This window comes from Pogona vitticeps, chromosome 1 (assembly GCF_051106095.1).
Source record: "Pogona vitticeps strain Pit_001003342236 chromosome 1, PviZW2.1, whole genome shotgun sequence".
In the NCBI taxonomy this organism is placed as follows: domain Eukaryota; kingdom Metazoa; phylum Chordata; class Lepidosauria; order Squamata; family Agamidae; genus Pogona; species Pogona vitticeps.
This window is the reverse complement of record NC_135783.1, coordinates 91,528,776-91,600,864: the sequence shown is the minus strand read 5'-3', so window position 1 is coordinate 91,600,864 and position 72,089 is coordinate 91,528,776. Positions and strand designations below refer to the sequence as shown.

The 72,089-nt window shown below is 42.4% G+C and overlaps 1 protein-coding gene across 2 annotated transcripts; it reads left to right on the top strand.

Moving 5' to 3' along the window:
- The first annotated feature begins 36,628 nt into the window (after positions 1-36,628).
- Positions 36,629-57,418, top strand: VGLL2 (vestigial like family member 2). 2 transcript variants are annotated; one of them, XM_072997475.2, is made up of 4 exons: positions 36,629-36,924; positions 42,855-43,188; positions 52,640-53,149; positions 57,047-57,418. In XM_072997475.2, exons 1-4 carry the CDS (start codon positions 36,853-36,855, stop codon positions 57,085-57,087), a joined length of 957 nt encoding a protein of 318 aa, XP_072853576.2. In that variant the 5' UTR covers positions 36,629-36,852; the 3' UTR covers positions 57,088-57,418. The 2 variants fall into 2 exon arrangements, with proteins under 2 accessions (XP_072853576.2, XP_072853572.2); XM_072997471.2 differs by having other exon boundaries at positions 56,902-57,418.
- Positions 57,419-72,089: the final 14,671 nt, after the last annotated feature.

Below are 72,089 nucleotides of genomic sequence, written 5' to 3'. Positions count from 1 at the left end.
ACTATTTGTTTTGAGGCTTAGGAATGCTGCAACTGGAAAATAATAATAATTACTATTGCAATTACTTACTAGATGGGCTGTGTTCTAGAATTTTCATCACTTTTTCATTTCAGCAGCTACACTGGGGGTTTATTACACTCAGCATTGAGCATGTATGTGGAAATACGGGACATATTTGCTTGGATAGGTCAAAGCAGCGCTGGAGGCAGTCTTTCTTTACTCCAACCTCCCCCATTATTTTCCCATTATTTTCTACTTTGTTTTGTTTTAATACCTGGCCCAGGCTAATGCAGGGTAGATTCAAATAAGCTGGGAGCTGGGCAAGAGCTGATGACAGTCTTCCAAGGGGTGGGCATGGGAGAGGGAAACGAGGAACAAATTTGGTAGCAGACAGTTACTGTCTGATGAATCAGCAGGGTTGAAATGCCTTTCCATTTATTTCCACATGAATTTTGTTTTTATTCAACCATGCCATAAACTAAATAAAAATTGTTGACCAGTAATAATCCAAGACTGTGTCCATCTCTTACTTCCCAATCACCATATTCTGGATGAGAGGCTCAGAATAGCTGTAAGATCTCTCCAGCTGACATGGTTATTCTGCTTCTTCAGAAGCAGTGAACCCTTAGGGTTGGAAAACCCTGCCTGCTTATTCTGACATAAGGATGCCTCAATCCACATTTGGCAAAATAGCCAAACCTGCCTTTCTTTTGTACCTGGTCATATGAGAGATAGCCCTGGCTTTATTGTCATGTACCACTGGTTCTTTCAGGGAAATACCCTTTTGTCTTTATTTGTGTTTTGACCCTAAAATATTCTATTAGGAAATCATTTTCATTGCCCGTGTTATTTCAAATGCTACGAGGGAAGGATACCTGAAAGATTATGATTTTCATGCATGAGATGTAAAATAAAACAAGCCATTACAATACCTGAAAATCAAGCAATACCTGAAAGTTGCATTTTAGGTATCTGTTTTCCCCCAGCATACCGTGTCTAAAAAACATTTTTTTTTACATCATGCCTGCCACTGAAGTAGCCACTTCCTTCTTATTCACAAACTTCCTTCACGTGTAGAACCAATTGTTTTGGCTTACAATTTAGGTTTGGGCATGATGTTTTCCTCAAACATTCCTTATGTTGAATGCAAAAGCAAGGGCAGGTGATACCTTTATTAGACCGCTTGAAAAATTGAAAAGGAAAAAAGTTACATTTTTTTACCTATACTGGTCTTCAAAAGGCTCTGCACCAAGATACTGTGGATAGTGCAGAGGAGGAAAAAATATGCAAGTTCCAAAAGTCATGGCAGATGTCAGTGTGAGATTTATATGTTAGACTGAATTCCAAAATGCAGGCTGAGAACAAAAGACGGGAGTGTTGGTTTCAAATTCCATCCCTGGTGGCCATTGGTTGGAAATGGTTGCATTGAATGTAACCATTTCACACAACTAGGGTCATAGTTCTTCTGCGAGTCAGTCTTGCTTTGGTCAGTATAAATCTTGCATCTGTCAAAGTTCATTAAAACAGCAGCTACCGTTACAGCATAAATTTGAAGACTGTTTGTAACAGAAAATCTGGCCTTCCCCAGTAATTATTTCATTAAATAGGACCAGAAGGACAAGACAAGAACAAGCGACACAGCTGTGAGCAATTTGCAGCATTTCATGGCTGGAGTAATACTGTCATTGTGGGTGAGGAGCCAATTAGGGTTGGAGGAAATCCCTCTGTATGCAGTCATATCCGATTAAAGTGGCCAATTAGCCACATTAGTTTTAGGTTCCTTTCCTCTTTTGCACATATAAGTATGGGCTCCCCTCATGAAGGACTTGTTTTCTAAAATGATCACCTATTCGTTTTGCACCCGTAGGAACCCAGAGATCTAAACATCTAGAGCTCCCCCAAACACCCAATTATTTGAAATCCAGAATTTCAATATAGAGGCACTGTCATTCCCAAGAAACAGCATGGGCATCTTTTTTCTACAAAGGAGATGGGAATCCAGTAAATTCAGGGAATCTGATGACTCACCATATCAAAAATGCATAGTGTTACAGAAGAAACAGTGATAATGAGTAGTACTTGGATACTTCATTGCTTTGTAGCTGATTAGGCTGTACACAATAGCATTGATTAAACCAATCTTAAAAATAATATTTGGCATCTCATGTAAGAATGTATAAACAAGTATTCAAAGTATAAAATAATAAAAAATAATAATAGTAAAATAATAAAATAAGCATTCTCAAAAAAGAATCAAGATGCAGGATTAACTTGAGGAACTTGTGAAGCAGGCAATCAATTCTGTCTTTCCATGGCTCATTTAACAAATTTAGCCATCCTATAGGATCCATAGGAGTCTGTGCGAATGCGACGCTTGGCCTTTTGGCTAAAAGCAAGTGTAATAATGAGCAGTTTGAATACTGGATTATAATGATTAAAAAACTAACCATGATGAATATTTTTAAAGAATATCTTTCCTTTAAGAAAATTGAATTATTATTAGATAACATATTTTATGTAGTTTATGGCATTATTGAATAAAAAAGAACATTTTGTATTTTTAATCCTAAATAGTTCTGAACTGGGTCTCTAGAACTGGATGCAAACCTTGCCCCTGTCATTGGGCCCTCATCTGAAATTGGCACCCCTGCCATATTGGCATGTTGTTTTAGACAAGATTAAGGATGCCATGCAAACATGAGGACATAGATATGACTTGAACCATTCAGTATGTTGCAAGCCCAGACTCAAAAGACAGGTGGAGTATTACTTACCATTGAAAACTGTAATCATCTCTTTTTTTCTCTCATCATCACTCTTCAGTTATCATGCCTTTCTAAAACTGTGCACCAGTAATAAATTAGAGAATACAAAGATTGCTTTGTAGGTCACAAAAGGCCATAGTGACATCAGCCCAAATGGAGTTGGTAGTTAGGCCACGTACAGACCCACAGGTAGGACCAGCCCTGCAAGTACCAAAAAGCAGGGGGTTGCCCTCAGGCAGTGCCACTTGCCCACTTGCTGACTCCTGAATCCCCACTGCCCGTGCCCCCCCCCTGCTGGAGGTAGAATAAAGAAGATGAGGATGGCAAGTGCAACAGCAACAACATCAGTTTGTTTGTCTACAGCAGGGGACTTAAATCCAAGGCATTGTTAGACCCCCCCCTCCCTTCAGGCTGGTGGGGTGGCCCTCAGGACCCACTCCTTACGCCAATGGCCTGCTGAATAGCAGAAGAAACTGTGAAGGCAGCCAGTAGCAACCCAGTACAATCTGCTGCTTTGCTGCTGCCACTTTCTTCCTCCCCATCAGTTTTCCTCCGCAGAGTTAATGGGGAGCATGGGCAACAAGGGGCAGTAAAGAGCAAGGGGGGGCAGCATGGCACGGCACGACTCCTCCAGCCTCAGGAGGTGGGAGAGCTTTCACTGGCACCACCAATAGAATCAGTGGGGTTTACTTAAGTATCCCCATGTCATTCAACCATTGATTCAATTGCTCAACTCTCGCTGAGATGAGCAACTGGATTTCGGTCATACTGTTTAACATTCTTGGAAAGGTGTTGCGGTCTGTGCCGTGTCTTTACAATGTGCACAATGCAATATGCTGAAGAGGTTCTGTTAAGGGTTGCTGTCTTGTGTTGTTCCAGAGGGGGGATAAATGTTTTGTTTTGTTTTCCGGCCATGCAAACATGAACGATCTGTCCAATATTGTTGCTGTGGGTTGGTCTTAGAAGGGGGCTTGATACAGCTGAGGTGCATGTAAACTGAATCAAGTTTAATTTTCTTAACATCTGTAAGGTTCACAGAAGATATACTTTTCAGTACATGTAAAATTGGATGTTTTTAATAGCTAGAAGTAAGAGTGGAGCTGCTTTTCTGTACAGGTCCAGAGATGGATTCTGTTTTATTACTCGAAGCCTCCTCTAAAGACACTCTGGGAAAAGAGAAGTGGTTGGACAGGGAACCGCAAAAGAGATGGTTTGCTCCAGTTTTTTTTTTTTTTTTACAGTAGCAAAGCAGGCTATATATCTGCTGCAATCTGAGCCCACACCCCTGCTCCAGTGGATGCCGTGCTGAATAAACACGCTTAGAACTGCATTGTAAGTGCCTGTTTTTGTCATGGCCACCAGGGATAGTGGATTCTGGGAGTTGTAGTCCAAAGCATAACTTTTTCCAAGCTCTGTGCTAGAGATTGTATCTGTGCATATTCCCTTGGGAAAAGTTTTCCCACTAAAAGAACTCAGCTCCTTTTTGCCCATCCGGGTGGCCAAAAAAACAATAAATTTGATCCTTGCAGAGTGGCAGCTTTGGAATCTCGTTACTAGAAGTAAAACACAGAATCAAATTGAGTAAATCCTTGAGGAATTCCATAAGGCAGCAGTTTGGCTTAATCCCTGCTTCACGACATTGACAGTCCTTTATAGTTACATTAATGTATTATACTCTAATGCCTGTAAACATTTTCATTTAATGTAATATTTAATAAAATGGCAAGCCCATTATTTGCTTTTAAATGGTTTTCGGATATTTAAATTTAAGTTTGGAAAATTACCTTTGGATGTTACATTAGTTTTCTTAATCAATGACCCATAGCTAATGGGTTCTGTGGGCCAATCAAGCAAAGACAATGTTTACTCCTCAGAACATTGCCTGTAAAAAACAAAGGGCAAGTGAGAGATACTGAACCTCAAAGTGAGGTTCTGTTCTTTAAAAACTAATGAATTTTTCCTTCTAAGCTTTGAATTCAAAAAGCTCCACATCTCTGTCAAGTGCTTCTTTCCTTCTCTTTAGTCTGTTGGTGGCAGTTGTCTGTTTGCTGTTAATCTGTTCAGTTGGTTGCTAAGTGTGTGTGCAGAAAGGAAGCAGAATACACAAGTCTGTAATTTCAAGCAAAGTAAAGAAATGGTTTTTGTATTCTCGGAGGCTTTCACGGCCAAGATCTGATGGTTGTTGTGGGTTTTTCGGGCTCTTCGGCCATGTTCTGAAGGTGGCTCTTCCTAACATTTTGCCAGTCTCTGTGGCTGGCATCTTCAGAGGACAGGAGTCAGAACTCTGTGCTCTGGGTTTTTTTATGTTTTTTAATTCTTTCTCCTACAAATATCTCAGAGTGAGTGACTGAGACTTTAAGTGACTGTTAATGAGAAAGGGGTGGACTAGCTGGGGAACTTGCAGCTATTCTCTGTGGGTCTCTGTACTTCTGCTGCATAGCAAAAGGGAATTTTCCCCAAAATTGAACATTCTGCAACAGATACAGAATTAAGAGTAGGCAGTGGCTATAAATGAGCAAGGATTCATTCAGACTGGTTTTATGCAAATTTTTAAAATTTCTTTCACATTCAGATTGAAGTATTGGAGATTTTCTAAAAACCTGAGTGTGAGAGAAATTAAAACCAACAAATATGTCAATCCAAGCCTAGATTTTTGAGTGCTTCCCTCTGAAAAATCTGTTTGAATCCCTGGATTAGTAGTGATTATAGAGCTGAATTAAAGTGGCAATGTCTTTCAACCATGTTGCTGGCTCAAATTAGAGTAGTTATCTATCTCTGTCTGTCTGTCTGTCTGTCTGTCTGTCTGTCTCTCTCTCTCTCTCTCTCTCTCTCTCTCTCTCTCTTCCCCCCTCTAATCTTCAACAAGTATATAGCAGACAGAAATTCAGAAATTTCATACCACCCACCAGGCAACAGTTATATCTATTTAATTTCACTGCTATTCATGAGGAAAAATTTAAATAGAGTTGTGGATTTGTTGCTGTTGTTGCAGAAACTATCAACTGGAAATTTCTCTATATTTAGGATACAGAAACCCACTGAAAATCATGAGATATTTTCCTATTACTTACAGTGGTCTGAATAGCACTGAATATCTATGCATGCACCAGAAGAATTGTGAAATTTGCTGCAGCTAAGTGACAAGGTGCCAGGCATGTGCCACATAGATGCCAGCTGCATGGCAGGCCATGGAAACAGCCCATGCGACCAACGTGGACTTGGCACCTCACCAGTTCAGCCTGGCTGGCAACCTCAGCCATTGCTCTCGTGCAAATGTCAATGCTCAGCAGGGAGTCTTTCTCCCTCTTCCACGCATTCATGGGATGCAACGTAATTGAAGCATTTAAAGGTCCTTCTAGTTTAGCTGTTTCAAAGCCTGGAAAAGTTACCTTTTTGGTCACCAGGGCCACTGGAGAGTTTGGAGAATTACAGTCCAAAAAGATAACTTTTCCAAGTTCTGCTATCACTGTAATAAAACATGTATACAAAATGGATGGTAGTTAGGCACACTAATAGCAGAAATCTTGACTTATGCTAATATGTTGCTACAATGAGGCAAAAAGATGTAACCACAACCTCATTTAAAATGCACTGATGCTGAAGAGAGAGCTTTTAGCTCTTGGTATCTTAGAGTGTGGCTGAGATGTTTGTATTATGCAGACTGTTTTCTGAGTGCTGTATTAAAGCCAAGAATTTAAAAGGGTAGCTTGGAAGTTTACGGAGTGGGTTCCTCACTACTGACAAGAAGGCTTATAAATTGCCATCTTTTATGTGAGGAGTAATTACATAAACTCTTAAAATCATGAAGATGCCTTATTGCCTGGACAAAACAAAAGGGCTTTTTCTACAGTAAATAATACAATTATTTGTATAGAAAAATGATGGAGAGGGAAGCATGCAACGGAGGACTGGAGAGTAAGAGAGGACTGAATGAAGAGCGGATTTAAATGTATATATCATGTCAAGAAAAAACAAGTCTTCCCCTTGCTGTTCTTCAGCTTCCATTGTGAACTCTCCCCACAGATCTGTGGTTTCTTTTCCTGGATTGGTTATATTCTCAACAACGACTCTCCACTCCTTGTTAGCCAACCTTATCCTATTTGTCTCCTAAGTGGTTTAAGCATCTGGCTGCAGAGCCAGCAGTTGGGAGTTTGATTCTCCATTGTGCCTTCTGGACAGAGGCTGGACTCAATGATCCATAGGGTCCCTTCCAGCTCTGCAATACTATGATGATGGTGATGATGATGATGATGATGATGATGATGAAGAAGCCCCTTTTTTCCATTGCAATATTGTCCTATCTGTCAGTGTTGACCTCCTAAGAAAGTAAGACCATTAGCATTTTTTGTCAGCTACAGATGCCATAGTATAATGAAGATTCCACAGTAGTCACAGAGTGGCTAATCTATCCTATAGATAGAATAGATCTGTGAAGATCCTCAGTCATCCAGGTGAGGTTATCTGGAAATTGAGTCAAGTTGAGTTGCCATGACTCAACTTCCAGACATCCCTATAGAATGTATTGCCCATTTGGAAAAGCTGGGCAACTTCTGGAAACAGATATAAGCCTGAGGAAAAAAAACACTACTGGATTCATTTATTTACACCTACCCCACAGGATCTTCCTGCCAGATGACGTGGTCTTGCCATTAGGCAGAGCAAAGCAAATGGTTTGGGATCTTTTTTTAAAGGGAAGCAAAACATTAAGATACTTTTTAAAACAATAGTGCTAGGATTTTGCACATTTTCTTTCATTATATTGAATAAGAGCATTTCCCAGTAAATACCTTTTGACAATGTTGGTAGTAGCTGCACCAATAACAGCAGCTGGGTGGTGATTTTAAACAATATGGCCCCTCAGATTACAATGCACAAATCTCCATTCATTTGCTGTGAAATACATTTATTGCCCTTCATGTCACTACATTTGAATTATATGAACTACTAAGTGGATCAGACTGTTTGGCTTCATTTTTCACTGCTATAATAGAGATTTCTGGAAAGTGCAGCTTGAAAAGAGTGGGTGGAACCGATACCTCTGTGTGGAGACCTTGTATGCTCCTATTTCAGAACTCTGTCTGCCTCCATTAGTTCCAGCTGCCAGAGGTTTTCAGTGAATTGCCCATTAAAATGTTACAGTGGGCCTTCTCCCCCACATTCCACATACACAGTTCCCACCTGTACAGTACATAGCACTATTACTATTTTATTAGAATGAAAATCAGTGTTCTTGGTTCACCTGCAAACTAATGTGATCTGAGGAAAATCTTATATAAAATTAGGAAACTCCTTAGATCTATGAAGTCATTAGTCAAGAGGTTGGAAATAACTATCACAAATAACTAGTACAGTAAAGGTGATCAAGTTGGCTTCCAAAATTTGTCTGTCTGTTCCCAGGACAAATACAGGCTAATTGAGAAAAGACAGATTTAAAAGATCATCTTTCATTGGTCCTGGCAGTGCTGTTGATAAAAATGACCCAATACACCACTACTTTTGGAGCAAAGGGTCAACATTTTAATAAAATCAACTGGCCTTTTTCTGTTTTTGAGCAACAGGAATCCTGTCAGTGGGGAGCAGCATTTATATATATTATAGCCAGTTTTCAAAGGTTCCTGAAACTCTTAGCAAAGCAGCAAAGTTTACAATGCTTGACAGGGAACAGATCATTCCTAAGACTGGTAATTGGATAGGGAACTTTTTACCTATAAGTCATTGGTTCAAATGAGCTGCTCCAGATCAGTTGTCCTCAGTCAGACGTTGTTGCCCTTGAAGGCTGTTCTCTGGATGAGATCAAATGTAATGCCTGCAATGCAGGCATATTGATAGCAGAAGTTTCCACCGCACAATGGCAGTTTGGGTAGCTGTTCCAAAATAGAAGCAGGCCTGAAGGATTCATTACTTACTTGAGCATTGTATCTGGATGGGGTACTTAAATGGGTGTGAGTCAAACTAAACAATTCCCCACTTTTTTAAAAACAGCAGAACTCCTCCACTGGTAAAAGACCCCTGTCCGTTATCGCATGGCATTTTCCTCACCTCTGTATCTTGCATTTATCATGCTTTGTTTTACAGTTATTCACTGGAACATAAACACGAACTTAATTTGCAAGACTGCTGAAACATGTGTCTTTGTGGACATTCCATTGTAGGAGAAAGAACAGGTTAATCACAGGGGGGAAAGGCATTCATTCACTTTAGCACCCCTTAGTTAGATCCTCAGAGGAACAGGACGAGGCATGCCAGTCCCATCCTTATGCTCCACAACCTGCCTGTGCAAAATGGAAAGGTCTTTCCTTGGTCAGGAATCCTGATAAATTGAAGGTCTGAGTTGCATGGAGATTTTCATTTGTGATCAAATAAACAGAAGTAGTAACCCCCGCACACACACACACACAATTCCAGATCTGCTGCAAGGATGTCCAAGGTTAAACCACCATGGGGACCCTCCCCTCTTCCCTGTGTTACTTACTATTTTCATGCATTCCTTAAATGGGCTTTTAGTCAAGGCTGTTCTCAAATCCATCCTACCATAACTTTATCCTATGAGCACCTTTTTCTAAATGTCTCCAGTCTGTGTGCTTTTTTTAAAGCACCAAAACAACAAAAACCTATTATTTTTGTGAGAACCTCCACATACTGTTTGCAACTGACTTAGAAAGCCAAGAGCAGAAGCATTAAGGAAAAAAACTAATGTAAAGTAATTGAAAATAGGTACCACCCATGTCCATAATCTAGACCCAAAATTGGTGTCTGTGAGAAGATTATGAAGCCCCAAGTCCCCATATGGGATTCTACTATCATAGTAAAACTGTTTCTCCTTAACTTCCATGGCTTGCTTGTATTGAAGCCTGATGCCTAACCTTCTGGGAAAAGTTCCCCATGTTCACCATGTGGCAAGGTAACCTGAAGAGAAACCAAGGAGAGATGCAAGTGTTCAAACATGAATGATGGCTCTCCTCCTCTTCCTCTACATCCCCATATGGGCCAAATTAACCTGTTAGTGCAACCTCTAGTTCTCTGCATCTATTAGCAGATTAGGTCTCAGGGCATTGGCTGAGGTCTCAGAAAACAGCTGGACTTCCATGGGTCTCCAAGCAGAAAGACACATCTGATAGCAAAAGGTTTTGGAGGAAGAAAAGGTTTTGTTTTTGTGACTTTAAGCCAGACTGTGGGTCCATTTTTACAGGTCCCCCAGTACCCCTGGGGATTCCACCCCTCAAAATATTAACAATGCTTCAGGGAAAAAATGCTCAGATCATCTAAAGGATAAGGATAATTTTGTCAATGTTTTCAGGTGGCCTCAGTATCCTGCCTCCTTATCCCTACATTAATTTTTAAAAATATTTTGGCCATTAGGGGGAGCAAGAGGGCTTTTTCAGTTAAAAAAAAAACTTTTTTGTCAAACCCATTTTATCCAGTTAACAATAACCCAATATAGAAAACATTACAATATATAACTACTGTTTTTTTAAAAAAATCAATAAAATATTAATTAAATTAAATCTGCAAGTTAGCCTTTTTGGAAACATAGTCCCCAAATCCTCCTTCTCTTGCAGTGCAGCCCTTGAGCTGTTAGCAAATATAAAGAATGGCCCTTGGCCCCACTTAAAGCACTCACCCCTGCTTTAATCCCTAATCTGCCATCTCAAACCACTCCTAGCTAGCAACAGGATTCATCGGCTCAGCATGAAGGCATTTCCATGTGTGTTGTGCTTCCACAGTATAAGCATACCAAAAAGGCAGAAGACTGAGAAGAAGCTGGCATATGCCCTTGCTTTTGGGGAAAAGGCAAAATATGGAGCAGTAGCCTTCAGCACTTGTATGCCCTCTTGTCTCACTGTCCTTACAATCACAGTTTTCTCAGGGCATAGAAACAAATGCATTGTGGGCTGGCAGAGAGCCTTCTATCAGCCCTAGCATCACAGTTTTCCCAGGACACGGGAAAAAAACTTCCTCTGAACATGTGGAGAGCCTTCTATAACTCCAAGCAGCAACACAAAGCTGGAAAAACTCCCCGTGTTCCATGGGCATGGTCAGGTGAAGCCATACGGGATGCACGCCCTGGCAGGAGTGGTGCAACATTTTGGAACCAAAGTGCTGCATAAGGCAACATTTTTATTGGATCACTGAAACATTGTGAATAAAGAGAGCTTTTGAATTCTTCACTATTCTTCATTAAACAAAGATATTCTAAAACTTGGAGACCAAACGGAAATTCCCAAAACTCAGGTCAGATATTAGGCTTGTGGCTCATGCATCTGGCCCAGTTTTTGAACTATTTACTTGTATCTCAAGTTTTATACCAAATTTGCCTCATAAAGAGAGTTGGAAAGGCTGGACTTATTTGCAACTTTTGAGTAACCCAATAAAGGTATTCCCTGACTCAGAATTTGACTTCTGTGAGTGGTTCACATATCTATTTTTGTATCTATGTTTGGAAATGGCTTTGGAGCTGGTGGACATAATTTGCCACCATTCCACCAATATGGTGGGGCGGAGGAAATCCCAGCTCTGAGTTGCCATATTAGCTGATGAATCAGGTTTTAAACAGATTCTTGGCGCACTTACCTGGATCCCCCTTTTGCCTGTGGCCAAAAATCAGCTTCCCAGAAGTAGTGCCTTACCACCTGCTGGTCCTTGCCTCATGTGACATCAAAAGGGCCTCCATCCTGGTCTTGGGCTTTGGTCCTCAGGCTTAGGAAATGAGATGTTCCCAACTTCACAACCTTACAGGATCTATATAATATTTCACAGTTATACTTTAGGGTGACAAAATCACATCAAAATCATATCAGGGTCTCATAGCAGCTTTATACTACTGTACTCTGATGTGCAACAATACCCAGGTATCTTTTATTTTAGATATATTTTAAAGTGAAACATAGAATGCATTCAAACCAAACTGTCACTTTTATTTTTACATAGTCTGCTTATAATAACAACGTAAGGACATTTGACAGTCCATATTGAATTCTATTTAACACTGTACATTCAGTTTTCTGTATGACAACGTTTATTTGTTATTCAAGACGTACGAACGGTTCCAGAAGTTAAGAACTGAAAAAGAATAGTTACGCTGTGTCAAGTATCTCAGCCATTATATCATATATTCTTCGTAACTGAAGCATTCAGTTTTACTGGATGAAGAGAAAGGACCAAGTACAGTATGGGGAAAGATCAGTGTTGGGACATTAAAAGGGGTATACACTAAAACTCTGGTGGTTAGTGTGTTGTTCAATCCAGAAATAATAATGGTGATGATGTGCCACCAAGTGAGTTTTGACTTGTCAGAAAAGAGATCCCGATATCTCACTCTCAAGTTAAAAAAGGAGGGAAAATGCAATGTACATATTTACTGTCTATGCAAAGGAAATAAATGAACAGGGAAAGGATTTGGGAGTGAGCAGGTGTCAAATTATAAGGATTTTTTAAACGTGTCAATACCAGCATCCATTGAGGAGCAACTGGATGCTAACTTTAATCTGTTAAAACTCATGTTGCCTAATAGTTTTGTGAGCAGTCATTTAGTATGTGGAGACCCTTTGCTTCCCTGTTACAATGGCAAGTTTAGGTATGAGAAGAAAGAAATCGTTAATGCTACCTCCATTCCCTTCAATGGGCCACTTGTGCTGCTGCAGGCTTCGAGGCATAGCAAGTTCAACCGAACATTCTCAAGATTCCCCACAACATAACAGCAATGCTTTAGTGAGTTTCTGCAGCTTGTTATGAGGGATGCCGTGCATGATTACTGGAGGGTATATTTTCATTTAGCCTAGTGGCTTGGCACTCTTGGTTGATAAGTGGAAGCCTAGAGAGAAAAGAAAAGGGTATTTTTGCTCATGCTTAGGGAATGGTCAAAGCAATTAATCAGTTCATAACCCTGATACCCACCATCTTCTTGGAGGAAATGATACCAAGATGCAGTGCTAAACTCTGGTCCATTCCAGTACAAATGCTTAGAATTCTTTTATGGCAAAACATTGCAAGTACGTATGTATATCATGAAGCTTTCCATTAATGTTTATATTGTGCATTTACCTATATAATATTTTGAGTGCTGATAAATATTTTGAAGAGGAAAATTGTTGTTAAAAATAAGCATCAGAGCTTCAGAGCAATCACAGCAATGATGCCTGGATGAAAAGCCTGGTTTATGACATGTGACTGGTTAAATTAGTCATTTCAATCCTTTAAGCAGTTCAGTTTGATTCCATTACATAATCTTAAAGCAATGTCCCTCAGCTTGTGTGTGACTTGTGTTGGGCTTCGATCTACTGACTATTTGCTCACCCTTTGCCTCTTTCCAAGAACGATTTCCTCATTTTTCCTTTGCCGTGGTTTCGCATCTGATTTTCCAAACCATGTAAGCAAATTCTTCCAGCTCTGTTGAGCTGATGATACAGATATGGGTCATAACTTAAAATATTTTCACTGAATTGCTGAAGATTCACAGCTTAAGGAGACACTACTGGGATGACTGCAGTTCATCGTTTGCATTGTTGTTTTAGAGTCTGACAGGATCTTAGAATTACACACTTTTAAGGAAATACCTATGAAGAAATGACAGTTAGAGCCTTTTTCTTGAAATATTTGAGAAACAGAGAGCTTGCAGTGATGGAATTTCAGAAAAGAGTTACGTTATAAGGAACATTTAAGGGGTCTTTTGTGAACCTTTCTTTGCCTCATGCTGCCAGGGAGATGTACATGCTCCTGTCTTAATATCCTCATTTTCTTGGAAAAGCCACCCTAGTCCTTTCAGGAAACGCTGCTACCAAGACTCTAGGCAGAGTTCCAGGTCTATTTGTCTCTGAAATGTGCGAACCTCCAGGTATTGTTGACTTGCAGTTTCCAGCATCCCTCGCCCTTGGCTAAGGCTGATGGGGTTTTGTAAGTAGCATTAACCATTTTTAATAATAGGGACACTGACCAAACTGGTCTGAGCAGAGAGAGAGAGAAAGAAAGAGAGAGAGAGAGAGAGAGAGAGAGAGAGAGGTTGAAGAGGAACCGTACAAGATATCTTTATGGGAGACCTCCTTCAGTGATTTGATCTTCAGCATGACATTTGTGAATATAACCCGGTGCAGGATGGCATCAGAGCTGATGAGAAAATACACTTATTTATAGCAGACATACTTGAATAGGTTAGAGTAATGGCTTGCATATTGAACTGTGATCTTGATTCAGGAGTCTTAACTGAATGCAGCTAAGATATAAAGTGTACAGGCTGTTTCTGTAACCAGAAACATTGGATCAAGGGGTTATAGATAGCTAATTCTGCAAGCTTGCCTGCTCGAAAGAGCAAAGCCAATTCTATCAGTCTGCATTGGATTTGAATGAAAAAAACAACTATTTCAAAGAAATTATGGTCATCATTTTGATATAACCTTGGGGCTGGAAGAGAGTCTGTGGATCATCACACCCAGCTTCGGTCTAGGAGTCACGCTTGGAATCGAACTCCCAACCTTTGGCTCCACAGCCAGATACCTAAACCATAGAACAATCCAGCAGTTAAAAGTCATCATCTTTACAAAAACAGTCTGTGGGCATCTGGTACTATCTGCATCGCTGACTTTTATCTGTCAGTGTGGAAGTCTCAGATCACTGCAGAAATGTGTACTGTCCTCATGGGAACAGGGGAAGGGAGGAATGAAAGGGTGCATAGGAGGGCAAAGCGACCTGGCATTGCCCCATTTAGAAATGACTGAGGTTGTTTACAACAATCTTGGAACACTGTTGTGTTATTTTGCCTCATTAGATAACAAAACTAATAAGAGTAATGTTAACACATTGAGATGAATGCATTATTTCCAAGCTGTGGGTACAACAGAGTTGTTTTTAGTGGGGACTAGGCAGAGGGTCTCTGTGGAGGCTCTGAAACCTTGTCCAAGGGAGGCTTACCTCACCCTTCCCCTTCCAGAAGATGCAGGGGCCTCACTTTTGAGGAGGACATTTGATACAGAACCCACAATTATAGTTTTTAAACTGCCCTTTTAGCAACATGTTAAATGTTTTAATTGATGCTATATATTAATCTATTTTGCTCTAGTTTTCATGCATAGTGTTTATATTATCAATCAGATGAAATCTAGCAGCGTAATGTAACACTGCATAAGACCAATGAAAAAAATGTCCAGTTCACCTTCGAAGGTCCTAAGGCTGCCAAGAGGAAGCTGTTGGGCAGTATGGATCTGGGAGAGTCTTTAACTACCGAAAATCACTGCCACAAATGTTGGTAGCAATTTTTGGAAATTAAAGACTCCTCTGTACCATCTCATGGTCCCCAATGGCTTCTCCTGATGAAAGAGATCCTAAGAAAGCCTCAGAAAATTTGGACAGGATCAGCCACTTTTAATTTCTGAAAAATTGTTGTAGCTGATAATGTCATCATCTTTATGATATGCAAGTTACACAGCTGGATTTCAGTCTCTGAAAGGGCTTATAGTGTAACTATTAAGCTACATTGTTGTTGTTGTTGTTGTTGTTGTTGTTGTTGTTGTGAGCATCCTTACAGTATATCTTTTAGGGAAAACGTGGGGCATACAGTAAATAATTTTCAATCAATAAATAAAATTAACATGAAATTTGTTCTCAGGACACTACCTAGCTAAGAAAAGTTGTTTTCAACCTGGACAGTTAAGTAAAAGAAACAGAAGGGAGGACAGTGTCAGAGAAAATCTACCTTGAGGTCTAGAAGAGTTAAAATCTGTTGAAAGAATTTGTGGTGTTGTTTTGGAGTTGCTGTCCATCATCTCTGAGAATTCTTGGAGAACTAGTTGTGTGTTCATCATCATAGGCATCCTTCAGTCTCGAGAGACTATGGTAACATGCTCTGAATCGAGGAGTGTTCTCTCCAGAGCATGAAGCCTGAGTAAAGTTATATGGAGGATAGGAATAAATAGCCTTATTCTCCATGAATTTATCTCTTAGTTCTCTCAGCATACAGTGTGAGGAAGTTGCTTTTAAATTACAGCCACCAGAATTCTCAGTCAGCATGGCCAGCTGCCATTCTGGGTGCTGTGGTCCAAAAAGTAACTATTCCAAGTTGGGGTTCAACTATTCTTTCTTTCTTTCTTTTTCTTTCCTTCTCTCTCTCTCTCTCTCTCTCTCTCTCTCTCTCTCTCTCTCTCTCTCCCTACCTACCTACCTACCTACCTACCTACCTACCTACCTACCTACCTACCTACCTACCTACCTACCTACCTACCTACATTGGTGTTAGAAGATGGAGATAGACATGTCATCCACAAAACGGCTGGGAAGTCACACCTAGAAAAGGTGTTTGTCAGACTGAACTCAATGCAGAGAAAATTTGAGATCATACTGTGGCAGAGTTTTGAATATCTGATAAAATACCTTTTGCTATGCAGTAGAAGTACAGAGATCACAAATAATGGCTCCAGTGTTCCTCTGTGTCCACCCCTTTCTCATTAACTGGCACTTAAAGTCTCAGTAACCCACCCTGAGACATTTGGAGAAGAAAGAATTAAAAAAACATTTCTTCACTTAAAGTTGCTTGAAATTACAGGATTTTATATGCAGCTTTCTTTACTGTGCATATACTGTGACAACCCACTAATGGATCAGCAGCAAACAAACAACTACCACCAGCAGACTAAAGAGACAGAAAAGAACACTGAGCAGAGAGGTGGGGCTCTCCTTGAATTCAAAGGCTGGGAGGACTGATTAGTTAGACAATCACCTCAGCCCAGAAAGGTCCCTCCCAGTCACACAAAACACAGACAACATGTGAGGCTGCAAATAAAACTCCCAACACATACTACTAACCATGAAGGATGTCTTGATTATTTGGGTGACTCTTGAATCTAAAACCACGTTGAGTCATTTCAAATGGATGAAAATGGATGTAATCCAAATCTGAACACTCTTGAAGATTTGTTAATGATTTGGATGGACATAAACACTGACAGTTGATCTTCAAGAATTGCTACGTTGGCCCCCAAGCTCTCCACAAAAAGGAAACACCAGGCCGGGGGTGGGGGGGGAGAGGAAAGAACGGAGTGTGGTTTTGTGACTGCCAGCTCTGGCTTCTACTCATAGCAAATAGTTTTGCCAGGTCTCTTCACTTCCAGTGCTTTGGCAAGGGAATGCGCGAGGAGTATATTACGACACTGACCCATCATTCAGCAATTGCTGCTCATGGCTCAGTGAAGTTTTGCACTTGGATCTTCTGAGCCCAACTCTCTCATCAATATGGCACTCTAGCTTTTATTAAAATTACCTCAATGCTGTAGGCTATTTTCACAGCAATTGTTCCTGAAACAAATAAACGAATAAACCATAGCGGATAAGTTTGTCCATTTCTGGAAATTCACTGTCTTTCATTGCTGATTTTGCACAAATTCCATTGACCTGTTCTTCTGAAACTTGATAGCCTATATCCCCCGAGAAGGGACAACTAAATGCAAATTTCATGCAGCTCATAACAAATTAAAAAGTTGTTAGCAGCTATTAAAAATATATAATCACAAACAGCAGCCAAAAGCAAAGGAAAAAAGGGGGGGGAATCAAACACATATTTGTCTAAAGCAGAGATAGGTGACATAAAACTCTGAACTACATGCAGACTCCCGTATGTCCAAATACAGTATAGTTACCAGGAGCCCTACACTAGCACTCCCATCCCAATTGTTAATAAGCTCAGAAATACCATAAGAATACAAGGGAAAGGTGTGATGCAGGTACTAAAAACACTAGTGCAATCTTAAGCTGCGCTGACAGAAGAACAGTGCTTCAGTCATGGCAAGATGCAATTCCACTCTATTCTGTACATCTGGAGCACAGTGTTGACACCTGCATGCCACATTTTAAGGACATTCACAAACTTAGCAGTATTTCAAGAAGTATTTCAGACCACTCACCACCACCAGGATGGTGAGTGGTCTGTGGATGAAGATCTAGGCAAAATAATGGAAAGAGCTGGGTGTGTTTAGTCTAGGACTCACCTCCCTCTATTACTATCTCCACACAAGAATTGGAGGTTGTTCATGACTTTGTGTACCTTGGCTCAACGATCTCTGACACCCTGTCTCTACATGTCGAGCTGGATAAACACATCGGGAAAGCAGCTACCATGTTCTCAAGACTCACAAAAAGAGTATGGCTCAATAAGAAGCTGACGACATATACCAAGATCCAGGTCTATAGAGCCTGTGTCCTGAGCACACTCCTGTACTGCAGTGAGTCCTGGACCCTTTGTGCACAGCTGGAGAGGAAGCTGAACACGTTCCATATGCGTTGCCTCCGACGCATTTTTGGTATCACTTGGCAGGACAAAGTTCCAAATAGAGTAGGCCTAGAATGAGCTGGAATTTTTAGCATATGTACATTACTGAAACAGCAATGTTGGCTTGGGCATGTCATGAGAATGGCTGATGGTCGGATTCCAAAAGATCTCCTGTATGGAGAATTAGTGCAGGGAAATCGCTCCAGAGGGAGACCACAGCTTCGATACAAGGACATCTGCAAGCGGGATCTGAAGGCCTTAGGAATGGATCTCAACAGATGGGAAATCCTGACATCTGAACGTTCAGTCTGGAGGCAGGCAGTGCATCATGGCCTCTCCCAATTTGAAGAGACCCTTGTCCAGCAGGCTGAGGCAAAGAGGAAGTCACAAAAGCAGCAAAATCAGGGAGCTGGACAGGGGACAGATTGGATTTGTCTTCAGTGTGGAAGGGATTGTCACTCTCGAATTGGCCTTCTCAGCCACACTAGACGCTATTCCAAGTCCTCGATACAGAGCACGATACCATAGTCTTTCGAGACTGAAGGATGCCATTGAATCGTTTAGTCTCGAGAAGGGGAGAAGAAGAGAAAAGATGGCTGCAGTCTTCAAATTACTGAAATACTGATGTGTGGAAAATGGAGCAGGCTTTGTTCAAAGTGAAACAATTTTGGCAGGGTCAGACCTCAAACTGGGATGAACCACCCTAACACTGTCCTTTTTTGTGGGTCTTCCTCTGCCAATATCAATGGATAGCAACATTTTACAAAGCACAGCATTCTCATTTTCAATCAGCAATACTTCTCCCTCTCATAGCTTAGAAAAATTACTTTTCCTTACTAGAAACTGGCAGGCGGATTCTTGGAAATTCAGCCCCAAATGGAAAGTTACTAAACAGTGCTTCTTCTATCTTGAAGTCCTCCTTCTAGCCCTGCAGATGAGTGTTTTTCACATCCCTGTCATACACCTTGTTTCCAAGTATGGTCACTATGAGGGATCTGTCACTTGGAGACTTGGTGAAAAATTGATGGCAGACAGGGAAGGGCAAAAAGATGGGACAGGTGGCTCTATCACCACTAATGCCAGCTCAGTGCTATGAAAGAAGTTATGTACCTTGACAAATGCCCTCTCCATTCCATATACTAAATCTCTCCTTACTCTGACTGCCTCAACAACAGCTATCTGTTTTTAAAATTTTTTTGGCTTTTTCTGTTCTTTTCCACAGAGAAAGAGAGAAAGAAAGAGAGAGAAAGAGAGAATATATACAAGCAAAATTCAAGAGCTTGCTTTTAAAGATGGAAATCAATGCCTGCCCTCAGCCCCATTTGTAGGAGTGGGACTTTCATAGTCATAGGCTAGAGAAGTCAGGTTCCCTAGACACCAAGGCTCTGTCTCTGACCTTACAAAATTTCCAACTCAGATATTTTACATGCATCTCTTTGAGCTCTTTGAACTCTGGCCTCAGTATTCCTCCTCTCTAATATGATCTGTGCAGTCTTATTCTACCCAGGTATCCCCCTCCCCCGCCTCCCCACTAACTTTCTGAAGGAGCTTCTTTCCCTTTGACTCCAGGGATTCAAACCCACAAATAAGTTAAATTGTCATCAGGTTGAAAAAAGGTGGTGTTTTGCCCTTATTTTTGATTTATGGAGTGTTGTGTCATGCCAGAAGAGAAGGCTACTGCACTCTAATCTGGGAGTAGATATACAAAATGCTGTCCTCACAAACTCTGAGCAAACATGTATGGTAAGGAGGGGAAACATGCAGTCTGGAATTCTACCTCCTACTCACTCAGATCTCCAAAGGACATTGGCTGGTTTAGGACAAAATGGAAGTACTGTTAATTGCTTATCTCAGCTTTTCCCAGTCTGAGGTCTGCCAGATAGAGTGGATTACAGTTTTGACCATCCCTGGTCAACATAATCCTTGGCCATACTGGCTGAGGTGATGGGAGTTGTAGTATTGTACCTCTGGGAGTTGGAAGATGGTTGGATTAGATCAGAGATATGTCCCTGGAGGCTGGATGTGACCCCCTTGACTGCTTTTACAGCCCTATTAGATAACCTCAGCCCCCAGCCCAAGGAATGGTTTCCCCCTGCAAATAAACAGTGAATTGCCAATCTTAGAGGCTTCTAGGAGCAATGATGCATCTTTTAAATAGTGCCAGCGTTGCAGTGCTTAACACTAAAGTGTACTTTGGGTCTCTTTTGGCTTTATTTCTATGACTCTGAATGGCCCAGGAAAGATAGTGAGGACTGAAAATTGGCCACCAGACATGTTGCCTACCCCCAGGTTAGATAGACGAACCAGTGGAGAAAAACTAAGCAGAATCAAGGAGTAGATTTTAAAATTATTAATGCTTTTCAATACTGTACCACTATTTGCAAAATCTGAGAACAGTAAGCATTGTCCTGAAGAGCATTCTATATTGTATAAGTAAGAAGAGAGAAACAGCTCTCCTGGATGACACCCAGCATCTAATGTAGACATACATAATTTTAGAAGCAAATGCAGTTCTAGTTTGGTAAGTGCACACTGTTACCCTTGTGTAGTGGGAGCTCAGTCATGAATCTTCCTGGGTGATCTTGGGCCAGTCAGCTTTTCCTCATAAGGCTGCTGTGAGGACAAAGTGAGGAGGAAGAGGAGGACAATCATGTATGCAACCTTGACTATGAAGAGGAAAGGGGGGATTTCTTGAATCAGATGAGAGACCTAAGGAGCCATCATGCCACTGAAAACTACAGAGTCTCCCTCAATTAGTTTTAGAGATGGGTTGCAATCTACCTTTCATTAAGTCTTGGGGGGGCATTAAGCCTGAACCTGGAGCAAACTGTCAGGGCAACATCTGATGAGCAACATCTGAACATTAGCACATTGCAAGAATCTTATAGGGAAAGCCTCCAAAAATGGGTATATCTCTGTCAATCGTCCACGAGCTGAAATTTTTATTTGTGCACCCCCAAGTGGCCTAATGCAGGTACAGTCATGAGGGGAATACAGCCATTGAAAAGGGGGTGACATTTCTTGCACTTCACTACCCACCATCCCAGACTGAGATTTTAATTCTACCAGAAAACGGCTGCACCAAATCAAGACTGTCCGTCCCTTGATTGTTTTCTGGTTATCCTCCAGATGAAAACAGCTGAACCCTCAAGGGTAGGCAGTAGCAGCACTTCAGTTAGACAAATGGTATGATACGACAGCATCTCTCCTCATTCCTTTTGAGATATTACATCTGCTTTCACTTGCCCAGTGAAAAGCCAAGTGCTAAGTACTGGTTGTAAAGCTGAGGCGATTTCACTTATCACTGGAATTAAGCTGTGTGAAATTATACATATTACCTTTATGCTTTAAGTTGGAGGGAATTTATTAAAGGACTACATTGTCACTGCTTGAAAACAGTATCATTCAAAACATTCCTTCCATCTCTTGTTTGTTTGTTTGTTTGTTTGTTGTTTGTTTTGGGCGGCTTTAACCATTCTCATCCAATTTGGTAGAAAGAGGAGTTTCCCTTTTTTGGGGGGGGGGGGCTGGAATCAAAAAAGGAGGCAATTTCACCCACTATCTTAGTATGCTTCATGTATGGTACACTTAGGATTTTCAAGGTTGGGCAAGAATTTCTTTTTCATTTCACTACTCCATTTTTCTGCTAGAAGAGTCCTTCTGGTTCATCAGTCATTGTTAAAGTTACCTTTGTTAAATTACGGTACTTATTCCATAGTTTGACTTTTGTTGCATTACTTATGTTTATTATGCTTTTATTGTTTTTCATTTTCATTTTTTAAATTCCATCCTCCTCCCTTACCACCTGTGCTGCCAATGGCAAAAGACCTGAGCTCAGCAGTCATTCCCACCAACCATCATTACTCCAGGATATTTGCAAATTAATTACTTCCCCTGCTCCTCACTAGAGGGACAGAGGAAGTGGGGGGGGGAATGGCTGTATAGTGGACTATTGCTGATGCACTGCATCAGTTACAATTTTTTAAAAAAAAAAAAAAAGACCTTTCTTTTCTTTTTTTAATAGCCAGTTGAAGTTCATAGTTCTACAATTTCTCAAATTTAAGAGAAGGAAAAGAAAAGATTTATATCACACATACACACACACACACACACACACACACACACACCTGATGGAGTGTATCAGCAATAGTCCATGTACAGTTTTTTAAAAATGTTATATTCCCTTATCCCTCCGTTGAGGAGCAGAGGAAGTGATAACTTGCTTATTAAGTCACTTCACAATATTGGCAGGAGTGATTTCTGTGTGAACTGTTGGGCTTTATTAAATCAATCAAGACTGACTATTCCAAAGCACCCAATTTTATATTGTTCCTTGCCGCTAATGTAGCCACATTCTCAGCCTTCTGATTTCTTGACTGCAGTTTCAACTTGGATTGATGATTGAACCAAGGTATACAAAATCTTTCATTATTTCTATTGCTTCATTGTCAACATTAAAGTTGTGTAGTTTTTCTGTAGTCATTATTTTTCTTTTCTTAATTATCAGTTACAGTCCTGTTTGGGCACTTTCTTCCTTTACTTTGACTAAATGTCAATTCAAGTAATTTCTGCTTCTACCAGTAAGATGGTATCATCTACATATCCTAATTTTTTTTGTTTCTGCCCCAATATTCACTTCTCTTTCATCTGAATCTAATCCATTTTCCATATATGTTCTGCATACAGATTGAACAAACAAGGAGATAAAATACACTCTTATCTGGCACCTTTGCCTAAAGTAAATCATTCTGTCTCTCCATATTCCACTCCTAATTGTAGCTTCTTGTCCACAATATAGGTTACACATCATGTGCTGAGGCACACCAGTTTCTTTCAGGACAATATAGTTTCTCATGATCCACATCCACATAGTGAAAGATTTTGATTCATGGGTCCAATAAAGTAAACATCCACCAACATTTTTCCCCAGAAACAGTAAAAGTATTTACTGCATGAACAGCTCAAGAAGAAACATTATTTTCTCTGAAAATGTTGACTCCTTTACATATAGTTTCCCCCTCCTTGATCATCTCAGTTCCTGCTTCTACGCAAGTGTGCAAAAATCATATGCCATGTTCAGCAACCTGCAATCAACAAATCAATTCAGGCCATCTCCAAATCAGCTCAAGGGTGGATGGTGCAGCAAACATTTGAATGCAAATTGTATCAAAAGGCATTCACACACCCTAATGATAATGATGGCGGTGGTGGTGGCTGTGACAGTGGCAGTGGTGACAATGATGACAATGACAATTATTGGAATAAGTATATAATTCCAACGCTGACTCAATACGCTACTGACGCCATATTTACAGCAATTTGTTTGGGTTATTTGGAGGTCAGTAAACTTTTTTCTATAACTAAGAGGGGAGCTCTGGTCAAAGAAAGAGAGAGAGAGAATGCAGCTTGTGCAAGCATTTACATGCACCCAAAATATAACTATCCATTAATCTTTGCTAATGAACTTTGATTATTGGTGCCATAATCTATCAGTACTATTTTTCCCTACCTTGAAATGCCCTTTGCCAACATGTGAGTGGACAGCAGACTGTTTCAAGATAAATATCCATATTCTGGCTTTTCATAAGCAGGACACTGCTCTGCACCAGTGGTTTCCAACCTTGGGTAATCCAGATGTTCTTGGACTACAACTCCCAGAGGACTTTACCACCAGCTGTGCTGGCTGGGGTTTCTGGAAGTTGCAGTCCAAGAACACTTGGGTTACCCAAGGTTGGGAACCACTGCTCTATGCTACCCAGAATTATAATAAAATGTTAATATTCAGGTTTTATGGGAAAGAATGAAAATTCAACCAATCAGTTCAATGAGGGGAGTCTCAAAGTAATGGAGGTATTGGTTGTTGTGGGTTTTTCGGGCTTCTTGGCTGTGTTCTGAAGGTGGTTTTTCCTAACGTTTCGCCAGTCTCTGTGGCCGGCATCTTCAGAGGACAGCAAACTGTGCTCTGGGTATAACGGAGGTATATTTCAAGACTAAACCTAGTTCAGCCTTACATCAAATTCCACAAGGCACCAAATCTCTACTCATTAGATTACTGTCAGGGATATTGATGGCTGGTAATCCCAAATGACCTGCTGTGTTTTCCAGCTGTGAAAGCACTCAGAAGCAAATGGCTTACATGTACTTTTGAAAGTGCTGAGACACCTTCAAAACACTCTGATAATCCTTATATTAAAATTATATAGACACAGGGCGCTTCATCTACCTGGATCCTCAGAGTTGGATCCACTGCAGGAAGAAACTAGGTTTTCCACCAAACAAGAAGCTTGTTCAAGTGCACATTTTTACTTTCTTTCATACAGATCAAAGTTTGCCATTTTAGAGACTCACCACTGGGTGAGCAGATGGCCTAATTGCATGAATATATGGATTATTTTATGCATATCCAAAGATTCGGGGGCTAGGTTGGACTATAATTCGTACAATGCCCGAACATGCAAAGTCATGTGCATATTATGATCATGTTCACTTGTCAGCCTTGAAGGTCATAGCAGAAAGTGTAACTATTGATTATGTAATACTCTCAGTACTACAAGAAAGAGGGGAGATATATCTATCTAGAGACAGACAGACAGACAGACAGACAGACAGACAGACAGATAGATAAACGAAACAATAAACTAATACAGTACAAAATGCTAACAGTAATAAGAATTTCAATAGTTTTCTTAAGAGAGCCATTGAAAACAAGGCATCAACAGGTTAGGGGAGGGATTCCACATCCCCCAGCAAAAGGCAGCCTCTTCTGCTTCCTCCATCACTACTAATCTTCAGTCACCACTGTGGTAAAACTAAGACAGCAAAAGGCAACCCAGGCAATTTGTCTTCTGAACCACAGGGGTAAGCAGAGAAATTGCATGGAAGGTTGACAGCCAATCTTCAAGTCTCTTGTTCTTTTTTTGTTGTTGTTTCCAAATTCGCTTTCCCTTTGTTGGAGATAAATGTGTGGTACTGCCTAATTTTAACTTCTAACATAGTTTACTAAACTTCCAAGACGTAGATCCAGGCCAGAAATAGGATGCAAAAAGATGGCCATGTGCTCAACAAGGAGCTGGGCTGCACGCCAAAACCCATTTGAGATGGATGGAATTTCTTGCTCCTGTGAAAATGCAGTGCTAAATCTTCCTCTGTGTCTCCTCCTCTTTATACACAAGTGGATCTCTCTAGTGCACTGAACTGTCATCTGAAACTAACAAGGAGGATGTGTCTCCCAGCAATCTGAGCTTCGGTCGAAAGTTCATGAGTTACCCAGCCCTATGACTAGTTGGACCGAGATTTCTGGAATGGTTAGAAAAATATTTTGGTGTAATTCACCTTGCTATGTTATTTCACTAATAACTTCTGAAAATGCAAGGAATGCATCCTTAACATTCCTTCACATCCTCAGTGTATGAAGATGAGATGAGACATTTTCATGGTATGAATGAATAATCTGTTTGGTCTAAAGATGCATGAATTGTCCCCCCCCCAACAGTCTCTTATGTTCTCTCAGTCAGTCTGTAAGAGTCTCTCTCAGACCCACCCACCAACCCACAGCCCAATATAGTTTATTTTGTATCTTCTTTACCAAGTACTAACTCCTGTGTGAAAACAGGAGTGGCTAGCATCTTTCACAGTCCTGGAAACTCACCTGTTTCGATATTTCAGTGGTTCTAAGAAAGGAATTACCCATTTTTGCTTTTGGATTTTGTACAGAGACCACATGGGGTTCTTTCTTTTCTCTTTAACTCCTATTTGGCCACTTTTTCATGAGACTTAACAGAATCTAACGTCATCGTCGTCGTTTAATCGTTTAGTCGTGTCCGACTCTTTGTGACCCCGTGGACCAGAGCCCACCAGGCCCTCCTATCTTCCACTGCCTCCCGGAGTACTGTCAATTTCATGTTGGTTGCTTCGCAGTCACTGTCCAGACATCTCATCCGCGGTCGTCCCCTTCTCCTCCTGCCTTCACACTTTCCTAACATTGGTGTCTTTTCCAGGGAGTCTTCTCTTCTCATGAGATGGCCAAAGTACTGGAGCCTCAGCTTCAGGATCTGTCCTTCCAGTGAGCAAGCAGGGTTGATTTCCTTTAGAATGGATAGGTTTAATCTCCTTGCAGTCCAGGGGACTCTCAAGAGCCTCCTCCAGCACCACAATTCAAAGGCATCAATTCTACGGCGGTCTGCTTTCTTTATGGTCCAGCTCTCACATCCATACATCACGACGGGAAAAGCCATAACTTTGACTATTCGGACTTTTGTTGGCAAGGTGATGTCTCTGCTTTTTAAGATGCTATCAAGGTTTATCATTGCTTTCCTCCCCAGAAGCAGGCGTCTTTTAATTTCGTGGCTGCTGTCTCCGTCTTTCACATAAAGTATTTCTCACTGACTTTTTGAAAACTCAGCTAATTTGAGACCAAAACTGGAAATAAAGCCTTTCACTTTTCATTTCCCTGTTCTATGCTTTAATGCATCAGTGTTTCATTTGCCATCATTCTCTTTCTTTTTAGACCTGAATCAATTCAAGAGTCCTGAAGCAGTCTCTTTGTTTCGTGGTTTTTGCTCTGCAAGCTCCGTACAAGGGTTTTTGCAGAGTGGGCGTCAGTAAATGCTTAGCTTGAACTGGATCCCAGATACTGCATGTAGAACAAATGGAAACAGAAAGCATAACATCAGTACATTAAATGTACCAAACAATAACTTGTCCATCTGTTTGCACCTGTGAATTTTGGAGGACATCAAACCAAGAATTTAAGAAAAATAGAGTCCTTTTGGTACATAATTAATTACATTCATCTGTACTTTCATCACACAGTATTGGATAACCCATTATTTCTTGCTGCTGGTCCTGTGCTTCTCTTCCATGCAAGAAACCGGCAGTAAAAAAAGAGGAACAGAAGTGCAGAAACAGAGGCTGTAAATAACCCATGAATAAAAAAAGGTAAGTCCTAAGAGATATTTGTGTGAGAGTGACACAGCAAGAACTTCTTTCAGCTCCTGGAATTTTCCAACTAGTTTCCTTTGTTCTGCCAATGGTGCTTTGCATGGGATCTCTTAAGCATGGAATTCCACTGAAGTCTAATTTTTCAAACCTGAAAATTTGTCTCAGTCACCTGAACTGCTCAGTCACATCTCTCCAACACTAATGTGCTTTCAGCTTTAATTACAGGCTATCTATAATGTCTGTTTCTGCCCCATGTTTCAGCAATGACTTCACTCTTGCTTCATGTAACAGTAATCTCTCCTTCCTGCTCAAAGCAATGCAAAAGCTTGCTACTGCAGTGCAGGAATGTGTGGACTGTGCGGCGTTTTCATGGAGCTGGAAGGCGAGAAGTATGGCTTGCCAAACGCACCCTGGAAAGGCTGTGGAAAGACTGAAGGGCATGTGTGTGCCTTAACACAGGCAGGAGGCAGTAAATAGCAAAAAAACATGGGGGAGGGGATGTTCTGACAACTGGATTCTTTCTCTCTAAAACAGACTGAAGAGTTTGGGCTCCACCAAACTAAAATCAGTCCACACCAGTACATCATCATCACCGCCATCACTACAACAGCAACAAGAGTATGGATATGAGAAAACTGACATTGCTCTGTCCTGCTCTCTTTTTTCATTCTGATAACAACTTGCAATAAACCCTGCAAACCACCAAATGTAACACAAAGAATGAAATAAGCAAAAGTAGGGACATAAAACCTCAGATAAGACCGAAACCAGATACCAATTAAAAACTATACATTTTTCAGCCAAACAGGCATGTCTTCAGCTTTTGGCAAAATGTTCAAAATTTCTTGTTTGGATACACAGTTTTGTTTTGTTTTATTTTTAAGATTCCTTCTGTGTTTTAATTATTATTTTGCTTTTTATCTTGTATTCCAATGTTAGCCTCCCCGACCACCATTTGAACCAATTAATCAGTCAATCAATCATGTTCTCCCAAATTCAAAGCATGCTACAAAAAAAGAGATTTGCAGTTTATTCTCACAGATTATGCAGAGATGACCACACCTCATGCAGCTTGTTATCACAGAACAGCCAAGAACAAAAGCTGGAACATAGGCACTGCTAATTCTCAGATTCTCTTTACAAATCACAGGATATGCAATATATTCAAAATCCATGTTGCCCTTGACAGTGCGAATTATGTTGTAAAAAATAAGAAGCAAAAAGGCATTTTTCTTGATCAAGGAACAAACAGATCATGCCAAATAATACAGGACAAACTTTCTTCTCTAGCTAAAAGAATCCTGCTTGAGGACTTGCTTTCTGGAAACTAGGGACCCCCCAAACAAAATGGGGGGGGGAGGAGTAAAAGGATGTAAATTATATGAACAGTGTCTGAGCTGAAGTAAGACACAACAGTATTTATGTGTGTCTACAGAAATGTTTTCCTGTGGCAAAGAGAAGCTGCATAGTGTTATATTAGCATAATTTGCTTGCATAGTATATGCCAATACCACTCTGTGTGTGTACATTAAATAACAATAAATAAATTTAGGGTTCTGGGGAGGTGGGCAAGCACCCCTTTTGATCCCCCTCTGGACATACATGGCAGCATATGAAGGGTCTACATAGGAGGAAAAGCAGCAGAGAATGACCCCAATTAATAGGCATTGGAACATAAAGAGTTAAATAACATCTAAGGGGTCTAATATAATGTCCTTACTCATGAAAGGCTAAGAACCTTTTTATCATGAATATCAGGAACTGAAATGAAAGTTTCCTTTTGCATACTAGGCATAACAGATTCTTTGGTAAAGTTTATGGAAAAAGTCAATGACTATGCTAGACGGATAATCTACCAATTATCTTATATAAACAGCATGCAGATTATAAACACCTCTTTTCATTCAAGAATACTTTTTGGTAAAGTTAATTGCTGGCAAAAGAAACCTGGTTTCCATCTGCTGCTCCATTCAAAACTTCCTTGCAGAGGCTAAAAGGGGGAGGGAGCCCCCATTGGCACATATAGCTGGGTTTCTCCCACCCCCACCCCCACCCCCATTTTAGGAAGCAACTACAGGTCAAATATTGAAGGATTTGCTCTGTTTATAAAATGGCTGACTTCAGTGTTGTTTTTTTTACTGACCACATGTTGTGGCAGTAGAAAGACTAACTGGGAGGAATGTATGTGAATGTGGTACAGCTGGAAAAGGAGAATCTGATACAAAAGCAGAGTCTTCTGCATTTGTTTGTTAACAATATTTGTATGCCATGCCATAATCTAAAGTTTTCTCCAGCAATTTTCAGAGACGTTGTCATGTTAGTGTGTTGCAGCAGGCATAAAAGAAAAAAACAGAAGCAAAAACAAATGTACTGTGGCATTTCTAAGACTGTGACACATTTCAGTGCAAGCTTTCATGGATTCAATCCAGTTTCTCCAGCACATGGAGAATAATGTTTAGATTATCTTTTTACATATCAGTTATACCTAGTTGGCATGGTGAGGACCAAATGACATGGGAAACAGAAAGTGACAATTGCTTTATTGCAGGCAGTGAAATTTCAGAGTGACATAGCATAGTCAACATGGCTAACAAATATGCAAAGTGTTGATCATCTAAACATCTTGGCAACTGGCCGTGTAATTAGCTTGTCTGTCAGCTGACAGATCATGGTTAAGCTATTGCTTTGAGGCAAATTACTTTTGTTTTCAGAAGGTAGTCAGTTATGCTGAAGCAGAGATTCATTCATTTTGTCATTCATTCATTTCCATTTCTATATCACTCCATTCTCTGGGCAGTTCATAATATATAATAAATCACATACTAAAACACTATATTTTAAACATATACTATGAAAGTTGTTGCAAAAGTCTTTGGGTGCAATTAACAATGAAAGAACAAGCAATCCTTGCATTCCACTTAGGAAAAGCAAGTCTCAGAATTGGATGAAGAAAGTGATTGACAAGAAGCAGATGCCATATTTCTACGAATATAAACAAATGCATAACTAAAAAACACTACATACTTTCAGGCAGTTTAATAGTGAAGTACAGCACAGATATACTGTCACATATATGGGTACAATAAATACTTATCTGTGCAGTTAGTACAAACCAGTTAACTCTTCCTTGCTTTATTCCTATTAAAATAATGTGGTCCCCAGGAGCAAAGGTCTGGGTTTAACTCTGCCTTTATTTTCTTGCAAATAAACAAACTGCACAAGCTAATTGTTTTTAAAAGCAATGATTTAAACCTCTTCTTCACAAGACTGCAAATAAGTTTTCAATTTCAGTTCAGGCATTAGTTACAGTTAATTACATTAGCAAACAGGGATAAACCCAGTTTGTACATACTATTTGCTTGAAATAAACAACCGGGACCATACTAGTTGACCACTTTGAGCAGCATGGATTGTCAGTGCTTTATTTTTACACACATGCAATCTAATCAATACAGTATATTCTTCTCTTCTTTTTTTTCTGGAAGGAATATGACTCAAGATATCTGCATGGAGTTCTCAAGTATTCTTGGAGATATGTGATGAAAGAGAAGCCATGTTGCGCCTGCCCAGTCATAGAAAAGGAACAGAACTGGGAAAACAGATAAACCCCTTAATCAATTTAAACATACACCCAACTGAAATGCTTAGGTGAACAAAAACATCTTAGTCTTCTGATGAAAAGACTGCAGCTCATGGATCAAGTGCACCTCGGTTGAGAGGGCACTTTTGCTGATGCATGATACAGTCCCTCTGACAAAAGAAGCTGAAGGAGAGCTTTTGGAGACGATCTCACAGGTTAATATGGGAAGCGGTGCTTCTTCAGAGGTTTAGGTACCAAGCCAAGCAAGTTGCAGCCAAATCTTGGTAATATTTGCATATCATTTGTGTCTTAATCTTTCTGTCCTTCTCCACTGAGCCAGGCTGGCTGGGACACTCTGGGGCCTGTAGTAGTTCGAAAAAAGGAAATTTTCAAAGCTTAGCCAGAACGTGTTGGGTGTCCTCATAAGCAAGGACAGAGAGAACTTTGAATGGTTGTTGTAGGTTTTTCGGGCTGTTTGGCCATGTTCTGGAGGTTGTTCTTCCTGGCATTTCACCAGTCTCTATAGCCGGCATCTTCAGAGGATAGGAGTTAGAACACAGAGAGAGTTCTGACTCCTGGCCTCTGAAGATGCCGGCTACAGAGACTGGTGAAACGTTAGGAAGAACAACCTCCAGAACATGGCCAAACAGCCTGAAAAAACTACAACAACCATCAGAAAGCCTTTGCAAATACATAGAACTTTGAATCTTTACAATTTAATGAGCATACTAATTTTTCTGCTTCATACCTTCAGGCTGTTTCTCTTACTGTTCCTTATTTATGGCATCCTTACCAGCTAATATATTGCTAATCGATTGTCCACTTCTCTTCTAGTTTAGCAATGTCTCAAGTACAGTAATTACTGGGGTTGGAAAGAATTTTGCAGTTTTGCCCTAGTGGATTTTCTCAAAATCACAGTAAAGCAGCAATCCTGTGAACACTGGTTTATTCAAGAGCAAGTAACATCACTTAATGAAGAAATTAAGACGGTAAGACTGGGCTGTGAATATATCTGCTGCAGTTTGTCTATTCACAGGTTGGTTTCAGTTGCTCAGAATGTCGTGGAACACATTAGTTTCTCCTGCAGATGGTTGAGGGTGAATCTTCCAGTGCTTTCCTTATCCTAATTCTAGGAAGTCAGAAGTTAAGTCGGTGCCCCTTCTAAGGCTGCTTTTGCATTTGTAATACCAGCAACTAATTTAGGATTCCCCTAGCATGGAAGGAAATCCTGGATGTTTTAGAAATGACATACTCAGTTTACACTGCATTCTGTCAACATAGTTCTTGTGGCTGCAGAACAGAGGAACATGGCTGGAGTAATATTGCATTCTGGCAATCCGTATCTGTGAGAAATGCAATCTCTGTGTCATTCAGTAAGGCTTCGCTGTTTTGTGCAAAGTTCCAAATGGCGTCTCTTTATTTATTCAAGGACTTTGCAAATCAAAACTATCACCTTGTGCCAAGAAACCACCTGGAAGGCAGGGCTGATAGGGAAGGATTGCTATAATTTGCTCTTAGAGATTCACCCCTATCATAAGGTGGATCAACACATTCTGCCTTAACTGAAGCATCCAGTCATCAAGGACATCCCCACATGAAAAACATCACAACAATCTATCCTTTAGATTTACAAAGCCGTAAATGGCAGCCACAAAGTCCTATTCATACCAAAGGTCAATAAGATTCTTATGTACTTTGTAGCATTTACATTCCTTTTCTAAAAATGCACATCCCAAAGAGGCATTACAATCTAGAATATTAAAATGGCAAATTATTTTTAAAGATTTCTTTCCGTACAAGTCTAGCACTTGTAAGGCTGAAAAGAATAGGAAGGACATCTTGAGAACTGATCCGGGCAGTGTAAGGTTAAGATGGAAATATAAAAATGTAATATGTAATAGAGGTAGAATTTCTTCCTCATTTTTGAAGGACCAGTTCAAGATTATATTTGATTTTGTATCTCCAACTTGGATGTGAATTTATTTTATTATTAATTTCAAAATAAAGAACCAAAGTGAAGTTTAGTAGCTCAAGCCTGAAATAGCATGCATACTGTATTTGAAATCACAAGTAGAAACCTTCTTGTGCTCTAATTAATACACCTGACTAATATCTAACAAACAGTTAAGCACATTTCAAATATTACCACAATCCTCGGCAACCACTTGGGAAAAGGGGTGATAATTATGGTCAGTTGTACATTTAGATATGTACAGTACTTGGCAAAATGCAATTTGTGGATGTGTGAAAATGTCTCAAGTGGTTTTTAAAGGAAAACATGCCAGAACTCAAATATTTCTTCATGGAATTTGGTAGAAGGAAGTTGATTGCAGAAATAAGTCCCAAAAGAAAACCATTTGATTTGCTCACCGAACATCAATGATTTTAGTGAATAATACCCGAAAGGGATTGAACATGCAAGGTGAATCTTTGTGTATCCAATCCCCTTGTCATCGATTTTCTGTCAGGCTTCTCATCTTTAGCAAATACATAACAGGCAATTAGAATATGTTGTTCTCCATCCTGGGAATAAATTTACCCACGGAGAGTTCAGACAGAGGGGTGAGAAACGTTCCTCCCTGACTTGGCACAAGAATAACACATCGCAGTATGTACTGAATTCGATTAGTACATACAACACATGCAAAGCTGCCATTTTAAATACCTCCCTATTCCAAATTTTAGGTTAACAAATATGGTTAAGTTGCTTAATAAATGTTAATTTACCCAACAAAGCATAGTGATATCTAGAAACTGAAAAAGATCCTCAAGTGCAAGGATTGTCTCCAAGGCCAAAAGCATCAATATTATGGTATTTCCAGTCATTATGTACAGATACAACAGCTGAACAGTGAAGAACGCTGACAAGAAAAAAAAATGATTAATTTAAAGTGTGATGTTGAAAGATGGCTTTATAGATTCTATGGACTGCCAGAAAAACAATAAGTGGGCTCTAGATCAAATCAAGCCTGAACTCTCACAAGAAAGTAAATAACTAGATAGAGGCTATGAAACTGTAGACATATCATGAGAAAATAAGTGTCAGAGAAAATAGAATAATGCTAGGAAAATAGAAGGCCCTAGGAAAAGAGGAACATAAGAACGAGCCCTACTGGATCAGGCCAAAGGCCCATCTTGTCCAACTTCCTGTATCTCACGGTGGCCCCTCCAGGTGCCTCTGGGAGCACATGAAACAACTAGATCCCTGTCTCCTGATACCCCTCCCTTGCATCTGGCATTTTGAGAAACCTTCCTTCTAAGACTGGAGATTATATATCCCCATCATGGCTTGTAAACTGCGATGGAACTTCTCCTCCAGAAATCTGTCCAATCCCCTTTTAAAGGCATCTAGGCCAGATGACATCACCACATCCTGTGGTAAGGAGTTCCACAGACTAACAAAATGCTGGATAAAGAAATATTTTCTTTTGTCTGTTCTTACTCTCCCAACGCTCAGTTTAAGTGGATGTCCCTTGGTTCTGGTATTGTGTAAGAGGGAAAAGAGCTTCACTCTATCCACTTCATCCATCCCCTACAGGACATGAGACTGATTGACTGATTCAGTAAAGGAACCACAGCCTTTAATTTGCAAAAGCCAAACAGACCTGTCAATGACAGGACCTTTTGGGGACCATTGATTCTTAGGGTCTCCATAAGTTGGAACAACTTGATGACACATACAACAAAGGGAAGGAAAATGCTGAATTTTCCCCAGTACTCCAATTTCACACATTTACCAACATTTTCTCCCAATACTCTGGCCATGTTCATTGATTCTTCTTCTCCATCATCACCTACTGAAAGCTGGGTGTTAACATGACTGTCTCAATTTCGGATGCGGCAGCTCTAAGCAATGGTATTCTGTTGCATCCAAAAACGATCTCCCAGGTTTTTTTTTCCAACCAATAATGCATTTATTCTCCTGCACCTTTTGGAGCAGAGGAACTAGAGACCAAATTGCTAACATGCACTGGATCATGGAGAAAGCCAGAGAGTTCCAGAAAAATATCTACTTCTGCTTCATTGACTACGCAAAAGCCTTTTGACTGTGTGGACCACAGCGAACTATGGCAAGTTCTTAAAGAAATGGGAGTGCCCGACCACCTTATCTATCTCCTGATGAGTCTATACAGTATATGGGACAGGAAGCAACAGTTAGAACTGGATATGGAACAACTGATTGGTTCAAAATTGGGAAAGGATTACAACAAGGCTGTAGATTGTCTGCCGGCTTATTTAACTTATATGAAGAACACATCATGGGAAAGACTGGACTGGATGAATCCCAAATGAATTAAGATCGCCAGAAGAAATAACAACCTCAGATATGCAGATGATACCACTCTGATGGCAGAAAATGAGGAGGAATTAAATAACCTCTTAATGAGGGTGAAAGAGGAGAGTGCAAAAAATGGTCTGAAACTCAACATCAAAAAAACTAAGATCATGGCCACACCTCCTGGCAAACAGAAGGGGAAGATATGGAGGCAGTGGCAGATTTTACTTTCTTGGGCTCCATGATCACTGCTGATAATGACAGCAGTGACAAAATTAAAAGATGCCTGCTTCTTGTGGAGGAAAGCAATGACAAACTGAGACAGCATCTTAAAAAGCAGAGACATCACCTTGCCAACAAAGGTCCGCATAGTCAAAGCTATAGTTTTCCAATACAGTGGGGTCTTGACTTGAGGACTTAATCCATATTGGAAAGCAGTTCTCAAGTCAAAAAGTCTGTAAGTCAAGTCTCCATTGACCTACAGTGCATTGAAAACCGATTCCCGTAACAGGCCGTTTTTGTTCCATTTTGGTTTTTTTCTGGTCTGTAAGTCAAATCTCAGTCTGCAAGTCAAACCTAAATTTTGCGGCCAGAGAAGTCTGTAACTCAAAAAGTCTGTAAGTCAAGCCGTCTGTAAGTCAAGGGTCCACTGTAGCAATGTATGGAAGTGAGAGCTGGACCATAAAGAAAGCTGACTGCGGAAGAATTGATGCTTTTGAATTGTGGTGCTGGAGGAGACTCTTGAGAGTCCCCTGGACTGCAAGGAGAACAAATCTATCCATTCTAAACAAAATCAACCCTGAGTGCTCACTGGAAGGACAGATCCTGAAGCTGAGGCTCCAATACTTTGGCCATCTCATGAGAAGACTCCCTGGAAAAGACGCTGATGTTGGGAAAGTGTGAAGGCAAAAGGAGAAGGGGACGACAGAGGGTGAGATGGCTGGATGGTGTCATCGAAGCTACCAACATGAATTTGACCAACCTCCGAGAGGCAGTGGAAGAGAGGAGGGCCTGGCGTGCTCTGATCCATGGGGTCAAGAAGAGTTGGACATGACTTAATGACAAAACAACAACAACCTTTTGGTTGAAGACCCACTGTCTTTAATTTTGACTCTTGGTGACCACTGCCTTTGAGTATTATTAACTGTACTTGCAACCAAGACATCATCTCTTAGCTGGGCCAACCCTACCAATAGACTATGGCAGTTGTTCCCAACCTTGGGTCCCCATATGTAACTAGATTGCAACTCCCAGAAATCCTGGCCGGTACAGCTAGTAGTGAAGCCTTCTGGAAGTTGTGGACCAAGAACATCTGGGCCTTGAAAGCTGGGAACCACTGGACTAGGATGACTGAACCGGTTTACTATGCTGATCCTCCAGATGTTTTAGCTCCACATCTCCCAGCAATCCTAGCCAGCATAGCCAATGGAGAAGGTTTATGAGACTTCCAGTCCAAAGCCCTCTGGAAGCCCACCGATGCCCATCTCTGCCTTAAGCAAGGAACCAATATACACCCGGGAAACGGGACTGTAGGGTAGCGTCCAGTTTGTGGCGGGCAAGGCTCTCTGTGCGCGCGTGCCCACCCATAGAGGGAAACGGAGCAGAGGCGTGGAAGGCGTCCAGCGGAGACGCGAGTTGGAAGGAAAGCCGCGGCGCGCGAAGCCACCGGGCGCGCGGAGGCACCGCGGAGCGCCAAGGCAGGGGAGGGGGCGCGGGCGCGCTTTCCTATTGGTCCTTCCGCCGCCCCGCCTCCGCCTGACGCCGGGCATGCCGTTTAAATGCCTCCCGACGGGCGCCCGCCGCGCCCCTTTGCTGGAATAGGACGTTGCTGGCGGCGGCGGCGGCGGCACAGGGCGGAGGAAGGGGGTGGCGGGCAGGGTGCAGGTCCCGGTCCCTCCGCGGCAGCCTCCACCCTCCTCGGCCCTTTCCCGGCCTCGGTGGCTCCAGTCCCTCGCGGCAAGCGGGCCCATGAAGCAGCCGCCCCTTCCCTTGGCATAGCCAGCGAGTTGACGCGCTAATACATGAGTCCCACCTGCCTTTAGCCATGAGCTGCTTGGATGTGATGTACCAAGTCTATGGTCCTCCCCAGCCTTACTTTGCAGCAGCTTACCACCAGGTAGGTTTCAGGGGCCGGGGGGGGGGCGGCGGGAAGCGGCAAGGAGGGCCCGGTGCCACCTGCGCGAAGTGCCAGGCGGTGCTTCCACGCGCCCCAGATTCCTCCGACTGACGGGCCTGGCGACAGCCCTGCCAAAGGCCTCCCTTTGGCAAAGAGCAGCCTCCCGAACCTGGCACAATCATGCCCTGGTGATGATGAGCAATTAAGGCAGGCGGACGGTCTCTTGTCTTCCTCCCCGGGGCTGGGGGGGGGACGCGTGTAGATGAGGTGGAGGCTTGGACTCAACTTTCCGCATCACGTTCCCCCCCACCCCTTGCTCTTCCCAAGGCTGAGTGAACTCCCCGGCTCAGTTAGCGTGACATACGGATGCGTCGAAGATCCCTTGATTTCTAGGAGAATGAATTAGCAGGAATTTCGGTTTAAGTGCGGTTGTCGGTGATACCGATAGGAAACCAGGGTTGGGTTGGGTTGGGTTGGGTTGGGTTAGGGGTTCCTCTCCCCCCCCCCCCGCTGCTGTTTTCATATAAAGTGCTTCACGGCTTCTTTTCTGTGAATAGAAAGCGCGATCTGGCAATTGCCAGAAATGGTGTGGGAGGATTTTGCAGTGAACTAATCCCGCACACCATTTTAACCGTGCAGCCCGCTCTAAATATCTCATTAAATCTAGGGGGATTAATCTCCCGGGTACAGTGTGTTTAGGGTGGCAGGAGCGGTCGTTTAAATCAGTCGGCATCAATGAGACAGAAGCGAGCTAACTGCGGAATGACAGTGCCAACAAAAGAGCGAGCGCAATCCTTACTCGAATTGTAACAGGTGCTGCCGGATGATTTCCTTCAGGCACGGTCTCCATAGGCCTCTTATTAAGCGAGTATTTGCCCATCTTTTATCCTTGTGTGAGACAAAAAGGTAAAAATATTGGCTGTCCTTAGGGGGATGTTTTAGAGATCCCAACTGTCTGTGAATCTCTTTGACTTAGAAATGCGGTGTATAAATACGATAATACTTATTCATAATGATCACTTAAAAAAGGCATCACATCGTGTTCTTAAGCTTGACTTCTGTTGAGTGTTGCATTTACCAGTAGCAATTTTCAGCAGCAAGAATCGAAGCTTTGTAGGATAGGTAACAATTCACGAGGTGGAGTTCCCGGTCGCATGTTTTACTTCGATGACATATGTGCGAATGAGGTGGGGAAAATGTATCGAACGCTACTGCCTTCGCCACGTCTAGAATTCGTTATATTAAGTAAAATCCACCGGTTCTCACATGTCCGAATCTAAATCAAGCTGGTTTAGCCAATCCGATCGGAATGGAAATAAATGTTCGCTCAATGCCTCCCTCTAACAAATATGGATATTTTGTTGCTTGAAATAAATGCTCGTTCTTGGCTGAATAATTGACAAAACAGCATTTTACTATCAATATTCCGTTTCTTTTTTTCAAATGAGGCAGGATTTGCAGCGAAATCCGATCCTGATCTAGTCAGAAATAAATCTCTCTGAGTATAAGGGGATTTACTTCCCGGTAAAAGGTTGTAGGATAAGGTCTGTAGGATTTCAAATCCACTTTCATATAAACTCCAACTTGTAAAGAGATTTCGGAACAGGTTATAAACAGTTCCTGTCGGACCCAATAGGAATTCAGCTTACGAAAAAAACAGCACCTGTTCGATAGTTTTTCTCCTGGCTGAAAACGGAAAAGGAGCAATAACAGCGGGATATGGGGGCCGCCGGTCTTTCGCCTTTTAAGACTGTCTTAAAACTATAATGGAATAAACTACAACAGTAGGGTGTCACTGAAATTTGTGGCGTTTTCTCATTAATAATTATGTCGGGGACCCAATTATCTGAAAGACATAGTCTTCCTTGTACGCGAAAGTAAAGTTCTCTTGAAATCTTTGGAAATGTTTTTCAACAATTTCCAAAGGAAGCAATGAAAGATCACGGGAGCGAATGTGTTGTCTAAGATCTTTCTTTATTATTTATTTGAAATGTTTTTTACCCCGCCTTTCCCCATATTCAAGGTTGCATCTGAAAAAGTGCCTTGCTGCGCTCAGAAGCCCGTGCCAAATTAAACTTGTTATAATATTTAAGGTGTCACAAACTTCTTTGCCTGCTTTGCTGCAGCTGAGGACAGACTTAAGCAGCACTACTGGTCCTTCCCCATAATCTTTCGAAAGATCTCCCTAGTCTCTCCGACCTCTTCTTTCCCGGTATTGCCTTCTTCTGATCTCTCTGGGAGGTGTGATAAAGCCAGAACAGGCTTTTTCCGTGCAATCCTATGGATGTCTAATTCACAAGGAAGTTCCGCGCAGGACTAGGCAATTTGTAGCTGTCCAGAGGTTGGTGGACTCCAACTTCCATCAGCCTTCACCAGTGGCTATTCTGGTTAGAGTCGACGGCAGTATATAGTTCAGCGACACTTACAGGGCCACGATTTCGGTGGCACCTGTTCTTCTGGTGGCACCTGAGGCTGGGGTCATTTCCCTTCACCTGTTTCCATATGATGTGACCTACTTTTTCCTTCCTCCCCCGAGGATGGTGGTTGAAGGGCTGTATTGAAAAGCGGCGTTTCAGCCGGGCCGGCATCGTGCGCGGACGTGCGGGGCGGTTTTTTCGGTGTAACCAAAGTGAACGAGAGCGAGCGGGCGAAAAAGCGCCTCTTGGCTCGAGCAGCTTCCAAACAAAAATTCGACACAGGGCGCGAACAAAGAAGATCGTAGCAGAAGAACAACCCCGGTAGCCTTCCTGAGTGGCGATTTCGATAAGCAGGATGTTTCTCCAAATACTGTGTTGCAGCTAGTAAGCAGCTCCAAATGTGTTTATTGGCGCGCCCGAACTTGGCAGCTCCAGGCGGAGAGCCCCCGGCTGCCCGATGAATGTCTCCGCAGTGGGTCAGGATGGCCTCCGGAGCAAGAGGCTTCGGGTTCACTGTCTCGTTTCTCCCCGTGGGCGACCTGATGGGCGATCTCCACCGTTAAGGGCCCCTTCCCGCGAATCTGTCTCATCCCGTCTGAGCCGCCCGTCTCTTCCCCCCCCCGCCCCGCCCGGGTTCCGGAGGAAAAGGCTTGTCCGTCGGTTTCGCCTAACTTTCCGGGCGACTTCTGCTTCTCCCCCCCCGCCCCCCCCACTCCCAGCCGCTTCCTAGCCACAGCTGCCTGCAGCGGTCTTGCTCGGAAGGCCGTGTCCGAATCCAATTACTCCTCCTCCTTTCGGCTTTTGACCGCAGCAGCTGCGCTCGGACCAGCTGAAAACCTGGAGCGGGCTTTGCCAGAGACCTCCCTTTCGCCCGAAGAATCAATCTGGCGAAACGACCCTGGTCCCGCCTGAAAGGCCCCTCCTTCCTCCGCTTGCCAAATGGGTCGGGAAGGGCTAGTTGTGCGCGGGGCCCTCTTCTCACGGCGACCCCTTTCCCTGTTTTCCCCATCTATCGGAGGGAAGCGTTCTTCCCAAAGGGCTAGGCGTGAAAGCTGCAGAGACTTCACGCCACCCGCTCCCTCGATCCCGAAAGCCAGCGAGAACACGGCCGGCCTGCCCCCGTTTGTCAGGCCAGCTCTGGAGGTGACTTTCGGAAAAATAGAGCGAATCGGGCACCCCACAGACGTTTACATTACCTACGAGCGGCCGGGCCCATTTGGCCCCTTTTAGATAAACTGGAACTTCCTTTCCTCGGGGAAATCAACTCGCCCCAGAAGTTTTGGGTTCTGGATTTTTGATGACTCACTTCTGGTCCAAGGAATACCATAAAAACATACGCGCGCACAGCCCCGCGCGATTCCATTAAGCACATGTCCGTGTCCAAGGGAATAGTGGCTATAAAGTAACTTCGCATCTCTTCGTAGGTTTTTATCCATATCGTCTTTATAGGTGTCTCAGAGTTATCTGTACAAATTTCTGATTCCCAGTTTTTTAATATAACTAAGTTATGCTAGTATAATTTCAGCAACTGATATTAAACTACCGATATCTGAAATAAAGCGAGCTTAGAGCAATTTGGAGTGAATTTTTTGATGATCCGACCGCGCCCCGCAGGCTGTTCTGGTATTCAAAACAAATTCCAGGACTTAGAATTCGTTTCTTCTACGAGTATGTCATTTTCACCCGTTTTTTGATGAGTCTTCGACTTCTAAGTAAAAGTAAAGTGATTTCTGCAAGTTCCTGGAGTTCTGTGCTTCAATGCTGAAAATATTTTTAATATAACGTCTTTTTCGTTTATAGTCTGTATTTTCCCCATCTGTCTTCACGCCTGAAGCTGCCGATCGGTTACACGCACAGGAATTCACACACTGACAAACTGGGTTTTATTAAATAAAAATTCGTTAGATTCTTAGGGCTCCACAAGACTCTGTTTTTACGGCAACAGAACTTTTTAATCAACCATTAAAGACTACGTCTTAAGTGGTGTGGAGTTGGATGTAGTGTATGGCCGGAATCCCCTTGTTAATATTAGCTGCAGTAGCTCCACTGAATCATCTGCTGAATGGTAAATCAACACTTATCTCAATCTCACAGAGTCCCTGGGTTTAGTCTAACTGAGACTAGCAGTCTAAAGACACTGGCCCACATGAATGCCAGTTTGGAGCTTGAGACCTTTGGGAAAAGAAGCCCAGCCAGGAGTCTTCTGCCTTGGTTGTAAAATAATGATGATGATGATAATAGAACTGCAGAGCGAGAAAGGACCCGATAGACCGTCGAGGCCAGCCTCGGTCAAGAAGGCACAGTGGGGAATCGAACTCCCAACCAGATACCCAATCCACTGACCGATCGTCCCCCAGTGTGTTTTATTCCATCCGCCCTCGCCTCCTCCGTCGGAGGAGGAGGAGCAGCGTCTCCTCTTTCTGCAGCCTCGCCTCCGCCCGGCCGGGCTCCTTCCTTTCCCAGGTCCTGACAATGGCATCTCTGCCTCTGCGGTGCTTCCGTTCCTCTGTAAGCCCCAGCTAATCAGCCGCATCTCCAAATATTTCGCGAGTGGTCTGGATACGCGCAAAGGGAACTAATTAAGAGTGCTGGCCTTGAGAAATGCGGAGCACGTGGCCGGCTCCCCTGTTGACCCATCGGGGTGGATTTGCCTGGAATTAAAGTAGAAATCTTGCTCGGAGGTGGAGTATCGGGGTGGCCTCCATCCCGAAGGCTGCTTGTCGTCAGGCAGGCAAAGGGCGACGCCTTCGTTCGCCAGCCTTGTCAGGCTCTTGGTTTAAAGGCATTGCGTGGGTCGGAGGGGGGCAGGTGAAAGTAGCCGGAGGCTACCACCCACGGAGTCCGTCCTTCGAAACGTCAGTGCGAGGCCTTTGCAGGACTCTCCGTAGGAAGGTGGCGTTCACACCTGAGCCTTGCCCACCCTCTCCGTAGAGTTTTTATCCAATCACAACCTGAACGTGAGAAACAGCCGAGGTACTGTAGTTAGGTGTGACTAGCAGAGCAGAGCACCACAGTCCCGCCCGACCCCAATTTCAAGAGGAGGTATTTCTCTCGCTTGATTACCAGCCGCCTGTGCTACAGTTTAGAGGGAAGGAGGAATTGGTCTGTTCCTCGGTTACAAAACTTAGTGGCACCTTACAGACCAGCGAATGATGTTCCTATTGTTCCAAATTCGGTGTCGGATAAACAATAAACGGTAGTTCACCTGTTGATCTTCCTGTTTTAGGCATCAGGGTTTTTTTTCTTTCCTTACACTACTGTAACACAAAACACAGGTCAGCTTGCCTGCTCTACAAGGTCACTTCCTCAGATACAGAAGTTGGTTTCTCGAAGAGCGACGGTAATGATAAGGAACACAGCGAGGCTAAAAAGACAAAAGGTTTCGCCTTTGACTGCTTTGAAAGAACGGTCGGATCGCTCTTCACACGTTCGAACGCAACCCGACAAGTGAGAGTGGGCAAACACGCAGGCATGTGTGAATCCCTCCTGACCGTCCTTTGCTTTCCTCCACAGAAACTAGCCTTTTACTCGAAAATGCAGGAAGCCGCCGAGAATGCCAGCAGCGCCAGCACCAGCACCGCGACCAGCGCCAGCAGCACCTTCTCCAGCCACGCCACCTCTGCCAGCATCAAAGAGGAAGAGTGCAGCCCGGAGAAAGAGCGCCCCCCGGAGGCAGAATACATCAACTCCAGATGCGTCTTGTTCACCTACTTCCAAGGGGACATCAGCGCGGTGGTGGATGAGCACTTTAGCCGGGCCCTCAGCCAGCCCAGCAGCTACTCGCCCAGCAGTGCCAGCGCCAGCACCAGCGCCAAGGCCACCGGAAGGAGCTCCAGCTCTTGGAGGGGTGAGCTGAGACACGAGCCTGGGGGCTGTGTGGGGTCTGGGCTGGGGTGTCCGTTTGGGCGCCTACTAAGGTGGGAAGGGGACAGCACTGGCCGGTTCAAGCTTTCTCAACAAAGAGTGGCGATTCTGGGGGCGGCTCCCACGATCCCCCAGTCAGCATATTGGGAGGGCAATGATGGGGGCTGCGATCCAGACAAATACTTTCTCCAAACTCTGGTGAAAGCTAAGTAAATGAGAAATCTCAGGACAGGCTGTGGTTTCATCTTTGATCCTGGTGCTCTGGGGGGTAGTAGCCATGTCCAAAAGGGTAGTGCTCCTACTTTGCCACAGTTAAAAAAAACACCAAACAAACAGCCAAGAGATATGGGGCAGAACAACCCTGGGTGAAAAGACTAGAGGGCGGTATCGGGGGGGGGGAACCTGATTGCTTATGGCAGGGTTTCAAAAGGGACCTAATCCTTTGATAGGAGGGGAACCTTGGGCTCTCCCAGCTATGTTTGACTGCTGTTCTTACCATCCCTTCCCATTGACTGTGCTGGCCAGAGCTGGTGGAAGTTACAGGCCAACATCATCGGGGTGGGAGTGGGGGGGGGAACTATGCATTCTCCTTTCCTGTGCTATAATTTTAATGTGCAGAACATTGGCAGCTATAAGGACTCTGCTTCACCTTTGGACTCTTCTAGCAGCATGTGGGGTGGCAGGGATAAAACTCTCCATCATGGGGCAAGGGATTATAAATTATGCACCCTGTTTTTCCTAGCAATCAAGTGCTTTCCCAGTCACTTGTGGAAATCTCCTCTGCTGCAACTAGGAGGAGGGAAGCACTGGCAGATACAGACTTGCCCTTGAAGGGCACAAAAATATTGCAATTTTATTTTGCCTGTTCTTTTCACCCTGTCGCCAGCGTACATCAGAAGGCAGCACACTTCACTCTTCAGACATGTTCTCCGAGTTTCATTACAAGCCCTTGTGATCCACCAATTGGAGCCTGGGCTTCTTTCTGAGCAAGCCTGCTTAGAACTTTGGCTCTGTGGTGGGTGGCCCACATTAGGAACACAAGAAGAGGGAGAGAAAGGGAGCCACCATCATCTCCCTGACTCTTCTGGATTTGCTCCGGTGGGATACAAAAGCTTACCAGTGCAAACTGGAAATGTTTCAGAAAAGGTTTTTTTTTTAACAGAAGTGATGGTCAAGACAGGTGATGCTTCCCAAGGGACTCTTTCCAACAGCTGGACTAACCCAAGCCCCTCCTGTGTAAATCTCTCCCACTGAAATCAGTCAGAAGACAAAAGGGCTTACATCTGGCTGGCCTTACTGATTCCAAAGAAGAGTGAAAGAAAGGGAATCTCCCTCTTTTCTGTTGACCCTCAGTGGTATCTTCTACCTTAGTTGTCAAAACACAACTTTATTGTTGTTGTCCTTCCTATTTTGTTGTCGGTTTCAGTTTTGATTGTACAGTTTACAACTGAGGATGGCTGTGTTTTTAACATTGTTGTAAACCACTCAGAGCAATGGGTTTTTTTCCCACTGGTTGGGCAGTATGTATAAAAATAAAATAAATGAGCAAATAAATTCAAAGAAAGCCAGCTGAAGAACTATTCATGCACCCCTACATTGAGACTTGCCTCTCAGGCAATGCAAGGCCCTCTAGATGCTCCTTGGACTCCCAGTTCCAGTGGCCCTTGCCAGCACAGCCCATGGCAAGGAAACGTGAGAGCTGTACCACAGAAATATTGAAGGGCCATCTTTTGTTCAGTGCTGCTCCAGGTCTAAACCAAGCTACCTGGCGCCTCAATGCTTTGTCAAACTACAACTGCTATCATCCTTCGCCATTGTTTATACTAGCGAGGACAGATGGGTCTTGCAGTTCCAACAACATCTGGAGAGTTGTCCAGCTTCAGTTCATTCTGCATCTCTTCTTGCCTATCAGTGTGGGTAATTAGGTTACTGGGGTTGCAGATTTTGACTCAGATTATTTATTATATTATGGGAGAGCTCTGTTAAGAGGTCCCTTTGTTAGTAGAGTAAAAGAGCAGTAGTTGTATCCTTTGAGGTTTTTAAACCCACCTTCTTTGTCTAGTCCCTGGAGTAGAGGCAGGATGCTTAAATTACTAAGTGACAATATTACTAGATTTATTTAGAAAACATATTTAATAGAAAAGTGTGCCCTGACTAAAAAGAGGATTGTGCCAAAAGGGTGATGCATAGTTTGTCCCCCAAGAAGTAGATGTTAAGAACTTGAAGGTTATAAAGGACTAAGGGGAAAGCAGGAACTGGTGAGTGTTTATTTTTCCGGGGGTGGGGGGAGAGAAAGGAATGAGATGGTGTGGATTGTGTACTTTTTGGTCAGGTTGAGGATCAGCTTATAAACTCTGGCAGGCCTGCCTAGAAGGCAGTTTAGTTATGCCGAGAATAGGAGGAGCCTTCCAAACATTGTTGAACTGGATTCCCATCATCCTTTGCAATTGACTTTACAGGCCAAGGTTGTCTGAAGTTGCAGTGCAAGAACTTCTAGAAGGTCTTTGGCTATGCAGACAACTAGCCTTTTAAAGAAATACAGGCTGGGTCAGGTGATTCTTGACTCTCCCTGCTTCTCAAAGTGAGGGAGCCCCTGTTGTGTAGTGGAAGGAGGGATGGGCTAGGACTAAGGAGGCTTGGGTTCAAATCCCTGCTTGGCCATGGAAACTCAGGGAGGGGTGGCAGTGCTAAAAGCCCCCTTTAAATATCTCACTCACACGTCTTGAGAACTGCTGTTAGGGTCGTCATAAGTCAGAGGTGACTGGAGGGCAGGTAACTTCTCGAAGTGGAGAAAAAAAACACCAGATTTCTGTATAGGGAAGGATAGCTGCTTTCTCCTTGCGCAGATCTGGCACGACTGCATCTGCTACCTATTTAATTCTGAGTTAAACATACAGGATGGGACCGTCACTCTGGTAAAAGGCTACCATCCATCCCCCTTTGTCCCTCCTCCTTGCTTTCTTTTTGCTTCCAGGGACTGTTTATAGAAAGCCTGTTTTCTGGAATTAACGGGGAGAAAGGGTGGCCACCAAGTCCTTGTTTTTCAGACGGAGGCGTGCCTTTCCTGAGAACGCGATCAGTTCGGAACCGCTTTGGCCCGGGTTTTCCTCCCCGGCAAGGGTTCCCTGGAGCGGCAGAGCTGCTGCCTTGAGCGCTCGCGGTGTCCCCCCCCCCCCCCAAAAAAAAAAGCTCACCGAAGCCTCTGGAAGGGCGGCGAGGGCTCTTGGCGGTCCTCCCCGGGGCCTCGGCTTCGGATCGCGGCTGGGAGCGACCCGTGCGTGCGGGTAAGGGCGAATCGAGGCGCCGGGTTTGAGAGCGGATCCAGCGGCCCCTTTAACGCCGTTTTGAGCAGCAGCAACGAGCAGGTAATTCCGTTTATCTTTCCGCGCTGTAAAGCCGTCACCTGCTAATTCCAGCATATCGAGCAGCTGTTTAAGAGCGCAAGAGGAGGCTCGCCTGGTTTTCCACCCGCTGCTTCGTTGGCAACGCGAGGGCGAAGCCTCTCGAACAAAACATGGGCTCGTGAAGAAAGGAGGTAGTTGAGGGTTCAACCTCATTCCCCTTTACCGCAATCCGGAGTCCTCCAGATGGGCTGGACTCTTGGGGATGATGGGAGATGTACTCGGACCCAATGCGACGTACACTAAATTTTATCTCCACTCCTCTGGTGCGGGGTTTGCTAGGCTTCTGCGTGCGGACAGGCGGCGGAAAAAGAAACCCTGTGTCTTGAAGCAGGACCGGGGAGGCGCGGGGTGGGGGTAAGGGTAGGAGTGGGGGGATGCAAAATGACCAGCTGCTCTTGCTCTAACAAAATTGGGAGGGACATTTCCAATCCACTCGAGGTGGGCTCGGGACCTGGTGCCTCTGACTTGGGTCTGCAGCTCCCCTTTCGGGGGTGTGCTTCAGATCAGTGGTTCTCAATCTGGGGTCCCCAGATGTTCTTGGACTGCCGTCCTCCAAAAGCCTTCACCACTTGCTGTGCTGCCCAGGATTTCCGGGAGCTGCTGTCCAAGACCGCCTGGTTTACCCAAGACTGGGAACCACTGCAGTTTAAACTCTCCGGCGCTATGTCCGAGCCGTTGGGAGGGGGGGCGGCCGGTGATATTTCTTCTGCCACCACTCTTTGCTCGCCCTACGGGGTGGAAAGCTAGTTTATGATTCTCATGTTTTAGTGGTCTAATAAAGGCATCGGGTACGTTTGCCTTCGGAGTCTGATGGAGTGGTCAGAGTGTTGGACCAGGACTTGGGAAAATCCAGATTTTCGTTTCCCCTGAACCAGGAAACTCACTGTTATTCAGCAAGTTATTCCCTCCGAGCCTGATCTGTCTCACAGGTTTGCTGTGTGGCTGTAGGAGAGAGAGAGAGAGATGGACACACACCCCGGGGCAATCTGTGGAGAGAAGAAAGATAAATATAGCAAACAGATACAATAGTTCAACACATCTGCGGAAAACTACTTCTGCGGAGAAGCCCCACGGGAGACATTTAGTTTTGTGTGTGTGTGTGGTTTTGTTTTGTTTTTTCCTGAAGCAGAAGGAAAATCGCATTCAGATGTCAACTCTTCGAAAACGGGGGTCACTTCCTGGCTTCATTTGATGATTGGGCTCTTTCGGACAATGGGGCAAAAAAAATGGCAAAATACTTGTTTTTTTTTTTTTTTCCCCAAAGCCGCCCACTTGCAGCTGAAATTTAGGCTGGAAGTCCTTCTAGGCACACGCTTGGCTGTTTTACATTCGGGGGATTTGAAAACATCTGAGAGATGCCCGTCGGAAGCCCTACCAGGTGCTGTTTCACAAACCCTATCAAGCAGCTCCCGATCGCCAAGGCTGTCAACCTTGCAGGTTTCAAGGGCGCATTTCCTCGTCCTGTTTCCTTCCCTGGCTACCGATACCGCGAAGGAGCATGCCTATCTTTGAACAAAAGGGTCGTGAAACGGACGTACAAGGGTGACTGGTTTTCAATCCTTCTCGTGATCGGCTTTCGGTTTGGTTCCAATTTCCGTCCGGCTTCTATTTCAGGAGCGCCGGAGTGGCCATCCTAAGGGCTGTTCACCCAAGGCCTTTGGCCCGCGTCCGATCGAGCACTTTCTCTGTGAGCGGAAAGTTACCGCGAGTAGTAACGCAGGATTGCGCTGGAAGAAAGCCAGCCCTCGGCTTGCAGAAGGACGACGCCTGTGCCGGGGCAGCCCCGCTTTGCTCCACAGGAGCTCAATAGGATGCTGGCCCCCTTGCATGCAGGGACTGTCCACTGAACAGGCGTGGTGGTCATCTGATAGCACCATCCTTTGGACGTCTTCGGAGGCAATTGTGCAGCTTGCATGGAATTTACTCTATCTTGTGTGTGTTTAGTATTGTGTACTTTCTTCAGATATTTGATAAAGGGATGAGGCTTGAGAAACTTTTTTTTTAGCAAAGTAAGCCCTATCCTCCCCCCCCCCCCCATTTTCCAAATGATTTATTCACGCCTGGCCCGTTGCTCTTCTTTGTTGGGTGATGCTGACAAGATTTTCTTTTTAAAAAAAAAATAGCACACTGATTTTTGAAATACAAATTCACCCTAAGATTTATGGCTTGAACATCGTCTATGTAGGTAAAAGGTGTATTCAATAATAATAATAATTACTCTTTTAAAAACTGTCTTTAAACTAGGCATATGAGTTATTCTTTCTCCTCCCAGCGCCTCCTGACAGCTTCCACCTGTAAACAGTAGTATCGGTTTTCTTTAAAAGAATGATTTATAGCACCACAGATGAAATTCCTATGCCATGAAGTCTGGACGTATAAAACAGGGCCAGGACTCTAAGTGAACAATCAAGCCCATAAAACAAAAAAGATCATTTAGGCTTATATCATCTTAACGAAAATGAGATACACTGAATTTAGTGAGATAACTAGGGTTGTTCAATCCCTTTCTGGCAAATACTATTGGAATGCATTCCGGTTAAATCGTGAAGACGGCTCAAAACATACCTACTTAGAAGTCAGTCCCAGCGCCTAGGTTTTCAGGCTGCCTTAGCGCGATCTTGTATAATAAAAAGGAAGCTTCTCCGAATTCAATAGAGTTACTCGGAGCTCTTAGGTGTATATAGGGTTGCAGCGGTAGGCATTGTTTGCGACGAATATACATGGACTGTATACATTTAATATATTTCCCTCCCTTTCTTCAGTGTTAGCAAGGCAAAATCCGTAGAGCACCTTCGAAAAGCATAGAGAATACATTCCACGTCTTGGTGCAGGCAGAACTTTCCAAACGGCTTCAATAAAACGAAAAATAAAGAGGGGGGGGGGGTGTGTGTGAGAGAATAGCTACTGGAAGCTTTTGATTCTTTCCGAGTTCAGGTTGATTGAAATCGAGTTGCTTAGAGTAGTGAGTTGCAACTAGAATAGGTTCATTGAATCACTGGGGATTTAGTGAGTCAGCTCCTCCCTAAATTCGATTTGTTCAATAGGCCTCCTCTAGCTGCAGTGCCCTAGGCTGAGCAACAGGATTTCAAGCCATGGAAATATTACTGTCTTTAAGATGATGCCGCAAAAGTTTTTGGTTTGGGGTTTTCCCCGGCAATACTGGAAGCCAATATCTTAAACCAGCGTCATCCCCCAGCTTGGCTCCCAGCAGACAAGGCCTCCACTTCCAGTTTTGCAAAGGGGGTATTAAAGGGGTGCGTGTAAACGTCCGAACTCCTTTCAAAGGGGACGTCCCGCCCCCGGAGGCTCCCAGGAAAGGCAGAGAATGCCCACCCCCGCCCCGAAAAAAAGGGGGGGGAAGGAAGGTATTAAAACAGTTTAGAGGTCTGCATTTGGCCCCCGCCGGGGCTGCATCGGCTTCACGTCTGGGCGTCCAGCACACGGGGAGGCTGCCCGTCTGAGGCAGGTTGTGTGAAGCGGCAGGGAAGGATGGATGACGCCAGACACACTGCAGTGGCCGCTTCTCAGCCGGCTCTCATTGCCAGTGGCCAGCCCCGGGGCGTAGTTAAATGAGAGGCGGGAGAGTGCTCTGGCCTTATTAATGGGCGCCTGCAGCCTCAGTCAGTGCCCTGCACAGCTTTCTTTAAAGTACCCACTGGGTACTTTCCCACCGGGCACGTCTGTGCTACTCGATCTTCTTCAAGTGTCCTGCACAGCTACGGTTGCACCCATTTCAGTTTAGGAAAAAGTGGCTTTCATTGATGCTCTTAGGACACTAAGGAAAAGTAAGCCCTTTCAGAACCGGGCAGACCTCGAAGTAAGTGCAGAAAATGCAGTGCTGTCTAAAGAGGTTTTCCTCCACAACTTGTGAGTCCACAGTGTCCTAATTGCATGATTCCTTGCTTCCAGTAAAACTTGGGTCCTGGATCTTAAAACTAAGCACGGATTCGGTTCTTGGTTGAACATGAAAAAAGACTGTCAGATTCTGATGGCCTTTTCATACTGAAGAAGACTGTGCTAAAGCACTCTGTTTTCAAAAGTGAGACTGATCTTCCGAATAGCTACAAATAACGGTTGACAGATACCAGGTTTTATGTGATACTTTTACTAAGAAGTTTGTCTTCATTTTACAGCATCTGTCTTCGTACCAAGGAGATATATCATGGATGCTGGGCTGTAGCTTTTTGTTTTTGTTTTGGAACTGTCAGGTCATTCCAATCATTCAGGAGAACAAGTTGAGCCAGGATTTTCTTGGTGGCGGCACCCTATTTCCAGAATTCTTTTCTTTTCCAGGTCTTTCTTGGGGGGGGGGGAATCAGCTTACTTCCCAATTTGTTCATTAACAGACATGTCAACAAACAAACCATCTCCCCTACAAAGGGCAGGCCTTTAATGGTTAAACTGCTGACAATCATATTGTTACCGTTTTTTTTGTTATCTGGTGCTCTATTTTTTGTTATTAACTTGTTTTGAGACTTTTCTATCTACACTAATCTTAGATTATTTATGTTAAAGTCTTTCCTAAGGGGATTTTCCTCCATGATAAATGAACTCTATAACCTTCCCTAGTGTATTCTATCCCAGGTGCCCTGCAGAGGTGCACAATGAGGATGATTTCATAACTTTACAGTGCACAATGAGGATGATTTCATAAACATCAAAATGGCTTTGGGTGGCCATTTTGGGGCAGTAACAAGTTTCCTACTGACCTATCCACACCTGTTTTGGGAATCTCTAGGGATCCCCTTTCTCCTGGAGCAGCCTTCAGGAACCATGCAATGGGGGTGGGAGGTTTAAAGCTAGAATTGCCACCACCATTCCCAAAAGAGCAACAGAAAAGCTACTTGGGCCGATGGTGACAGTTTTCTGGCTTTAAATCATTCCTTCCCCCATTCAATAGCCTCATCTTCACTTTGCGGTGTAAGTTGGGAAGCAGGATTTTAGCCAATGTGTAGCAACTGTTCTTCTCTCTCTCTCTCTCTCTCTCTCTCTCTCTCTCTCTCTCTCTTTCTCTCTCTCTCTGTGTGTGTGTGTGTGTGTGTGTGTGTAGGGGAGTTCCAAATGGATTTTTGTGGGTGTTTACCGGAAGATGGTATCTTGAATTTGATCCTTTGTTGTTGGTTCTTGTGATGAAACTTTCTTATCTGCCTCAAAGGCCACGGGCAGCCCAACTTATCTATCTGATTAGTAGTCACCTGCTTTATTACAAGCAAAGTTGCTAACAATCTCATTAAGAACAATGAGTAGCTGTCTCTGTGTATCTCTGACATGTCAACAGTTTCTTCATGATTCAATCCTTTGTTGTGTGAATGACTTCATTACATGCTACCTTTAAAGGATGTTCAGCATGGGTTTCTCTAGAAGACTAGAGGAGGGTGGTTGTTGTCATCTTTGTTGTTGTCCCTCCTGCCACTTTAATGATGCTAACATTGCTTTTTTGTTGAGCCAGGATATTTTCACAAACAATACAAAAAGGTTTATTCAGAATAATCTCATATTGTTTGTGCCAATGTTGCTAATGCAGGATATAGTACAAAAGTGAAATCAACTAACAGTCTAGTTCATACAGATTTTTACATTTGCATTATACTGTATTTTAACTTAGAGCTCATATGTAAAAGTAAAAACAGACAGGGATTATTTTGGTCAAGGGGAACACCTTTCTCTTCTGAATGTGGATCAAGGCGGCCTTGATTGATTCCAGGCTAGATCCATGCACCCAATGTGTTTGAGAAGTCTTGCAGGTGGCAGTAGGTGAACTGCTCTATAAACAAAGCAGAAGGCGGATATTCTCTAGGTCAATTGTCAACCAAACGTAGCTCTTTAGCTGTGGTTGAACTGCAGCTCCCAGTATTCCTCACCACTGTCCTCAATGGTGAGGAAGCACAGCCACACTCTTGTACACTCCTATGAGTGACAGAGTGAAGAGATGAATAAAGGAGCTGTTGGGTTAACCAAAGAGATGAATGAAGAGACTGTAACCATTGGGATGTTGCTCTAATGTTTTCTCCTCTCCCTTCCTTTGTTCAGATGGATCTTTCCCCATGAGCCAACGCAGCTTCCCGCCTTCTTTCTGGAACAGCACATACCAGCCCTCTTCAGTACCTGCTTCCTTAGGTAGCCCCCTGGCGTCCAGCACTCACAGTGAACTGCCCTTTGTGACAGCGGACCCTTATTCACCGGGCTCGCTACATAGTCATCTCCACCAGGGTGGCCCGGAGCCCTGGCACCCTGCCCACCACCATCACCACCACCATCACCACCATCCTTACATTGGTACACAGAGCTCTGCCTATCCCCGCCCTACCACAGTACATGAGGTCTATGGGCCGCACTTTGACCCTCGCTATAGTTCATTGCTGGTGCCCGCTGCTTCCATGCGTCCTCACCGCCTCACACCCGGCTCTGTGCCCACAGCTGTCAGTCCCCAATGTGAACTTGGAAAGAGTGAGCCTGCTACTTCAGCATGGACGACACCAGCACCTTTCTCCAGTCCCGCTGGGGAGATGGCACAGAGCTTAGGCCTCAATGTGGACACAGGTAAGGCCCAGAAGATCCATCTTTTCACCTATGTCTGTCTCTTCCTCACATCTTGAGCATCCTCTGTTTTGTTTGTTTGTTTGTTTGTCATTTGTAATTAAAATGGGGATGTAGATAGGAGATCATTGTCAGTAAGGCCCCCTTGCAATGGAAATAAGACGACAATTTGTGTGGAACACAGTTCCTACAGCAATGAAGGCCACATTCTGTGCTACAAAGAGAAAATGCAAAAATTCTACATCCCCCCCTTCACTTCCCAATATTGTGTGATGCCATAGTTTATGTTCTATTAGGCCATGACACCATTTATGTATTTACTTACATTCTATTCCACAGGGATCTTCCTTTCTTCCTTCCTTCCTTTCTTTCTTGCAATCTAGGTCAGCTTATAAACAGTAAAAAATAGATACACTTAAAAGCACGGCAAGTTGCAATATTAAAATTCAGTTGAACATCCTATCTTATTAAAATGATAACTGAATTTTTTAAAAATTAAACAATTAAAAAATAATTAAGAAGGAAAAGGAACAAGTACAGCATCTTCCTTTGAAAGCTGTTTCCTCAGCAGCTTATTCATTTGCTAAAACCTTGCCTGAAGACAAATGTCTTTGCCTGGTAGAGGAAGAATGACAAGGAAGGATCCATACCACAGTCTGGGAGCAAACCCTAAAAAGGACATCTCATGTTCTTTCCTTTGAGGGTTGTGTATCCAAAAGAAGGACCTTCTGCGAAGATCTCAAAAGCCAATGATCTTCATGTTTTGTAGGTCACATGTTGAATAGTGCCCATAAACAAACTCATGGCCAGTGAAGCTGTCATAACAAGGACTATTCATTCTCTCTGTAAGTGGCTCCGGTCAACAGTTTGGCCGTAGCTTTTTGAACTCAATGACGTTTCCAAACACTTTCCAAAGAAGCTCCCTGTAGAACAGTAATCCAAGCAGTATATAGCTAAGGCATATGCCACTATAGCCAGATCAGACTTTGCAAGGAATGGGGCACAGCTGGCACACCAGCTTGAATTGTGCCCATTCTCAGCCACAACCAAAAGTTGAGCTTGCAAGTGAAAGCTGGGAAGCTTGTATGCAAGCTGCAAAGCTGAGTTTTCAGATGGAGAATATTCCATCTCAGTGTGTTGAATTCATGTTGCCTTTCAACATCCATGCATTTCCTGATGGCTCCTTCACATAACTGGTTGGTCATGATAGGACCAGGTAAACGCGTAGCAGAATGGTATCATGCCATATATTTTGAATCCCTGTTGCTTAGCATAACAAAGTTGCACCAGAGCAGGCTAATTGAATCAGTGGGGATTTGGTAAGTCAACCCTTCCATAAATTCCATTGATTCTAATGGGCCTACTCTCATTGAAACTTACTATGCTAAAGTTAGTCACTTTAAAAAAAAATTAGTATTTATTTAAAATATTTATATGCTTTCTTTCTATTAAAAAGGATCCAAGGCAGGTTACAGTACAGTATTAAAAGAAACAACACTGAAAGCCAAAGCAATAAATCATTACAATGTTTTAAAAGGAATTAAATAAATATATAAAAACTAGAAAATAAAACAGTAAAATGCATTTAAAATTACAATTTTTAAAGCCACAACAGTCCCTTAAAAGAAAAAAAAAACGTTATACAGCCAGTCACTAAGAAAAAGTCTGCCTGAAGAGAAAGGTCTTCATCTGCTTGCAGAATGAAAGCAAAGATGGGGCCGGCCTGGCCTGTCATGGAGGGAGTTCCAGAGTCTGGGAACAGCAACAAAGAAGGCCCTCTCCCTTGTCTTCACCAAATGTTCCTGTGAGGGCAGTGGGATTGAGAGAAAGGCCTCTCCTGATGATCTTAAAACCCAGGCAGGCTCATAAAGGGAATGCAGTCTTTGAGATAACTTGAACCCAAGCAATTTAGGACTTTATAGGTTAATACCAGCACTGAGTCCTAATTGTGCCTGGAAATGGATCAGCTACTAGTGGAGCTATATTAACAGTGGGATTATAAGAGACCCATTTGAATCAAAGAACTTTATGGAGGAGTTAACTCATCAAATCCCTATTGATTAATGGGCCTACTTAGTGCAATTTGAATTGTGGTGCTGGAGGAGGCTCTTGAGAGTGCAAGGAGAACAATCCTATCCATTCTAAAGGAAATCAACCCTGAGTGCTCACTGGAAGGACAGATCCTGAAGCTGAGGCTCCAGTACTTTGGCCACCTCGTGAGAAGAGAAGACTTCCTGGAAAAGACTCTGATGTTAGGAAAGTGGGAAGGCAAGAGGAGAAGGGGACGACAGAGGACCAGATGGTTGGACAGTGTCACCGAAGCTACCAACATGAATTTGACCCAACTCAGGGAGGCAATGGAAGACAGGAGGGCCTGGTGTGCTCTGGTCCATGGGGTCACGAAGAGTTGGACATGACTAAACAACAACAGTGCAATTTACTAAGTTAAGCAACAGGATTTCAACCGTTGTATCATATACAGTAGGACTGCTGTATCCACAGGATAAGTTTAATTTATCTGCTACCAAAATAAATAAATGAATAAAATCCAGAAATATACATCCCCAAGATGTATTACTAGGACTGGCCACTAGATGAAGCCAGAGACTGTGCTGTATACAAGTGGCTTAATAGAAATGCCGTCATGGCCTGACATCTTGGAGGGAAGCAGCTTCTGGTGAAATGGAGAAGCCACATTTGTGGAGGCGTGTGGCATCCGGTAGTTTCAGGGAAGCCTCCCTTGTGGACAATAGAGCAGAAAACCCAATCTTTTTGCAAGACTGGGCCAGGGCTCCCTCTCTCAACCATGTATAGAAACTAAAGGAAATGCCTTGCTTATCCGCTATTTCTGGTATCTGTGAAGGAGGGCTCGGAACTAATCCACGTGGATGCTGCAGTCCTACTGTATGTTACCAGGCAGGAGGCAAACAGCAGCTCCAGCTCCTCTTTGATTTTCTTGGTAATATTTCATTTCACTCTTAGAAATGGCTGTCCACACACTTTGGAGGGAGTATGTTAATCAAAAGGAAGAGATCTGTAGGTCCTCTTTTGGTATGAAAGTCCTGGCTTTTATGCTTTACTGAACTCTTGATAGCAAATTATTTCTTCCTATTAGATCTCCACTACACTTATTATCTTCATTTCTATTCTGGTAGGTATGCAAACTTGGGTAACTCCTCTCTCCCTCCCTCTCTCTCTTTGAGGAAAGAATCTGGTTTCTACTACTCAAGAGATAAAAAATAAAACTGATTGTCCTGTATTGATGGGTAATGTATTCCCCCTCAATATTTCCTCCTTCATTTTTCCCCTCAGCTTTCAATCACAGTACATATGAAGTTCTTGCAGGGATTAAATTCTTACACTGCTAACAACCATCTTTGCTACTACTTGCTCTCCCAGACTAATTTTTCTTGAGTCACTCAGTCCTCAAGATCTTCTGAATAATACCTTTTTAACTTGTCTTCAGTCCTCATAATGATTTACCTTGTTTTTGTTTAGAGGGTGCTGATCAGGTCTCACCATGAGAAATTCACTTTTAATGCCAGGCTTAGGAAGCTTGGCCCCTTTATCTTTTCCTTGAAATTTTAGTTTTCCTCTTTGTTTCAAGCTGTTTCTTCTTCTTATGCTTCAGGTAGATTATCTGTTCATGCCAAAAAGTCGTGGTGTTGATCTTTTTCTGTCCTTACCTTTTAGCTTTTCTTCCTCCTCCTTGTTTTGTTTTATTTCCATTTTGTTCTCTCTCTCTCTATTTTCAGGTTTGCAGCCTCAGGATAAAAGCAAGGATCTCTATTGGTTTTAGACCTGCCCTCCCACCTTCTCCCTCTAGTCAGATCTCTGCCTAAATAGGACTGGTGACAGAGCTGAAATCCATTTGTAACAGCTTCTGATCTTGGTTTACAGCTCGCCGCTATACCTTCTGTGGTGGATCCTTCCTGAGCTGAGGTGCCTGAGTCTAAAATCTCCCCCCTCCCACATGCAAGCTCCTTCTTGTCCACACATCCCCCAAGCTGTTGGGCATCTCATGTCACATTTCAAGAAGAAGAAAATGAGCAAGGCAACGGGCTCTGAAAGCTGCTTTTACTTGGCATTTCAACCAACAGAACGATCAGACATTGGGGGATGTGTCAGTGCGAGGTGAACATGCTTTTCTCTCTTGGAAGTGTAAATCGAGTGCAATGGTTTTCCACCCAAAACTGTGATCAAGCCATTTTAAAATAATCAAGTACTTTAAACAAAGATGTGAAAAATCACTGGCTTTTCAAAGCGAAAGAATTGGACGACAACAACTGCTGTTTTTTCAAAGTGACATGGAGAGGTATTCAGACATTGCGAATGAGATTTTTGTCCTTAAAGAAACAGGATGGATCTTTCAGACTTCAGTGTGTTGGTGATGAGTGGCAAGTGACTAGCATGGGCCACCTGCCTCCAGGCTTACACAAATGCAGCTGTTCCAGAGACAACTGTTCCAACTGTAGAAATCTGACAAGCAAGGTGCCACCTCTCTGAGTCTGGCACAACAATTGTGTCAGATAATACATATATACATATGTGTATATAAGGTTTTTATACGAGAAATGTTTTATGATGAAAAGAGAGACCCTTCCAGAAAAAGAAATGGAGAGGGGGAGAAAGAGAGAGAACATAATCGTGACAAGTTTGACAAGGAACAACTGGAGAAAATCATGGGGGGAGGGGGGAGGGGAAATAATTGGGAAGACAAAGAACCTCTTTTAATTTGAATACTCTTCTGTTTATATTCCTAGCAGACAGGCAACTTTGTGTCTCTCTTGCTCTTGTTCTCTCTTTACTCTCCCTTCCTTTTCATTTTGGAGGGGGCATATAAGAAGTGTTTCTTTGTAGAAAAATTGCATTAAAGATGTCTCCCTTCATCCTCTGATTGTACATTTTGTGCAGGACCCCAGCAGAACAGGGGGGAAGGCTTTCATGCCTATTGGTAACCTTGATATGTTTTTTAAAGAAAGAAAAGAAAAGAAATTGTGGGATCTAATGGGAACCGGATGTAATTGAAAAATGAACACTGCCTGTTTTTAATGGAAAGTTCTTCATGGGTATTGGGGGGTGTATGTGTGTTACTTTCAGAATTGCCCTGCCAGCCCACAGCAAGGGCCTGACTAGTTTGGCATCCGATTTCCCGATTTCCTGTATATAGTACGACCAATCAGATGCTTAAGGGAAAGACCATAAGCAGGGCAGGAGTCAATAACTTTTTCCTGCTCTTATTCTATAGCAGATGGTGTTTCATTGAAGGCCTCTGGCTGTGAAAGTAGTACATCACCTCCAGGACCAGAAGCAGTCATTGACAGACTTACCCTCCAGGAATTCATCTAATCCTTTCTTAAAACTATTCAAATGAATGTCCCACCACTAGACCTTAGAGTAGTGAATTTTCTAATTCTTACTTTGCACAACATGGAGAAAAGCTGCTTTTTGCTTATCCTGAATCACCCACCTTTCAGCTTCACCCGATGATCCATATTATGAGAGAGGGAGAAAAGTTTCCCCATCTCAACTTTACCCACATCATGCACAGTTCTATAGACTTGTATCATGTTTCTCGTTACCCACTCTTTTTAAACCAACCATTACCTTTCCTCATTTTGGCTGCCCTTTATCAGCTTTCCAGCACCCTTTTTTCAGGGGCAAGGGCCGTAACGTAGAGAGTAATCCAGATATGAACAAACCATAAATGTGCATGAAGGCATTGTGATATTGGCCGCTTTGTTTCCGACCACTAGCATGAGCTGGGGTCTTTTTGCACAGCTGCTTCATGCTGGGTGTCTGTCACAGCATCCAGATCCCTTTCCCAATCAGACATCACTTGCTTGGTCTCTACCAGTGTACCTTTTTGCTTCAGTACATAGCACTTGGGCTGCAGTGCTGCATACATGTACTTGGGAACAGCCATACCCAAAACAGTGGGAAGTTTAAGTGAACATGGATAGGAGTGCGTAACAAAAGCATATTTTGCTGGAGTGGGTCAGAACACTCGGCTGTGAATGGAGATGATTGAAGGCTTAATGTTTGAGACATTTCAGTCTGGAAATTGAGCCAAAGTCCTTGTGTGAAATTCAGAGCTTGAAAAAATTACATTTTTGGGATCCTAAGTCTCATCTTGGAAAAGGCTAACTTTTTACAAGATCTAGGTAAATAATATGAAGAAGGGTTGCCCTCTCCTGTGGTTTCCCATCATAGTCTGTCCTTTCCAAGCCCTGCCCACATTTAGAATTAAATGAACACAAGAAGCTGCCTTCTCCTGAGTAGCTCCATTCAGTCTAGCAGTGTCAGCTCTGACTGGCAGTACTAACAGCAATGGCTCTCCAGAGTTTCCAATGGGATTCTTCTCTTGCCTTGCTTGGAGATCCCTGTGGATCCCTGATAGTTTCCTATCCAGCCTGACCTGACCTGATTTCTGCATTTTCAAAATCGGATGGAACTGGTATAGTCAGGATAGCACAAATCCTGGCTATATCTTTGACACACTTAATAAGAAGCCTCTCTGAATGCAGGTGGACTTACCTCTTACCTCTACCTTAAGTACCTCTGGACTTAAGTGTGTACCGGGATACACAGTTAGTGCATACGTTCCTCCCCAACCTTCACCTGCTTTGCTCTTGATGCCTTCTAATGTGTAGCTGAATTGTAGCGACAAAGGAGGCAAGCTACTTGACACATACAATAGGGTGTCAGTTGACTGTTTTTGCATGATGTATCACCTGAATTTCATCTCCAGCTTTTCTGGTGTGGGGAACGTTCTGATGTTTTTTTCCCTCTTCCTGAACTGGTGTTCCTCTTGAGATCAAAGCAGATATGAGCTGGACTGCAACTTCCCTCAGCACTAGCAAGCATAGCCGATGCTGGAGGTGCAGTCCAGCAACGTCTGGAGGATGTCCTGGATTAAAGGAAGCAGGACAGGACCTGGAGGCTCACATGACATGGGCTTATGTTCTTTTGCCACATCGGTCTTTGTCCTCTCCCAACTTTTACCTGCTCTTTCAGAAGATGATTTCTCCTCTGAGCCTGCTAGATACATATGTACAGAAAAAGAGGGAGCTGGAAGAGATTTTTCTTACCCATCCTGCTTGCCAGCTTCTGTCCCCTCTGGCAGTGAGAGAGAGCTGAGAAAGGACACATTTCAGATTGTTCTGCATCCTGGTGAAAACACTATAGTTCTTCTAAGGCCAGCACTTACAGGGGCAAATCACCCCTTTCTGGTGTTGCGCAGCTTCTATTTAGAAACAAAAGGCTCACAATAGATACTACTGTGGAAGGTTCAGCAGCCACTTCCTTGGAAGCTACTGAAGTTTCAGCCTTATCTTTGGCTTTCTGTCAAGTTGTCATTCCACAGATTTATGGGAAGTGGGACAGAGGCTCTCAGAATCTCATCCTGTTTTGATGTATGATCCTCTTCACCCTGGACATTTTCATAAAAACTTTATATTATTATTATTATTATTTTCTGCTCTGCGTTTGTAGCATAGTCCTGAAAGATCATTATGTGTCAGGGTTTCAGTTAAATCTAATTAATGCTATTCAGTCTGATTTTGAATTACAGCTCTTAGCAGCTTGTACTGTATCTCAACTCATTATTAGAGTCACACTGTTGTTTCCAGTGTTAAACTTTTTATAATTATCTGATTCAAAATGTTCTATTCCAGTCCATGTTTGTTCACTCATCTGAAGTATTACTATGTTTAAATATTCCACTTCTTCATTATGATCACAAGCATACTTTGATTCATACTTCTCACATTCCATGTTCCAGTTATATGACACATATGACCTTTCTTTTGCCTCTGTACACACCAGCTTCTAGATGTCCTTTCAGCTTTAATCCCATTGCTTCATTAGTAACTGCACTACTTGTACTTACTTTGCTCTTCCCCAATAGCAGATTGAGTGCCTTCTTTTTTATTATTATAGGAAAATAACAAAATTAACTTAAAATACAAATTAAGTAGTAACTATACACAATACAAATTAAACCTTCCCCATCTTTGCTGCCTTCACTCTCGGGACTAGGTAACCAATAATATCATTTTACAACTTTTCATCCCATTCCTTCCCAAAAGTACATTGATTCTTCTCCCGGCCTATAGCCTTTCCCCTTTGAAAAGATATATTCCAAGTATAAATTCCATACATCTTTGAAATCTTTAGACTTTACCATTCCTCTTCTTATTTTCATTTCATATGTTAATTTAACATTAATTGCTAAACTCCACATTTCTTTATACCAATCTTCATTATTCATTTGTTTATCACTTTTCCAATTCTTTGCAAATATTAATCTTGCTACGGTAACCATTATAACTACTAACTCTTTCTGATCTTTTTTTCAAATGGTCATTCTTAATTATATTCTAGCCGCCTAGAGTGGTCCTGAGTTGGCTAGATAGGCGGGATATAAATAAAATAAATAAATAAATAAAATAAAAATATTTGGCAATAGTGCATCCAATAATTTATCTACTTTCTTTAAAAACCAGTGCCCATTCTTCCTTATTTCACATGTCCAACACATGTGCATATAGGTCCCTTTTTCCTTTTTGCATCTCCAGCATTGAGATGGTATATTTTTATTAATTATAATCAATATTGCTGAAGTTAAATAGCATCTCCATGCTACTTTATAACAATTTTCTTTTACCATTATAGAAATATTCTTCATTATTCTTTGTGACCATATCTTATTACAGTCCTCTCCTTTAATCTTTTCTTTAAAATTCTCCTGCCACTGATTTTTCATTGTTGTTTTATCAGATCCTGAACGCACTAACATTTTAAAAATTATACTATCTGTTCCCTTTCTTTTGCTTCCTTCTTCTTGCTCTTGTCTTTGTGGGATAATCTTCTTAAATTTTGTCAATTTTCAAATCTCTCCTTTTTTTCTAGCCTACTCTTTAGTCCAACTTTCAATTTGGAGTATGTTTAGCCGGAATATTCCCTCTTCTTCCCCCAAGATTTCCTTCATAATATTCTTAGCTTTTATCTTTTTCATCCATCTTTTTATTGTATTTAATTCTTTCTCTACTAATAGTCCTCTAAGCTTATTTTTAAGAGTTTTGGGAAAACTCTAAATCTCCACTACTTGTAATAATGGTGAAATAGGTGGACTCAATATAACTCTATAATTATTTCAGCACTTTACCGTATTCATCAGAAAGGGGTTAATTATTCTCTTTATCTCTTCTACAATTCTTTCTTTAAAGAAGAAGTCCTCCAGTCTATCAGAGTACAGTATCCTGGAATTTCAAGTCCCTTCATATTAAGTTTCTATCTTTTACAGTTAAGTGCCTTCTGCCATTGTAATCTCATCTTTCAGCACTATCTCATTTTTTTATTGTCCCACTGTATAGTTTTCAAGGTATAAACATTCAGAATTGGTTTACCACTATCTTTTTTTCTATGCAGTATTAATATGAGTTACCTTGATTGTCACTATCACCGCCTATGAAAGATCCTTTGCCAGTGTCACCTTCCACTATTACTGCTATCCAGTAGTTGCCCTTCAATAATTTCTCTGCCCCATCAACACTGAAGCTATCAGATCTCTTTTGATATTCTGGAAAAATTAATTCCTGGAAACAATGAATGTATCTTAGACAGATATCTCAGTTTAGCTATTCTGTCTTGGGGGACCCTACTAGGAGCCATGATTTGTTAAAATAAATAAATATAGCCCAGCCACCTAGTGACGTTGATCTTGGCTTCCCTGAAAGAATCAGCCCCCCATCACCACCATTTTAAAGTGTGCATGGGGGTTGGGGTGGGGATGGTTTCAGATCTTGTCTAAAATCCTATAGAGTATTTATTTGTTACATTGACTTCCTGCCTGTCTGCAATAATATATCACTCAAGGTGGCTAAAATCAATGCAACACAAAGAATGAATACAATTAAAATATAGATACAGGAAACCGTACTGAAAAACAGATTGCTTAAATGCAACAACAGTTAAAACCCAGATAGATGCCCAGAACGTCTAGGAATAAAAGGTCTTTATCTGCCAAGAAAAGGACAACAAGGAGTTGGCCAGGTTAGCTTCCTTCAGCTAGGAGTTCCGGAGCCTGTGACTAGCTTCCAAGGAATCTCTCTCTTTTCCATCCTTACCAAACATGCTTCCTAGGTTAATGGGACCAAAAGAGGCATTTTGTTTTCTCATGAAAATCTTAAAACCTGGAGAGTCTCAGAAGAAGAATGTGATCTCATTTTCTTAAGGACTGTACTGTGCTGTTGGTGGAATACCATAGCTCACAGGAAGGGCACGCAGAAGATAAAAGATTCAGTTCTCTGCATTTCTCCTTAAAATCAATCACAGGTTGCAAGTGATGTGAAAAAAATCCCTCCCTGAAACTTTGGAACTCTGCTGCAAGTCAGAGTCAGATATTGGCAAACAACTCTTGGCCCAAATCCTACTGCCATTCATATAACATAAATGTACACAGGCAGAAATTCTCTGGGGAGTTATGCCATTCCATGGTGTAGCATAACTGATTGCACAGTCTAACACAGCAAGAAGTCACACAGTACACCCACAGAACTGCCAGCTCAATAAAGTTTCTGTGAGTATGCCTGTTTTGAAACTGTATATGCAACTTTGAGTTTCAAAAGCGGAGCAATGTAACAATATTTTAGCTGCTGCATTAGAGTTCCCAGAGTACCCCAGCCAGCATGGTCACTGGTTCCCAGCTTTGAAGCACTGGGGGGGGGGGAGTCTATCTTGGTTCTTACAATCACATGTGACTCCTAACTTCTTTAATCCTTCTCCTGATGTAAGGAGGCCATGCCAATTAAACTAACCTTGTTTCAAGATTGCTGCATGTTTGGAAAGAAAATACAAAACCAAACCTCTATGGCTAGAATCCTATTGGTATTGCACAGCATCAACCAGAAAGTGTGCAAGTGGTGTGCAAGTGGTGTGCATCATCTGGCCAGTAGTATGTTGTGTGCTTGTACACGCCCAGGCTGCACATTAGGTTGCCCACTCAGCTCATATATCTGCTCATCTATCACAGATGAAATATATAACATCAAACACACTTGTCATGTTAGAGGTGGAACACATATTCAGTTGCAGTCCACTTAGCTGGGAGAGATATATATACTGATGTGCACTATATTGTAAGTCAACACGTCATTATCTATATGATAACTAATATCTATGTGATGACTAATTAGGGAGCTTCATCTCTGGAAATGCTTTTGATTATTGTCTTTGAAGAAACTACGGCTCCAGTCCTACAGACCCTTTATTTATTTTATTTTATTTTTCATTTTTATTAAATTTATACCCCCGCCCGTCTAGACCATGTCTACTCGTATCAGCATTGGGCAAATACTTCTATTGAGCCACTAAAATATTATTTGAAAGTACAGTGGACCCTCGACTTACAGACGGCTCGACTTACAGACTTTTTGAGTTACAGACTTCTCTGGCTGCAAAATTTAGGTTCGACTTGCAGCCGGAGAATCAACCTACAGACCAGAAAAAACCCAAAATGGAATAAAAACGGCCGGTTACGGATTAATCCGTTTTCAATGCATTGTAGGTCAATGGAGACTTGACCTACAGACTTTTCGACCTGCAGCCACCGTTCCAATACGGATTACTGTAATTCTGTAAGTAGAGAATCTAGATCAGGCAGGACATTAGAGTATCTAGTATAGGTGAACTGGTTTTGCAACTGAAAAGTCCAAAAAATAATCCTGGTTAGATGCAGTATATACAGTTAGGTTCCAAGGTAGAGAACGCAAACTTTAAGAATCAGCTTGAGATGTGATAGTATTATGGTTCGTCTTAGAAGACCAATTCCTATTGAACCCACCAGCAGTGCCAACTTCAGAATAAACATCAGCGTCTCTCTCCCCCCACCCCTTAGCTATATAGATAAAGGGCTGCCAAGTCTCTCAGGAAACTCTCCATCACTTCAGCTGAAACACATGGCTCTTGTGCTGACTGGGAACAGAAGCACCAAGAAATTTGGCAATCCCTATACCAGAAAAGCTGGTGATTGAATTTAGGTGGCACACTAAGCCACCTACATGTATCAAGTAGTGACTGAAGGAAGACGAAGCACTTGGTGTTCTACAGTCCTTCTTCAGTAGTGGTAAATCTTATTTCTGTGATGCTTGACAATGTCCTGAGTGGTTACTCCCGATACCCTCCATAGTAAACTATTTAGAAACACAGCTGTTTGGGATATGAACAAAGCCAGGTTTGGATAATACCATTGTTACTAAAGAATCTAATTGAAAGTGTGCATTTTAAAAGGTTGTCCAGGACTCTTCACCAGGCAAGTAATCATAAAATCTGGCATGTGGGAAGGCAGCAAGACAGAACGAGGACAGAACTGGGTCTGTTTTGTTTATTTATTTAGTCTGGAATACAGCTCCATTGAACTCCATGCAACACACTCAACGGACAAGTGTTGGACTGCACTGGAAGCTTCCTATTCTTACCCATAGACATCTCTTATCATTTTTTCACATGCAGTACTGTGTCTCTACTTTCCATTTCAGCAGTTAGGGGTCATGAACGTCTGAAGTAGTTCCTCTGTCATTTTCACCATTGCTGTTTGTGTGTAACTGAAGCACCAGTGTTTATGCAAGTAGCAGGAGCAAAGATAAACACAAACCCCCTCCAGACAAGTCAGCAGACTGAACCTCGTCCTTGCAATGCAAGCCCACCCTCCCCAAAGATCATCTTCCAAACCAGAATCTGATCCTCCTTTTGCAGGCGTAGAGCCCCAACGCTCCCCTTGGGTTGCAAGGCGAGAGGCAAATGATTATTCTCCCCTTGACAGACCTGCACAGCTCTCACTGTATTTAACTGCGGGCAGGAGGGACACTTGATAGCTGCTGTTTCCCGTGGTTGGCATATTTGTGAAGTTAACGCATAATCTGAAAGCAGAAGCTAATAAATTATAGGGTGCTAATTGGGGCCGGAGTGGAGCCGTCAATCACATTATCCTAAACACACAGAGACCCTCATAACCTAAAAAGGCAAGAGAGCTTCCAAGAACAGCTCCCAGTTGTCACTGGCCAGGAGGACATCCTGAGCCTTTGCAACAAGAAGAGCATCGGCTGGCAAGGCAGAGAGTGGCAGAAGGCAGGAGACCGCCATCCTGTGCGGGCTTCTTTGGGAGCCAATCCTGTGGAACTCAGTGGTGCTGATTGCAGAACAAATGCCTCCTGCTGTGTGACTTCTTAAGGTGTAGCAAAGGTCCAACTTTAATAAGAAGAAATGATGCCACAGATCTTTATCTACCAGTGGACAGGACGCTTGTTATATCTTAAATGTGTGATATATTTAGTAGCCACCTCCACCACCACAGTCATTTTTCTCAAATAGTGGGGTGGATCCAGAGTTAAGCATATGCAGTACTGGACTAGAGGAACTAGATCTTCCTCTTACGTCCCCTCACAGCAGCCCTTCCAGTCCCTGGAAATGGCTTGGGAGAGTACTCCACAGGCTATAGTGAGCAATGTTGTTGGGTTATGGGTTCTTCCAAAATCAAACGGAGACATCTTCCATGAGCAGAGTGCTTCCATTCACGTCAGGCATAACCTGATATTCCAGCTTGCCATGCTTTTCAGAAAGGTCCAGTTTGAAAGTTGTGAAACTCCATAGTTCTTTGTGGATTTTGTGGAAAGCAAACTTTTGCTCGCTCTGTCTATCCATCTATCCATCTATCATTTCTTTCACAATATTATCATATATAATATTGTAAATATCACATACAATATTATCACATGTATATTATCATATATATTTATATACTTTTTTAATATAAATGTTTATCATGGAAGATTGCTCATAGAACACAAATTGATGGACACGTGCAGTACTCTGCCAACTCACTCCGCTGGCTACAACTGACTGAAAGCAAACAAAATAATGTCTCTGTGCATAATTATTCACTAGCAACCTACACCCCTTGTTCCATTTATGAAAGACTGTTCCACTTCTCATGCAGAAGTGTATAGCATCCAGTCTGTACTCTCATAATGGAAAGACTATCAACTCTGAACTGGAAGTGACCAGTGCAAATCTCAGGCTTACCATGTGATACACACTATGTAAATACGAAGGCTGAAACCCACTGCACTCTTGCTTGGGCACATAGTGGGATGTATGTTGGTGTAAACCTGATATGGCTATGCCTGAGAAATTATAGGGATTGTCAGTCTCCCTGGAAAAAGGTTGGAACAGAATAAGTCCAGGTTTGTGGAACAAGCTTTATTGTGCTTTCATGTTGCCTATGGATTGACTCAAGTGAGACAAAAGCAGAACAGACAGACCTGGCGAAAGCATTTTATTCTCCTGGCCCACAGGCTGGTTCTTCTTCTGGGGGGCACAGTGGGAATCAAACTCCCAACCTTGGCTCTACTAGGGAGCTCCAATTCCATGAGATATCCTCATAAGCAAGTTCACCAGTTTGCATTTTTAAAAAATGAGATCCTATTCTACTATTAAGCAAACCTGTCTTCAGACCCCCTATTTAAAAAAAGTAGTGAGATTGTCTTGGTGGTTTTAGGGAATGCGGGATAAGATGTGTGATATTCTACAATAACACAGTGTTACATCAGTAAAAGCAAGCAGTTCCATGCTAAGCCACTTTTTTCTTTGCTTACTAGCCTCAATCTCGTGCAAAAGTTGAAAAAAAGAGACCAAATTGTACTTGAGAAGATAAAACTAGTGAGAAGCAACAGAGATTAAACGATCCCATACTTCACATCACTGCTGATGTCATAAATTATATATCCATTAAAGAGCTAGTCTGTTAGACCCAACATACAATGCTGGTCCAAATCAGCATGGTACTAACTGCTGACAAAATAGAAACAAAAAACAAGGTGAACAAAAGAAATCAGAAACTCACAGAAATTTGCTTATTGGTATAAGCAAAACATCAGACGGGTTATTGTAGAAAATAGCTTGATGGTGTGTGCAGGGCCTGTTACAAGGGGCCAGAGAAGGTGGAGCCTTGTCCTGTTTTGCCATAGCATCCTCAGCTCCTATTCTTGGAAAGGCTATGGGGCAGCTATGATTTGGCTAAAATTAGCCTCAGAAGTGGGATCTGCAGATTTTATTAAGAGGCAACAACAGCCAAGAGAGCAAAGATTTCTGAATAATTCAGAAGCAAGTATGGTCAGGGTGCTGAATAAGTGGTTTGAGTGTTGATTGACCTTTATTCAAGGAGATGTTCTTACAACATGTAAATTGGGACCTTTTGCATGCAAAGCATATGTGCTGCCATAGACCTATGTTTTCACCAAATCCTCATGTAGCCATAAAGCTGATTCAGTAGCCTTAATAAAGAACATGAGCATCTTCAAGAAAGGTTGGAATAAAAAGGTAATAAACCAAAAAAAAGTGCTGTACTTAAATGGACAAGACTTCTCGATGAACTTACGCCCTTTCCTTCTGGGCGTGAGCTGTTTATTTATCAGCTTCATTTTCCATTAATGTTCATACAACTGAAAATGCTGTCATATAGCTCTACATAATGTGTGTGTGTTGGTGTTGGGAGTACACACCATGGTCTGAGCAGGGGGCCACTTCATTCCAGTATTTTAGGCTGAACACTCTTCTCCTCACACACTTAGCTAAGATTTCTACCTATGATAATTTAGCAAAATACCCAGAAATTTTGCCTGCCATCTCATTACCATCCTGTGGTGATGGCATGGCAATGGTAGAAAAATGGCTCTTGACCATTCTCATGACCAGCAGGGCCACACAGAGTGATCTGTTTGCAATCTCTGAGACCACATAAAGCTTGTCTGGAATTTTCCTACTGTAATTAAAGGTAAAGGTTACCCTTGACAATTTGTCCAGTTGGGTCTGACTCTAAGGGGTGGTGCTCATCTTCGTTTCCAACCCATAGAGCTAGCGTTTGTCCGAAGACAATCTTCTGTGGTCACGTGGCCAACATGACTAGACATGGAACACCATTAACTTTCCACCATGGTGGTACCTATTTATCTACTCACATTTTGCATTTTTACACGCTTTCGAACTGCTAGGTTGGCGGGAGCTGGGACGAGCGATGGGGGCTCACCCTGTCGCATGGATTCGATCTTACAACTGCAAGGGTGGCTGAAGGAAATAATGTCATTTTTTTAAAAAAAATACACACCTGATTATTTCAACTATATGAATGTGTCATTTTATTTCTTTCTCTCCTTTGTTCTCTTTTGAGAAAGTATGGAGAAAGGAAACATTTACTTGCATACATATATGCAAACTTAACAATACCCATGAAAAAAATAACTTTCAGTGTAGCCTAACAGCAACTGGGAAATCACAATCAGTACAACTGCTTTTTATCTTGTGACAAGTAATAATAGAAATGATAAAACATCTTCAGCCTTCAAAGGGCTTAAGACACCTCTGTCCCCCACCCCCAAAGATAAGAGAGCTTAGAGAAAGCAAGGGGCAACTGCACTGAGTTTGTAGAAAAGTGGCCCACAAATGTTTAGATAAACAAGCATTCTTCAGTGTCCTTCCCAGTGCACAGGATACCCATCAAAAGCCTTTTCCTCACCATGGAAACAATAATTTTTTTAAAAAAATTAGCCATTTGTAACCTTTTCATGTCACTCTCCAAATACTGCTTCAGGTAGCTGCCTCACCCAGCCAAATGGCGCTCTGGGCCAGCCCAGAGAAGATGGGGCAAAAGCCAACCAGAAAGTAAGACTATCATTCACCTATGCAGCCTTTTTTCTGGATCAACCATGATTAAAACACCTACAGCCTAACAGGAGTGAAGAGAAAAAGAAGATAAGAAACTGAACAAAAGGTAGATATGGAGCACTTGCTTGGAGCAATAGTTCACTGAGAGAAGCAAAATCCAAAGGAAGGGAAAGGAAGGGAAAGTAATATCGTCAACACTCATTCAACTCCAACCTCAATTTATGATTCCTTCCTCAATTTATGTATCTCTTCACTGGGCCAGAAATCCACCAAGCAGTGGAGATATTTAGAAAGGAACCATGGAGCTGGTTTGGAGTTAAGTTGCAATTGTCACCCAACAAACAAGTCAAGCTACTGGCCCCAATGAAATAAAATCTAATACTTAAATACTGTGTTGTAAACAGAACTGCTAGTACTGTATTTTAACAGGACGGAAGCCAAAAGTGGCTGCATGTGATACATAAGTATGATCTTCTGTGCGAGGTCTAGTTGGACATTTCCATTTCAAATATCACGACACTGGTCATGTATTTCCTTAAGAAATCAGAGCAAGGCAGGCACCAATAAGAGGAGAGCGATGAAATATCAATATGACCTAAAAATAAAGGTTTTATTGGCCAATATGTTTTAAAACACTGTTTTTCAGGAACACTACAAACAAGAACAATAAACATTTTATAAAATATAATAGAATTAGAACAATCATGTGGTATAAATGTAAAAGAGAAATTGGCATAATTAAGATAGCAATAAAAAGAGAAAGGCAGCAGTATCTTCAAAAGCATAACACGTATGAAAATAATACAATTATGCAAATGCAATTAAACAAAACACAAACTTCTGATGAACTACTGCAAGTAATCTAGAGTTCTACCATCTGTCCATCCCTGCTGAATGTTAGGAAGTCCCAAGTTTTGTGAAGCTCTCACTTCATAATAACTAACAGTGTTTTTGAGACAATAAATGCAGAACATGTGTGCACACTATATGCACTACTATAGTTCCTTGAAAGAAAGGTGGGATACAAATGCAATAAGATTAATTTAAAAGGTCAGTTGTAAGCCACACCTGCATTGTTTGTTTCACTTCTCCTTGGTTAAAAATATTTTTTCCTACCACTGTCCCAAATCAGAAATGTTAACCAAATGTTATTTTCTTCGGTCCTACTTGCATCAATCATTCATCTGAGTGCAAAGACAAAAAAAATATTTTTATATGTTTTAATTATTGCTGTTCTCTGTATTTATTTCTTGGCTTCCTTCCTATTTTAATTTACACACAGAAAGAGAAGGAATTTTTCACTGCTACTAAACGAAGCATGGACTGACTTCCAGGTTCACTTAGGAAGCAAAAGTAATACCTTGGGGGGGGGAAATGAAAGTTAACACGCAGCTTAATTTCCTTTTACCCTTTGCTGCTTCTATTTTAAGTCAATATCACATCATAAGAAAATCTCTTAAAAGATGACTACTTAACAAGTAAACTTTGAAAAGATAAATTTAGATGCCAAGCTTGAAGGATGAAAGTGGGTTAGCAGACACACATTCCCCAGCCATGATGTCAAACAGCTAAAATTTAAAATAAATAAATAAAAACCATTTGATACTCACTGTCAGTTTAACATCATTAAGGCAATATTTGGACATTCAGTCCTTTTGAAGTGGGTTGTACCATCTCAGGTATCTGGTTTCCTTGATTAATACAAGCATTTCATAGAGATTTAAAAGGCAAACTAGCTTAGAGTGACAGTGCTGGCAAAAGGTTGAGGGTATTTTTGCAGTATATCTTTAAGGAGTTAAAAATTAAGATAATGACTTCTAAGTAAAACTGAGTATTTACAGAGCAGACACATGCTGGCTGCCCTAACTAAGTATAGAACTCTGGAGAAGCAGTCACATTTCTTTTCTGTATAATTATCTACAGCTGATGAGGTGACCCATACACAAATGGGGATATGAGGTCACTGTGGTATTTCCCCCCAGATACGTAGATAGATTTCTAATTCTTTCCTCAATGGTTCAAAAGGATCCTTCAACAAACACATTATTGCTCCCTCTTTTAAAGTCTTTGCTGCTGCAATGTGATGGGGAAAACATATACTGCAACTTATTTTCTTTTTTCATTGGCTGTACTTCTATGATAAAATGTCAGCTATATATAGTCAGAGAAACAGCGTAAAACAAACCTATGTCTTTCTTGGGAGCACGTTTCTGCATGCAATATA

Excerpts from the sequence above, each read along its gene's own strand:
- VGLL2 (XM_072997471.2), top strand. The coding sequence starts at position 36,853 with ATGAGCTGCTTGGATGTGATGTACCAAGTCTATGGTCCTCCCCAGCCT. Across the intron at positions 36,925-42,854 it reads TTGCAGCAGCTTACCACCAG|AAACTAGCCTTTTACTCGAA; the intron begins GTAGGTTTCAGG and ends TTTCCTCCACAG. Across the intron at positions 43,189-52,639 it reads GAGCTCCAGCTCTTGGAGGG|ATGGATCTTTCCCCATGAGC; the intron begins GTGAGCTGAGAC and ends TCCTTTGTTCAG.